Source organism: Silene latifolia, chromosome 2, assembly GCF_048544455.1.
Source record: "Silene latifolia isolate original U9 population chromosome 2, ASM4854445v1, whole genome shotgun sequence".
NCBI lineage: Eukaryota > Viridiplantae > Streptophyta > Magnoliopsida > Caryophyllales > Caryophyllaceae > Silene > Silene latifolia.
Genome location: NC_133527.1, coordinates 145,549,450 through 145,613,972, shown reverse-complemented (window position 1 = coordinate 145,613,972; position 64,523 = coordinate 145,549,450). Strand labels below are relative to the sequence as shown.

The window sequence follows — 64,523 nt, the reverse complement described above, 5'->3', positions numbered from 1 at the left end:
CGACCCCATTGAACTAAGAATGTCATTGCTACAATAACGACGACTTAAAATTAAGTAATCGACAATAAAATCATACCAGGTAATTATTACTACAACTAAATTTAGAATTTTTGATGCACATATCAATAATTTGATACACGTAGCTAATAGTTTGACGATTGTAAAACCTGTCTAATTCATAAAACTGAGCCAACAATATCACGAGTTCAACCAATTTAAGCAATTTCTAATTTTAAAGAACCCTAATTTCTCAAATTACGAAACCCTAATTGCTCAAATTCAACAACTTTAATCGATTAACTGAAAAATTACAAACAGATCAAACTGTAAACCGTAATTTTAATCGATTAATTGAAAAATTACAAACAGATCAAACGATAAACCCTAATTTTAATCGATTAATTGAAAAATTACAAACAGATCAAACTATAAACCCTAATTTGACGCACATAGCAACAATTTAATGCACGTAGCTGATAATTTGACGATTGTAAAACCTGTCTAATTCATAAAACTGAGCCAATAATATCACGATTTCAACCAATTTAAACAATTTCTCAAATTACCGAACCCTAATTTTCAAAATCAACAAATTAATCAGCAACTTCGAAATATTACCTTGAATTAAAAGGTTCCATTCATGAAGGACGCGTCGAATAATAGGCGATCGTTGAAGAGATTGATGGATCAGTAGTTGAGGATCAATGGTGTTGTGAAGATGGTAATATTCGAGGAGAGAGAAAGAATGATGAGAGGGAAACGAAAATTGGAAAATGACGGAGTTTAGAATGTTTAGGGGCAGGTGGTTGATTTGCGATTTGCGCGCGCGTTATTATTGGTATTAGATTAGATTAAGGTGGTTCTCACGGTTCTCATTATATGGGTGGTTCTCACTGGATCCCGACCCTATATATATATATATATATATATATATATATATATATATATATATATATATATTACTGAGTTAAATTATAGGTGATTTTGAGTTTGTGGTACGTGTCTGAAGAGGGAAGGTCATAAATTACCTTGAAATAATTTAACCTAATTATGGAAAAGGGGATTGGAAACTATTGGTCTCGGCACTTGTTGATAGCTGGCAGTCGGTAAGGCGGTCGTGCGTTTTTGTTCTTTCTTAGCCATTTCGTGAAGATGCTTTATGAGTTATCTTCGACACTCGTGGGTGGCAGACAGCCAACCCAGGCCAGTGGCTGAGAGTAGAGATAGAATGAAGTGGGCACGTGGCTTGTTGGACTGGCACACCCCAGCACGACTCATGATCCATTTTAACACGACTAATAAAGTTGAATAATGTCGAGTTAATTAGGTGCTTTTAGTATATTTTTGTTATCAAATTCTGGGATTTGAATATGAAATGTTGTATATACCGGTCGATACATTTTGGTTGTACTTTGATGATTTGCATTCGTTTTTGATTTGTGTATCTTGAGAAACTTATAAGTGTAGCATGTTTGGTGACTTAGGAAGAGGAATCCTTTTTGCCAAAGCCAAGTCAAAGAAGTCAAGGTAATGACAAGTCAAAGTCGAGTCAACCAAGGTCAAACCCGACTCAAGTCAAGCCGAAGTTAACACCAGCCAAATAAAGTCTAGCATATAAGTTTTGGGGTAAGTCAAACAAAGTCATGGCAAGGAACAAGTGCAAAGTTAGGAAGAAAAAACAAAAAGAAGATTTGAAGTATCGGTTTTACAAGGGTCTACTTCAAATGGCTTCAAATGGCTTAAATGGGTATATCTCGAGTTCTAGATCTAGTATCGAGGCAAGGCCAAGTGGAGATAAAAGCTTATGTTCTTAGATTTCCAACGGTAGATCTCACGCTTTATTTGAGCAATAAACGAGGGAGATATGACCCTACAAAAACGCGTTGCAAGGCTAAAAACCGCAGGTGCGCCCCCAACGACAGCCTGCGCTTTTTACTATTTCAATTAAGTCTCGTGTCTCTTTGTTTTGGATACCCAATTTTGCATTAACCTAAAACAAAGAGCCAAGGGTATAAATATCCAACATTTATCACCCATCTAGGGCACCTCCTTACCATCTAAATCGTCGTCTTTCACAAAATTGGATCTTGTCTTACATTAATCTTGTAGTGATACAGACTAAAACTTTCCATTTATATGTTAATCTTTCTTCAATTTGTGGGTAGTACTTTGAGTATAAGAAGTCAATCTTCTCATACTTGATGTGATTTATCCAAGATGCGACCTTTAGTCTATGTAATGACTCTTTAATCCTTTCTCTATTTTACTTATTGTTTTCCCCTTATGTTTAACGTTAATGTTGAATGAATTGTTGTGATAATTGTTCATTTTTTTCATCTATTTCATTTAACTATTGCAAATCCTACAAAGTTGGCTTAGATTTTATAGTATTGTTTGAAGGAACCTGTAATCTTGTGAGATTGGTTTAAAAATCACATTTTATGAGAGGGGAACACATGTATTTCACAACTTGTATGGTTTAATCTTATTTGTGAAATATCCTAGACTTATTCACTTGGCTATATTCTTCATGCTCTTGTTTGTACATCATGCATGGCTTAATATGTGATGTTGCATTCTAAGATGGGTTGTCATACATGGTTAATTTGTGACTACCAATTTCTTGTGAGTAAGTTAGTGGATAAGTAATTTGGAAAGGAGAATATATATAGTCTAAGCAGTCTGATTTGACTAATATTTGGCAAGGCATTTCAAGCACCTGATTCGACCAAGCAGTCTGATTTGACTAATATTTCAGGTAGTTGTTTTACCTAGTGCTGTTTGGTAAAGTCATTTCAGGTAACTGAAATGAAAAGCTACTCCAGGTAGCTTTTTAAAGTTTCAGGTAGCTGAAATGTTCTACTTTACATATTTACCCTTTATTTAAATTAATTTATTATAATTATTAATGTCCTTTTATGTCATTTTACAAAAAAACGATTCCTTTTCGATTAGTTTTACCAAACACTTTACAATTAATCACTACCTTATCGCTTTAATTTTCAATTAGCTTTTTCGTGTACCTTTTTAATTTCAATCACCTTTTTCGCTTTTAGTCGGTACCTTTTCGTTTTCGTCCTTTTCGATTAGTTTTACCAAACAGAGCTTAACTTGAGAAAGGGTGGTTACCAAAGGTTTATTACACCAAGTCTTCTTTCATTATTGTCTTTGCATAGCAAGTGTGATATATTGTCTCTTAAGTAAAGGTCACAACTTTCTTTTTAATTATGCTACCTATCACTTCAAATCTCTTTTGTTTATGTTCCTCACTTGATTTTTATTGTTTGTGAGCATTGTGTATTCATAAGTTTAATTAAATAGTGAGTCTTAGATTTTAATTAGAGTCTTAACTAGTGATTATCAGTTCAAAAATCGAGTCTTTAGTTTACGAGTCCTTCTCTTGGCTTCGACCCTTACTTTCACTTTACTAATTTCTTAATTGGAATAGTTAGAGTAAAGTTATAGACTATAAATTGATGGTAATTTGTTAGAGTAATTAGTTAACTTACGACACCTAGTTATCAACCTATCAACGACAAAAAATTGACACAACTAGTACAGTACAACACTTCGTGGGCCGTGAGCCGTGCCTGGGCCAAAGTTTGAGAAAGAAGATTGTGCCTAGCACAGGCATGACACAACCCATTTAAGCACGTCACGCTTGGGTAACCCAAAATACAAAAAATAAGGCAATGTAGAGAAATTGTGTGGGCATGCCAAGCAGTCAAGCACTACAACACAAAAATAGTAATGGACCGTGGGTTATGCCTAAGCCACCATTCCATTTTATCAAAACGACATAAAGCGTGTATTCCCGTGCCTGGATTGTACTATTGTTTCTCAGCCCTACTATTACCTTATGAAGTACCAACACTAGCAACTAATGTGCGCACAAATCAAATTATTAAACAAAAAACATAATTGTCAATTGAAACGTACAACACAATGGGCGATGATAATATAGCTAGGAGAAACATAACCATGCATATATATGCATGCATGTGATCTGATCGTAATCAGATTAGACACATGAATTTGGAAAACTCAATTGATTTAAACTATACGCAAGGTTGTATGATTTCCACGTCCTATAAGTAACTAGTCATGCAAATCATATCTTAACATAATCACATTCATGACGATTACTTAATCAATATCAACTGGGTGAAGGCATAATCATATTAATACTTTTATTTTGTTTTGCATTATTTATATTCCACCTTTATTCATTTTAAAGTTTTAATCACGCCTTCTAAACTTCGAGTCTTCACTCTCGGGTAGCGTATTAGGTATACGTGGTTTGTAGCCTATCACGTATACTCGAGGATTTCTCAATGCACACTAAAGGTAGCGACTGCGGGTCCCTCGTCACCCTAAAAAAAGTTTTATCTATCATTCTTATCTTATTTATAGGGTGAACATGTAGGTGTGAATGTCGATGTGTGATGAAAAAAATTAGAGGTGATAAAACTTTGAACAAGTAAATTGTTTAATTACCGATTATAATATTATCCCACCATCTAACCAATCATGAAATATGTTTTACATATTACATATTCAAACACAACAGCTTAACACTATATTTTTTTTTTTTGTATAAACAATTTAGGACTATCAAACTACAAAGTTAATTATTTATAAATGCTAGTAGTTTAATTTAGAGTATCCGCGGGTGATTAAATGGGTGACGGACGATTATCTACATCCCATCCTATCTTACCTGAAATAAAAACTCAATTGTATTCGTAATATTTAAGAAATTAGGCGTAGTTGAGATTCTTTTGGTATGAAAGTGGGTACTTTAATACATGAAATGAACATCTCTTGTTTACAATCAAATTGTCAATCTACGAAAAACAACTTTAAACTGAAAGGAATAAAAATGAGAAGGGCATATATACTATGCTATTCATATCTGAAAATAGCGTACCACATTTATTTAGGATCCTAAAATGCAGCATGATGCATACTTTATAGGACAAGTTGACTAGTACAAATCGATCCTTAATCAACGGCTACAAGTCTACAACACATCATATGAATCATGAATTGCATGATTGTTAGCAATTAAGAGGCATTCAAACAATCATCATTCATCATCAATGAGACGTTATTGTTGTCTTATTAGTTATTACCGATGGGATCGACTTTTTCAACATAGGAAAATGAGATTGCCTGGCGGTGGCCAATCGGTGAAATTGAAATTCGACGCCACCAAGGATATAATTGTAAATCATGTTCCTATTTTCACCTCCCTTTTAAAATTTTTGAATTTCAGAAAATTCATTAATAAAGGGTAGTTGGAATAAAAATATATCTTTAGAAAAAAAATAGCCATAAATTATGTCAATTTTGTTGGCATTGCTTGATTTTTGTAACAACCACTTTCTTTCTTTATCATTTTACTCTAAATTTATTTATCTAAGGAGAATGAGAAATACTAACTGACCTCATCCCAAAGAATCACAAATAGAGGTGTTAATAAGACGAGACAGCTCGTGAGAAACTCGATCTCGGCTCGGTGAAAGCTCGGCTCGAGAGCTTAACGCGTCAAGACGAGTTAAAGTTGAATCGGCTCGAAAAGCTTATGAGCGGTTCGAACTCGTGTAATTATATAAAATATTACTCATATTTTATAAAAATATTTTGTCATGATTATATATTTGTATCACACGTATCAAAAATATCTTATTGATTTTCCAATATTTGTATATAAAACCTTCGAGCTTTATTATTGAAAATATTGAAAGAGAAAAAAACGAAATTCTACAATTATATATGGGCTCGAGTTGAGCTCGCATTAAAGCTCGCAAGCTTGATAACGAGCATAGATTTTTCAAGCTCGAGATCGGCTCGAGCTTAAGTTTTACTTTACGAGAACAAGTTAAATACAAGACATGAAAAAATGGGGAAAGGTTTTTGTATATATAAAATCGTGTCCTACAAATACAACGACCCAACGCATATATACTATGCATACAACATGAACCCTAGGACCGTATTAGGAAACCCGAATATCTACCAGAATATAAAATATGACACAGAATATGTACTCAATATTTTCCTACCCATCCGCAAGTTGAAGCATGAGGATCAAGAATTCCCAACTTGGATATCAAATACCGAAATTGACGAACACCTAAAGCTTTAGTGAGTACATCAGCAACTTGCTCAGACGTGTGCACGTAGGACGGACGAATAACACAATCATGAATAGCATCCTGAACAAAAATGACAATCAACTTCAATATGCTTAGTACGTTCATGAAACACAGGATTCCTGGCAAGATGCAACACAGACTGACTCTATAAAAAGCTCAGCGGGACAATCAACAGAAACGTCAAGAGACTTAAACAATCCCCGTAACCATTTAATTTCATATGTGACCATAACCATGGCCCTATACTCGGCCTCAGCGATAGGCAGAGACACAGTAGGTTGCTTCTTTGTTTTTCAAGAAATCCGACAACTTCCTAAAAATATATAGTATGCAGTCAACGAACGACGGGACAAAGGGTAACTTGCCCAGTCAGCATCACAATAGACAGATAAGACTAAGTCAGTAGAAGCACGGAATAAAAGACCCCGACCAGGGTAGCGCTTGAGGTAACGCACCACTCGCAATGCCGCATGTCAATGCGCAACTCGCGGCTGTTGCATAAACCGAGACAAGATATGAACTGTATATGACAAATCAGGTCGAGTTATAGTAAGATAAATAAGACGACCAATTAGATGACGACGATACTGCTCCGGGTCGCTAAACAATGCATTATTAGCTAAAGCAAGACGATGATTTTGCTGAATAGGTAAACTCTCAGGCCGTCCACCTAAAATACTCGTCTCGGTCAAAATATCCAGAGCATATTTCATTTGACAAATAAATATGCAGTCGAATTCCTAGCAACTTCTATACCCAAAAAATATTTTAATTCCACTATCCTTCAGATGAAAACAAGAACTCAAATATGTTTTAACATGTTGAATTGAAACTGTATCATTTCCACCAATAACCAGATCGTCAACATAAATTAAACAATGTACCTCGACACCATGCTTGAAATAAGAAAATAAGGAATAATCATAAAGGCACTGAACAAACCCGTAAGCGGTAAGAGCAGATGAAAGCTTAGCAAACCAACACTGTGGTGCCTGACGAAGACCGTATAACGATTTCTTCAACCGACACACCTTACCCGAGGTGTCAACAGAATAACCTTAAGGCAATTTCATATAGACCTCCTCTTCCAAATCACCTTGCAAAAAAGCATTATGGACATCCATCTGGTGAATTCCCATTTACGAGCCGCTGTAATAGCTAAAAAAACACGAATAATAACCATTTTAGCGGTGAGAGCAAAAGTTTCAGAGAAGTCTGCTTCTTGCCTATTTCCAAACACAACAAGACGAGCCTTGAAGCGCTCAATCGATTCGTCAGCCTTCAGCTTAACCTTATAAACCCATTTGTTACCGATCACTTTCTTACTTAGTGGAAGATCTACAATTACTCATGTCTCATTACGAACTAGAGCGTCTAATTCAGCATCCATGGCTTGACGCCATATCTCATCCTTGACAGCCTCACGAAAAGAACCATGCTCAACATGAGCATCAACTGTACTAATAAAACATCAGTGACAGATAGAAATCTTATCATAACTGGCATAATGTGCTAAAGGATACGACATACCTGACGACAACCGGAGGAATAAACGAGATTGAGGGCTATATTCTTCATTAACCTGCATAACACGCACAGTACCTGTAACATACTCGTCTGCACTATAAGGAGACCACGGGAGACGTACACGTTTCCCCTACCATACTCTCCTACAACTTCCTCCGCACCAGGAACCTCTCATGCCCCGTCTTGACGCCATATCCACTTGGCTCTGATACCAAGTTAAATACAAGACATGAAAATATGGGAAAAGGTTTTTGTATATATCATATATACTATGCACACAACAAGAACCCTATGACCGTATTAGAAAACCCGAATATCTACCAGAATATAAAATATTACACAGAATATGTACTCAATATTTTCCTAAACCGTAACAGCACAAGCCTAGCAAGGCCAAGTTCGAGCTCGGGCTCGACTCGTTAACACCCTAACCACAATTACACTTAAAGCAATGTTAACGATTCACTACATCCTATTTTAAAGACCAATATCGATATGTTGTCTATGAAAACTATTTATAAAAACAAATTGTTTTCAATTACTTAATGTTTCTGAATTACTTTGATAGCACTCGAAAAGGAGAGTGAATTATCTGTCCTATTTTATGTCTCATCTCGTGTCCTACTATACTCTCTTTGTGATCACATCATTAACTTAAGAGAAATTGCTATTAATTTTATTATATGAATAATGATGTGTTATAAGATAAAAACATTGAAACTGGAGATGAGACACAAAATGGGACATGTAATCTCAAACTCCTCGAAAAGACAATCTTTGGAGAAATCAAGAGTAGAAATTGATGACTAAGGAATGACTCAGAACGTGTAGTGAATAAAATAAAAGGAGCATCAATTGGATCACGCATACCTGAACTGTATTACAAAAGCTAGACAGTTAAAAAGTAGACGAAAAATAAAGAGGAGAAAAAGGAAAAGCTTGTACACAAGCTGTAGCTATTGATTAAATTACTGCAAAATTGACAGAAGGAATAATTAAAACACAAATTCTCAATATAATAAGAGATATCTGTCTATAGTTATAGACGGATCAAATATCTACCCACTCTAAACATAAGATAAACAATAAGTTGTATATAAAACCTACAATATTACCACTTTAAGCATATTTGACCCATCTTTTACTTTAGACGGATATATTCGTTTACAGTGAGACTAATTGTAATTAAAAATGTAACAATATAAAGCCAATAAGGAAAAGGAGACGTAGAACATGAAGAAAAAGAATCCTGGATAATATGATATGGGGTAGAATAAAGACGGTAAAAAGAAAAAAAAAGTTGTTGACAACCACAAAGTGACCGTTATTGTGCACTAAAATCGAGGAGTGACGGTTTTTTATTAAGTTATAGAGAAATTATTCTTGGGACTTGCTAAATCCCGCACGCCAGTTTACTTAATCCCGCACATTTTTTCCCGTTATTCCGTATATACCCCTCTCATTTCTCACCCTACCAAGAGAGAAAAAAGAGAGAATAATTAAATCAAACTCAAACCCCAATGTTAACAACCTGTCTCCCTCCCTCAGCCTCGTCTCCCCTCCCCGGGCCCACCATGGTCACCGGCAATGGCCACCGCAAACGGTTAATTTGAAATTAAAAACTCCGTCAATTCATTGTACTGCAAAGTCTCGCGTTTCAAAACTTCGTCATATGTGCAACAAATTAGATGCAGTACATGATTAGAAACACATATTGGACAAGTCTTTGACCTAATTGTTCATCAATTTGACCAAATCATTGTTACACGGAGTATAAAATAGGAAAAATTCAAAGACGAATGAAATCAGCGAAAAAATTACAGTATTTAATTACTAATTAATAATACTACCATTTTAAAGCGGAATACAGGTCAAATGCAATTGACGCGGGGAAACGATGAAGATGAAGAATGGCGTGGCCTGGGAGAGTGATGCAGATGAAGACGATTTGTTCAAGTATGATTAAGGCATCAAATTTGGGTTTGAGTTAGGTTTAGTTTTTTTTTTTGTGGGTGAAATGGAAGGGGCATATTCGGAAAAATCGGTATTTTTGTGTAGGATTGAGTAAATTAATGTGTAGGAAATAGCAATTACGTTATTCTTTGGCATCCTTTTATATAAATGCAGTAATTTAATCTATCTATCTTAACTAACATGACACTACACTAAATCTCTCCAGCAAGTCTTGTTATAGACGGGGATATTCGTTTATAATGAGAGATGTGTTGAATCCCTCTAAAAAAGAGGCAAGTGAAAAGCCAAATATTAACCCACTTGATTTTCCACTTTCCCTCCCACACTTGCCTCTTTGTGAGAGGGATCCGACCCGTCTCTTATTATAGACGGATATGCCCGTCTATAATGAGAATTTGTGAAATCTCTAACACTATGTCTAGGGATGGCAATTATGACCTAAACCGAACCGAACCCGAATCGAACCGAAGGACAAAATTCGATCCAAACCCACTACTTAATAATCCATTCCCGATCCACTATTTAAAAACTCATATCCATATCCACTATTGAAAAACCCGAACCAAATCCAACCCGATCCATTCATACCCGAACCCGATCCAAGTGGATATTATTGAAAATTTAGGCTTTATTAACCTTGAAATTTAAATTTTCTTATATAAGATTAAATTTTTATGTAGTCAAATCAAGTTTCGTATTGGGTTTTGGATTATGTGGTGGATCGGGTATGGATTTGGAACGGGTATGGATTTGAAAAAAGTATAACGGATCGGGTATGGATTTTAATATTTTGGATATAGATCGGGTATGGATATGGATTTGTGATCCAATAAGTAAGTGGATCGGGTTTGGATCTTGCAAAACCCGATCCAACCCGACCCATTGCCATCCCTAACTATGTCAGTTATTGTCACAACTCACCCACAAGTATAATCACCAATTCACAATCAGGCCGAGGTCAGGATTTTATTATTGGTGTAGCGAAATAATATATAGACACGGTAAAGCGTAAAATTGTCGAATATTTTATTTACAAAAAACGTAGATTATAATGCTAAACTACTCAATTCGACGAGTTCTCATATTCATAAACTTGTGCACAATTTCATCTAACGTAGCTTTCAAAAACAACTATAATACCATTCAACCATTCATCCCCATGTTACTATGCAACTTATTTTTAATGAACATCATAGCCGAAAACGCTATTTTCACGATTGTCGTCGCCACGGGAAGAACCAACGCAAGCTTCAAAAGCAAGTATACTTTGAAATGTGTCAAAGAACCACAAGCTTCCTGTATACTTGGGAATTTTGGGTGGAAAAAATTGTTTCTATTTGAGTTTTTTTTTTTGTAAATAGAGTATACACTATACAAGAATTAAAGATTTTAGGGAAAGAGAAAGAGTGATTGATTAAAGAAGAAATATTAATTAAAGAAGAAATATTAATTGGGGGATGTATTTATAGAAAATAGTTGATGACGGTGTAAAAAAGTTAAGAAAAACATTTATGGGAGGGAAATCATATAAATTTTCGTGTAGCAAGATAAAATTTTCCAACAGAATTTTTTTTTCTTTGGTGTAACACCTGCTACACTTCATCCAAAGGTGGCCTCGCCCCTATTCACAATCGGACAACCTCTACATTTGGTCATTGAAGTATAAATATAACCGATTTTGCTACTGAAAATTGTACAATGTTCCGAAACAAATTTCACCCCGTGTCAAAGAAAACACGACATAATGTAAAATTTTGGGGTTTATTTATGTTTTTTGATGTGTTATTATCAAGTTCTCAACCATCCGGGAAGTTATTTCAAATTCTATACTTGAATGATTGGTTTTATTCACTAGATTGTAAACATTTTTTTTGTAGAAAAATGCTCAAAAAACAAAAGTAGATGTCTAGATCCTACTAAAATGTATCATATGCTGAAATTCAACTTCATGAGTTATTGGAAGCTGTGAGGATTTGAACCCGTGATCTTTGGTAATACCGACTCTCATACCATGTTAGATAAACCCTCTCAACCAAAAGCTTAACCTGATGGTTGAAGTTCCAAGATCGATTATATACTCTAACACCGCCCCCCATTTCTTAAGTTGAATTTCAGAATATGGTATAGGGGAGCCTGTGCACTAACGTAACCACTCTTCAAGCCTAATGAATATTCGAGTGAGGGGGCATAATAAGATATTAATATAATATTTGAACATCAACCATTAGCTTACGCTTTTGGTTGAAATGGTTTCTTGATAAATCCCTACCATTAGTTTAAACTTTTAGTTGAGCATAAGATAAAAATAGTCATTTTATACAATGTGTTATACTATCTTATAGCAAAAGAGAATACAAAACCTTCAGTAATTTGCAATTTAACATTTCATCAACTAGCAAACACGAAAGATAATACTCCCTATTATAGAAGGTACACTTCAGTTTTATTTTTGTGCACTTGAATTAAGAGAGCGAATTAAGTGAGTGAATATGGACCACACAAAACATACCAACCCACATGTAATTGAATTTGGACCACATGAAACATCCAAATAAGGATATAAGGAAGATAACTCGAATAATCCATTCTAAAAAAGAGCGAATTTCACCTTAAATAGGAGGGAGACTTGTAAAATTTATTTCTAATGAACTCAATTTCGACATTATGGTACTAAAATTCTGCACAAATAACACAAGTACACAAGTCATTTATGGACATAAAATCGGGATGTTTACCATCTCCATCGTCACCCGAATCGCCCCACCAATCCTTTTCCATCATAGCTGTTACTGGTTAGTGGAGCATTTGGCACATATTCATATAGAACTGTATACACAGACTAATAGGGGCAGCTGATTTAAAGCTTTATTATTAGCCGGGAAAATTCCTTGAAATTCAAATCTAGAAACAGAAGAAATTCATATTCATATATTCGTCCATGAACAAACTCCACCCTTGTACTCTTGTTCCCTTTAACATCCTTACACCAAAATGATTCCAATTTTAATGGACACCCAAATTCCTTTTCTCTGTTATACACAAAAGCCAAACAATTCCCTATTGTTAGCCGTCCGAATTCGCTTTTTAAAAATCGATCATCCTTCTCATCAGATTCTCTTCTTTTTCATACTACTACTCAAAATCTACTTTATTAACTTGAATTCTTTTCACCAAGCCAAGAATCTCTTTCTCTTAATTTTAATTTGTGGGTTTTGTTTTAATAATAACAAATAACAATTCAAAAACCCCTTTTAACGATGCCCACCACATTTGTTATTCTCCCTGTTTTTCCATCATCTCTTAAACCCCTTTATTTGCCTTTCTTTCTCAAATTCCTGGGGTCTCTTTCAACCCCCCCTAAAAACTCGTCTTTCGCCTTTTCCAAACCGCACCCCATTTTCTCTTTACTTAGACTCCATTTTCATGGCTGATTCTTCTCAAGTCAACCATTTTTCTCAACCCTGCATTTATGGTACAACCTCTTTTTTATTCATTACTTGTTTTTTTGTTTTTCTTAATTGGATTCTCTGTCTCTGAATTTGTAGCTCATATTGAGTATATATGCTTGTAAATGTCTCTTCGAACCCAAAATAAAAGTTAGATACTTTTGGTTTTCTTCCAACTTTGTTATATTAGCAACCCGAATTTCCTAAATTAAATCATTAGAAAAAGGTTTTGTACCTTTTATACTTATACATGCGCAATTTCACAACTTGTAAACGGTCTTACATGAGACAAACTAGAGCAACATGGGTATGTTGAATTACGCACGTAAAAGCCCGGGTAATTTTTTAAAGTGTTATGCTTATATGAAGTAGTTATGGTGTATATGTGACTTGGATGGGTTGAATTATGGCAGTAAATCTATGAATCAATGAAAATGTTGTCAAGTTTGTGTTTTTGTGATTTGGGTCATTTCAGTTCCTATGCACATTTTCATTTTAATAGGTCTTACTTAGTGCGGTTTTATGTTAAGACCTATTACAATTACTTCTTCGTTGTTTTAACATTATTTAAATCGGTTGTGACTACGTCTTAACTTAAACCGTTTGTTTGAAACAAGTATTTGTGTTTTTATTTATTTCATCGACGTATGGATGTTGAATTATGCAAGCAAATGCCAAAATGAAATTATTCAAGTTTTGTTATTTCTGCAAGAAAATGTTCTAATGAACAAATAAATTTTGACTTCCATAAATTGCGACCTTGCTTATATTTTCGGGGCGATGGCTAGTGAAATAAATTACAAGTCCTGAATTTAAGGCATTGGATGATGATAATACATGGTGTATATTGTTAGAGTATAAAACCGATCTTGCGACTCCAATCATTGACTTAAGCTTTTGGTTGAGATGGTTTCTTAACATATAGTCTCTATCTATTTTGGTAATTGTCATAAGCTGTTAGTCTTATAGATAGAAGATTTGTGATCATAAATTACTCAGCTTTAACATGATAAGCAGGGCTCCCTGCTTCGTCTAATGTAGAGAGGAAATCCAAGTTTATGAAATGGCTGAGTAAAGTTTTTAAAGGGAGTGGAGGAGGGTCTAGTCACGGCTCATCGATTGGCGGTCGGCATCCACAGTTTGATGAAGACGAGAACATGCTTTGGCGACCGCCCCGTACTTCCCTGGTAACATATATCCACAACTTTTGCTCTGCTTGTTTGGTTCACTTTGCCGTGCAATTATAATTTTGGCAAAATGTAGGCATTTCGGATTCTCATTACAAAAATTGTCATGTAGAAGGAATGTTATAATTTGTTTTTAGCATGGAGGGAGTCACAATGGTTGTTTTTACCTTGATGTGTTTCGAGCCTAGGTCATGACTCATGAGCACCATTAATCAATCAATAACTTTACCTATTAAACTAGTTGGCTTCTGAAGAAAGAATGTCAGAAGTAGAGATCACACTCTCAAGTGTGATTTAAACAGTTAAAAAGTTGTGTTGTATGTTTCCTCCCAAATGAATGATGAGAATTTGAGGTTGTGCAATGTCTGATTAAACTCAAATACTCCATTTGCTGACCTTCAGGATGGTCGGCCTAAACCGGAGAAAGGCAGAGAAGAGGTAGACCATTCACTTGCGCTTTCTTTGGCAGACGACGTCAGGAGACCAAATGGTGTGTGTATGTTGGAAACTTTTCCTTATATATCTTCTTCTAATTAAATGAGGTGATTGCTGAATTAGTGGTGTCTTCATATTTCAGGATATAAATGGCGGTCGGAAAATGAGGATGAAGTTGCAAGGGGAGTACAGGACAGCCTGCATAGACCTTCCTATCCTCCCTATATGCCCTCTTATCCTGACTACCCTCCTTATGATCCTGTCCCTTTCTGTCCTAGATCATACAAGTAACATTTCCTACCCCTCTCTTTCTATTTAAATCTATCATACATTCATACATTCATACCCTCCCATAGAATTTGTATTTGATCTGCTGGGGATCCGATACAGATTATGCAGCGGATGCAATCGGGATATTGGGTATGGTAATTATCTAGGATGCATGGGAACCTTTTTCCATCCAGAATGCTTTTGCTGTCGCTCTTGTGGATATCCCATCACTGAACATGAGGTACACATGCTTTGGATTTACTATTTGCTTGAGATAACATATGCTCATCGTTTCGACTGTACTGAAACAAATATCAGACAAATCTTACCCTTTTCTTTTGATTCAAGTTCTCTTTGTCAGGGAGGGATCCATACCACAAATCTTGTTTCAAGGAGTTAACCCATCCAAAGTGTGAAGTTTGTCATCATTTTGTAAGGATCTCTGTCTGTATTCTGTTCAAATTCTACTCACAGGAAACGTACAGAAAAAAGAAATTGAAGAAACAGACCGAGTATACCATTTAGATCGTCTAAAAACGTATTCTACTCTATTCCAGATTCCTACAAACGCAGCTGGACTGATCGAGTATCGATGCCACCCATTTTGGTCCCAGAAATACTGTCCCTCACACGAACAGGATAACACAGCTCGTTGCTGTAGCTGCGAACGTTTGGAGGTACCAACCATAACTCAAATTTATTGTATTCAAATTTCTGTAAATGTATCATATTCATTTGCTGATGTTACCTGTTTTTATAAAATTTCAGTCCTGGAATACAAGGTACATTGGGTTGGAAGATGGGAGAAGTATATGCTTAGAGTGCATGGAATCTGCAATTATGGACACCGGCGATTGCCAACCTCTATATCATGCCATTAGAGACTATTATGAAGGCATGAACATGAGATTAGATCAGCAAATTCCCATGCTTCTCGTTGAACGACAAGCCTTAAATGATGCCATTGTAGGAGAGAAAAATGTACTTACCGCAGCTTTTTTTGTGATTTCCTTTGAATTGTTTTGGATCAAATTCTAATGTGGTGGTTAATTTGTTGATAGGGATACCACCATATGCCGGAGACCAGAGGCTTATGTCTTTCTGAAGAGCAGACCGTCACTAGTGTATGTCCTTGCCTTCTCATGTGATTAGACATGACAAAAATGACGTGACCCGACTTGTAATCAACCTTTCTGATCCTAGATGACTCAATTAGGACAAGAACTAAGTTATCCCAAAAAACCAGGCTCAAACCCAAGAAATGATCCATTTGTCGAGTCTATTCTGGATCAACTACTGATGATCCTTGTCTCTCCAAATGTTCAGATACTAAGAAGACCGAGAATTGGTGGACATCGATTAGTAGGAATGAGAACACACCCTCAAAGGCTAACTCGAAGATGTGAAGTAACAGCTATTCTTGTTCTCTATGGTTTACCGAGGTATGACAGAGAGAAATGAATATACTCAACCCAATTAAGCTATAAACCTTATTTTTTCTTCGCCTTCAAATACAGGTTATTGACTGGTGCTATACTTGCTCATGAGTTGATGCATGGCTGGCTACGACTTAAAGGTATGGATTTTGTTCAATCTTGAGTTGGGTTTGTACTTTTGGCTTTGCATCGGGTTAAGCCGGTCAGGTCAATACTGCCTGGTTTAATCCTAAATCCTGAGTTTCTGAAAATCTACAGGTTACCGAAATCTAAGCCCTGAAGTAGAGGAGGGCATCTGTCAAGTTCTGTCTTACATGTGGCTGGAATCGGAAGTAATACCCGGATTCAGAGGCATGGCATCGACATCAACAGCCACATCATCATCCAATTCATCGTCAAAGAAAGGAAGGACTTCTGAGGTGGAAAAGAAGTTGGGAGAGTTCTTTTTGCACCAGATTGCACATGATGCTTCTCCAGCTTATGGAGGAGGTTTCAGAGCAGCCAATGCAGCTGTAAATAAATATGGATTGCGTCGCACTCTTGATCATATTCGCTATACCGGAAGTTTCCCCATTTAAAGAGATACATCCATCATACCCTTTCCACGACATTATTACACGATACAACACAACACAACACAACACAACACGATACTTCACTTGTGGTTGCTCGGAGTTGTCGACCATGAAAATCTTAGATGAGTACCACCCTTGATTTTAATGGGGTCCTTCTCGATTCAGCATTCATAGATTTTCAGTGATTATACATAATAATTTGTTAAATGTATTGTACTTTGAAAATTGAAATGTAGGAAGAACTTGAGTCCTAATTTGTCAAATTGCGAGTGATGAACAATGAGTTACTGAGACGAGATTCCCGATTTATGATATGCCAAAAAAGTTTTGCGTCTGAATTCTCAAGAGTCAGGACCTCTTTTTCCCATGCATGTCATTCGTATTGTTATCCCAGCTAGTAGTTTACGACTTATGTTTTACCTCATTTTTCATGTCGAAATGTGGAAGTGGGTTGAAAAGTACACACACTAACAGCATTTTCCATCACACAAAACTTGCCTACTAACCGAAAAGGCCTCAACATAAATGGATAAGAAGACGCAACTGACGATAACTACCATTGATTTTTTTTTTTTTTTTTTTTTTTTTTTTTTTTGTGAGAGTGAAAAAGATTGCTAGCTTAGGCTATAGACATAACTATAGCATGAGCAATCCTAATAATAAATATTACATTGAACCGTGGCTAAGAGAAAAGCAAACCATAAATCTAATAAAACCAACACCGTTTCATGACAAAAGAGACACCGGTGACAAGCTGGTAAGATGAGGTAGAATGGTCACGAGCAACTCAACCCCTGAGAAACTCCCATCATCACCCCTCCATCGACACACCTAATTTCCACCCAAAAAGTAGCCTCACCTGTCAATCTGTCATCAACGGGGTGAAATTCAGAAATCGTTGCTCCAACGAACACTACCTGTGGTACATCCAAATCAAAGAAAAAAAAAACATCCAGATGAGATCAGAGGATGCACACTGCACAGCACATTGATTTCCTGCTTCTTTAATTATCACAAGCCACACCACTCTCAAAACCAGATTCATCACAGTTTAGTAATCTGTTCTAACTTCTGAGATGGGAAGACGTGTAACCCTTTGGCAATAGCCAATAAGAATCATCGAGACACATTAATATCAATGCTGTCGAATTCTACAATATTTTCTCAACAATACAGATTGCTCCGGTACATGACGTAAAACATAACAGAAAAACTAGACTAAACATAATTGCTACTTTGACATTAATCAGACTTCTTTAACTGTTTATACAAGTAAATTTTCCTTCATTATAGAAAAGAACCAAAAATTGTCATCTACTTGGATGTCTAGACCACTGAAAAAGGAAAAAAAAAAAATCCATGAATGTAGTACGTTGCCTGTCGGAGAGATTTTCCTAGTCAATATGATTACTTCTTTCCGGATTATTAGTATAATGCAGCTACTGATCTGGAGGATGACTTGACAAAAACTTCTTCATTGCCTCGTATGTCATAAAAACAATGCTAACACTAGGCACAACCTTGTAGTATTCAGGGAGTATTCCCCTGTACAATCCTCTGAAGCCTTCACCTCGGACGATATGCTTTAACGTACCGAAGATGCCCGTATTGTACACACGTGCTCGTCCACCTGCTCCTTCCAGTTGCATCCGCCTCCTCACCAAATCAATGGGAAATATAACTGCATCCGCCAAAACAGCATGATAAATAAAGATATTTTCCAAACGCAAATATACTCGGAGAGAAAAAATGCAAAGGATAGCGCAACCTGGTCGAGTATGATATTTATGGATAACTATTAAAAAATCACATCCATTTTCAAAAAACCAGTAAGAATTCAATCTAAGTCTAATTTTCCAATCAATAATTATGTCAGCAGAATGATAGTATTTGGAGTTAAGTGAAACTTCAATATGATAAAACAATCTACACGTGGAGTTATGGATACAGAAGTGCCTTTTCGTCTGAGGCCAAGAAATATGAATCTAATGTTTAGGCCTACGGAAAAAAGCACACATGTTTGACCACCTGTTCTGAATCTCCATGTTTAAACAACAATATCAGACAGTCATACAAACAAGAGTAGTTCTAGGGTAACAGTGTGACAAGCACTCTACCACACGCACCGACCCCGACTCAAAATGTTGATGGCTGGACTGCTGGAGGTTAAGGAAGGAATAAAATGAAGAGGAATCTTTAGAGGTTAACTAATGGGCCATGGTGTTAATGTGTGATTTTATGAAACCACCTCATAGTCCACAAATAACTGGCATTGTAGTTCCTGAATGATGACTAATCACAAACATAATTCCAGAAAATTCCAATCATGTCAGGATCTCAAGATTTTGATAATGTCACGGCAAGAACTAATTCTTGCATTTGCTTGTCACTACCGAATCATAAATGAGGCAACTAGGCAATACTGAAGCTTCAGAATAATGGAAGCTAGCAAGTATAAAACTATGAAGAGGTGAAGTGGAAATACACGGTTATTTAAGTGCCATACTACACTACAAAGCACGCCTAAGTGAGAAGCATACCTCCAAAAGAGGAAGCCTCTCACATTTGGCATAGAGAGTGTTTCAAATCATCCGAGACCGGTGCCTCCCTAGAAAAGGGATCAGCTGCACTGCTTGGAAGATGTTATGCAAAAATTGTGGCAAGATTGGGTTAATGGAAGCACAAGATTACTTAAACAAAGAATGAAAAATGCATTTTTTATATTTTAAGCCTTACAAAATTCACAAGCGACAAACAATACAATCTTGTTCCCTGGCTCTAATCAGTCTTGTTAGACAATTAATGCAGAGCCAGCACATTGACCTGTTTCTCTGCATCAAAAGCATAATCAAGAACTGCATCTATTAACATCTTTGTAACAGTCATGCGGAATCATCTAGGAAACAAAACTACAAGAATCTAAGAAATTTCATTCAAGAACCCTCTCTCTTCCATGCTGGCATTATTTATAAGTAGGGTGAAAAAACTCAAAGCAGCTACAGATGACTTTGGTCACTCGTTGAAGAAGCATCAATAAATTAGTGCATGATAACTACTCAAAGCTACTGTTACACTTTTCAGCAGGCGGCATATAAGGTAATCATTACGAACAACAAAATTACGAGGATCTCAATAAACAGACGTCATAAGCTTTTTCCATTCTAGAAGTTAGGCTTACTCACCGGTTGATGAGGCAATGCCAGAGACACTTCCACATGCAAGACTGACGAGAGCACCGGAATCATGCGGCCTGAGGTCAATTAAAAAGCAAAGGAAGTAACTAAGCAAATGCAAATTAGCAGAAATATACATAACACAATGAAGTTAACTAAGAGTCTAGAACTTAAGAGATGGTCTCACACACTAAAAGTGTGAGACAGGCTCGTGTATTTATTAGGTGACTTCTGGCTAACTAATATACAAACTATATGTCGGGTGGTCTCACAAGAATAGTGTGTTAGACCGTCTCATTTGAGAATTTCAGAGAGTGAACTTAGTGTAGTACGCACCTTTTTATCTGCCACTGGGACCTCAAGGTTTCATAAACGGAGAAGCTGATTGCTATATTTGGCCCCACGCTCTGTAGTTGTAGGAGACGGTCAGATGAGACTATATACGGACACATACTCAATATGAAATGAAATTAAATGTAAAACGAAGACCATACCAATAATGTTGGTCCGAGTCCTTTATAAAGACCAAAAACGCCTTCTTCTTTGCAAATAGTGCGGAGCGCATGCCATATACCATTGTAATACATCACATTTGTCTGCAGAAGTTTGAAGGAAACTTATGAAACTGATGGTAGAGAGTTCATGTTCATTCAGAAAATAAATGAAAGCAGCTCAAACTCAGTTATTGGTAAATATCTACAGTTCTTAGGCAACTGGTCAACTTGTAAATGCATGCCCTGTGACTGGCTAAGACAAAACGAGAAATTGAAACAGATGAATGCTATCTCAGTAAAATAATTCATATTATTTTATAACAATAAAAATAAGCTGTATCCATGGCTGCTAGTTCTGACGTATATTATGTTGCTATTATCCATACAAATTAGATTCACATAAGATGACTAAGAGAAAAAAACAAAAAAAACCCAATAATCTACAATGGATAAGCATTCAGCAGACATACAAAGGCAGAATAAACAGAATGGGGAGAGTTCCAGGTAGATTCATAAGCTTACTTGAGCAGCAAGGCGTGTCCTCACTAGATCAAGAGGATAAGTACTTGCGGCAGCTGTTACTCCAGCTAAAAAACCACCCGTCAATCTCACAATAAGGTGGGCACCTATGTTTTCACTATTGCTCTCTAATCCCGGAAATGACTGCAAAATCTGCACAAATTTTTCAAAAAAAAAAGTCAGACCAAGTAGCACCCCCAGAATGTAATTAGATCACCACCCAAAAAACACAAAAGGAAAATAAAATAAAATTTAAGCTTATGGAACATGATACGAACATTCTTGTACCGCTCATACGAGTAAAAGCTAACAGAAGAATATGGAAGGCGATGAGCGATTGTAACCAGATTTCCTTTCCAAAATGCTTTTAATCCTTCCTCATGCATAACCCGTGAAGCCTCCTTCCATATGCAAGCTTTTCTCAAGGTTTCAGCATTTGAGTGCATTCCTTGTATCTAAAAACATACACCACATTAAAAAGAATTCTCCTACATAAACTTGACGAATCCCAGTGAAATTTTTAAGGAGAAAAAGAAAAGAGTAATGACACTTGAAAAGTACACTGGCATCAACTACAAAAAGGAGTTTCAAAGATAAACCTCTCTAATTATGCAGTGCCCATTACAGAGTCGCAGTAACTTTACAGTTTATTCGAAAAGCTAACGTAGAATAGGAAATAGTTCATTTAAGCTCTATAACCCTATTACACCATCCCAAGCAAGCCCTAATAGATGAAAGCCGATTCAGTTAATTGATTCCATTCAAAACCTACAACTACTCACAAGTCAGAGTTCTTCCCATAAGAAACAAATGAACCAGTAAATCAGGTAAACCTGAAAACCTCAATCACATATTCAGAATTCGCGACAGAAAATAAGGTAGCAATTAAACATCGCATGGAATTTCTAATTAAAGATAAAACTTTGAAATTACCCAATTAAATTGACTACCCTCTAATTATGCTCAGCTCAACAACACAACATACTTAATCCCAACAATCTAACCAAACATTGAATTAAGTACTCCCTCCGTCCCGGTCATTTGTTTAACTATGGGTGTCTCATTCATACTCTTGCACAAGCATTACAAAGAACAAATTCTCATATAATTAAACTAAACCCCTCAACAACCTTTATCTTCCTCAATTTCTTCCATAACTAAATTCCTTAATTGACTCAAAAATCAACAGCTAATCACACCTTTAATTAGCCATCACACTGGAAGTACAATTACGTATACATATCAAATGGAACAGAAGTATTCCGATAAAAACACGGGTAATACCTGAAAGAGAATGGTGAGACGAGCAAGAGGGGCGGTACAAGTTTTACTGACAGCGCCGGCGATTCCACCGGCAAGAAGCTGAGACACCGTACCAATTTGCGATTGATGTTGTTGCTTCACTTTGACGTATTTCCTCGTACACCCATCTCCTACCCTCGCTTCCGTCTGCATTTTATCTCTCCTTTTTTTTCAAAAAATATGCAGCAAGCTTTCTTGCTTATTCAATGTCGCAAACCCTACAACTTCATCAATTAATCACTACAATGGTCAAAATTGGGGATTTATTGATTGAATGTGTTGAAATACTGGGTTTTGGACAACCCTAAAATTTGGGGATTTGTAAGAGATTGGGGATTGAATCAAGAGGAAAACAGCAAGTTTTGTTCTCTGCGTAATTTGAACGAAACGAGGTAAAAATAAATTATGGAAGTTAAGTGGTGAATTTTGATTATAAACGTGGTAGAAAACGACGTCGCTCGTAGTGTATATAATTATATAAACCGACAAGGATTAAATATCAGTTGGTAATTCAATTGTTCTTCCGTAAAGGGTAAGAGAGTAATTGCTGTTTCCTAACACATACAGTTGGAGTATTATATACTGGATTTTGTAATAAATAAAATAATTAAAGGTTAGGAAATTTACGAGTATCCAAGTAGGAAAGTTATGCTTTCTGGAGTCGAATATTCTTTCTCGTTTGGGTTTTGGAGTTTGATGCCCACGTTTCTTCTACTCCTAAGGTGACTCTTTACTCTTGACTCAATTGCAAAGCGACCATGTAAAATTGGAAAAGGCTTGACTCAATCCCATCCGAGATTACAGCTTAACATCAACCAAAGAATGATACAAAAATCAAGAAAATAAAAGAGGAAAAATTCTTGTGTACTTTGGGACTTGGGAGGACCGTTTGACCGTTCTCTTTACATCTAAAGGCAATTCATTAAATGAAATGTTATAAAAGTTTAGGTGTAAGGCATACAGTTGTCCACGAGAATACAAATTTTTTTCATAAAAGAGTGATTTTGAACCAATCTCTCACTTAGGCTCCGTTCTTTTGGACTGAAATTGTCTGAACTGAAGTTAATGGAGCTTAACTGAACTGAAGTAAACCGGATTTATCTGAACTGAAGTAAACCGGATTTATCTGAACTGAAATTATAATAATAATAATAATAATAATAATAATAATAATAATAATCATAATCATAATCATAATCATAATAAATATTAGGCTAATTTGATAACTTATACCTACAATAATTCATTTTTTCAAATCTTATACCTAAGATAACTTTTTTTAAAATATTACACCTAATATAAAATTTTCTTATATACTTGATACCAAATGTGATTTCCGGTGAGAAAAGAAGCCTGACTCCGACGGAATTCAAATTTTTGACCTAAAATGTTGTATTTGATTCCAGTTTTACCCTTCACTTTGTTTATATATCATCTTCTCTTCACTTACTTTATTTCATGAAACATTTGTCCTACATTTTTCATCTAATTATTCCCAGATTCAATCTCTTTCAATTCCTATCTTCTCGTCACTACTACAAGTTATTGAGGTAACTTTTGTAACACTTTTTTTAAGCCCAAATCCAATTTGAGGATAAGAATTTGCGACAACAAATCTACTGTTGTACAATACTCAATTTCCAAGCAAATTAACCAACTAAAAGTAACAATATGAACTCTAAACAAAGTTACTAATATCACCTACAAAACTCGTGTACACCTATTTCCATCAATTTAAATTGAAAAGGGTAAGAAAAAATGCAAACAAAAACCTTAATTAAGCGAGTTTATGAAGAATACGATAAAAAGATGTCATTTAAACCGAAATTATGAAGAGAAATTTAGGGGGAAAAGCTTCAAATACCTGGATAATTGGTTAGGATTGACCGGAAATGCGCAAGATGAACTTTATTGCTTGTAGACGATAATTTAGGTTTTTCATGTCATTAATTTTGGGGATTTTCTCAGTTTTTGATTTAGGGGTTTTCAAATAGGAAGATTAAAAGGTGAAATAAGATAAGGGTTAAAAGTGAAGAGGGTAAATGAACACATATGTTCACTTAGGGGCAAAACGGTCAATAAACATTTGTTCTCACCGGAAATCACATTTGGTATCAAGTATATAAGAAAATTTTATATTAGGTATAATATTTTAAAAAAAATTATCTTAGGGATAAGATTTGAAAAAACGAATTATTGTAGGTATAAGTTATCAAATTAGCCTAAATATTATAACAATATTATTCATTAATAATAATATATTAATATAATATTATAATAATAATCTAATAAGATATATAAAAAATAAAATAATAAAATAATAATAAGTATAGTGATGGGGCATATTCTGCACCCGCTGACCAGTCAGCATATTGAGCAAGGTCAAAGATATCCACAGCAAGTCTACGGCTTAGACAGCCTAACCGACGCCACCTGTCGGCCTGTCTCTTGTGCCTCGGCGGGGACAACTAGCCCGCCGAGGCACGCATCCGCGAACTCATATCCAAGACCCCTCGGCGGTGAGTCAACAGGGCCCGCCGGCCTGCCATGGGTCCCTCGGCCAAGGGGTAGATCAGTCTTTCCACCTGCTAGCCACTTGGCCACTACGTGACAAAAGGTGAAAGTCTATAAATACTCCTCAACTCTCATTGAGGAGGAGATCCACAATTTAACCTAAGAATCACTATTCATCTGGTAATATCTTCCTTATCTCTCTACAATATATACTTGACCAAGTAACAACAGCTTATCTTTCTAAGTTTACTGACTTGAGCGTCGGAGTGAGTTCGCTCGGCCCGAAGCCGAGCCCTCAGTTTGCTCATTGTTTCAGGAGACCGCAAGGAGGAGTCAACCAAAGACGTCATTCTACAAGCACGGGTGGTAACGTATAACTGCTCTGGAATTACACCCGGAACAATTGGCGCCGTCTGTGGGAAAAGATACTAGAAGCTAGTCACATTCATTCCCAAACAAAAAAAAAACAAAAAAAAAACAAAAACCACCCAAAAAGCTAAGAAGATGTCAAAACAACAAGAGGTATTCGTAACTGACGAAACCGAGTTCTGCCAAGATAACACCGTACACAGTTCTGGAGTTGCGCAGCCCTCCACCGGCCGGGTAATTCAACCGGAGTACGGGATGCCAATAATACCAGATACGCCGCTGCCCGCCAACCAGGTCACCATCATGGGACATGTGGTCGATGCAGAAAACTAAAGCTACTCTTGGACTTAATTGGTAGTACGCCGGCTCACACTCACACCGACAAGAGCGGCGGAACCCGTCCAGAGACCAGGGCCCGAAATGTGACTCCAAGAGACCCGAATGGAGCACTTTGGAAGAAGCCGGCCCCGTCAAGACGCCGGAGGAGCCCAAAGTGCTAGTGGTAAACCTAAGTCCTTCCCGGACCGCGGGAGGACGGCGTCGCCACGGCAAAGACCGACGAGGCCCGCCTCGGAGAAGTGAGAGAAGTCCGACTCGCCGAGTCGGAGAAGAAGCCCGACTCACCGAGTCGAAGAAGAAGCCCGACTCACCAGAGTCGGAGAAGAAGCCCTTCCCGCCACGGGGAGAGGAGCCGGACTAGGAATGCGATGAGCCGATCGCCGCGTGTCGTTCGACACGTGGTCAGACAGCCCCTCAATGCCTACGTCCTTGAAACCGCCGTGCCAACCAAGCTAAAATTGCCGGCGTTCACATACAAAGGGGATAGCGACCCCACCGATCATGCCGAGGCCTTTGAGTCGTACATGTCGGTGTGGGAGCAACCCGACGAGGTCTGGTGCCGAGTCTTCCCAACAACCTTGCATGGGATGGCTCAGAGTTGGTACAAGGGGCTACCCGACGGCTCGGTATACTGTTACGCCGACCTAAGGGACGCCTTCTTAGCCCAGTACTCTTGCAATAAAAGGAGGGCCGTGGAGGCATCGGACCTCCTGACTATCAAGCAGGAGGGAGGCGAGTCTCTCCGAAGCTATGTAAAGAGGTAGACGCCACGACAGTCACCATCAAGATACAGGCGCCGTCGCAGTCACCCCAAGAAGTAGACGCTACGGCAGTCACCCCAAGAGGTAGACGCCGCAGCAGTCACTCCAAGAGGTAGACGCCACGGCAGTCACCATCAAGATATAGGCACCGTCGCAGTCACCCCAAGAAGTAGACGCTACGGCAGTCACCCCAAGAGGTAGACGCCGCAGCAGTCACTCCAAGAGGTAGACGCCACGGCAGTCACCATCAAGATATAGGCACCGTCGCAGTCACCCAAGAAGTAGACGCTACGGCAGTCACCCCAAGAGGTGGACGCCGCAGCAGTCACTCCAAGAGGTAGACGCCACGGCGATCACTATAAGGAAGCAGATTTCATGACAGTCACTACCAGCGCGGTTGATACTCGCGAAAGCGATCAGCACGCCCTAGGAACGTTAACACAGTTGAGATACGCATTCTAACTGCCTCGGCCAGGCCGAGGTAGAAACAAAGGAAGCGCTCAATTAATGACGTAAGAAGACAACTCAGACGAAGACAAGAAAAGACTTCGGCCAAGCCGGAGGCAGAATAAGCAAACTCTTATTAAAAATGATCAGGTTACAAAGTGAGGAAAATACGGACGGCGTCCCCATAAGGATAAGCCAAAACACAACCTACCAAAGTTGTACAAAATACGGGAAAAGAAAGGCAAAAGGTTACGGACATATCATTTAAGCGCCAAAAGATGGCGGGAGGAAAGGCTTAATAATTGGCCCCCGAACATGCCTAAAGCTATCCGAGACGCCGGTGAGCCTCGGTGACGACGCCCGTCTCCCTATGCCTGTTGCTTCTTGCCATCGCGCGTTAGCGATCGTCCTTAATGGGCGACCCGAGGTCGGCGATCTCGGCTTTCTCGCGACCCCACGCCTCGGCGGCCTCGGCTTTCTCGGCGACCCACGGCCTCGGCCAAAGTGTCATTGCCTCTTTCCACATCGAATGTCCATTACACATCCATGTGGAGAGGGGATATGGTACGGCCTAAGCGAGCCATGCCGGGAAGAAGAAGCGGGCGAAATTTTCACTTGCGCAGAATATACGCTCAACATACATCGGAGCCCATACCACGGCATAGACTACGCTGGGGGGGCAGTTGATGGGGCATATTTCGCACCGTGACCGACATCGACAAGATATTGAGCAAGGTCAAAGATATCCACAAGAAGTCAACGGCTTAGACAAACCTAACCGACGCCACCTGTCGGCTGTCTCTTGTGCCTCGGCGGGGACAACTAGCCCGCCGGCACGCATCCGCGAACTCATATCCAAGACCCCTCGACGGTGAGTCAACAGGGCCCGCCGGCCTGCCATGGGTCCCTCGGCCGAGGGGTAGATCGGTCTTTCCACCGCTTAGCCACTTGGCCACTACGTGACAAAAGGTGAAAGTCTATAAATACTCCTCAACTCTCATTGAGGAGGAGATCCACAATTTAACCTAAGAATCACTATTCATCTGGTAATATCTTCCTTATCTCTCTACAATATATACTTGACCAAGTAACAACAGCTTATCTTTCTAAGTTTACTGACTTGAGCGTCGGAGTGAGTTCGCTCGGCCCGAAGCCGAGCCCTCAGTTTGCTCATTGTTTCAGGAGACCGCAAGGAGGAGTCAACCAAAGACGTCATTCTACAAGCACGGGTGGTAACGTATAACGGCTCTGGAATTACACCCGGAACATATAGTAATAATAATATATTAGTGATATAAATGATAACATTATTAATAATAATATAATATATTAATAATAATAACTAAAAAATAAATAATATAATAATAATAATAATAACAACAACAAGAATAACAATAAAAATAACAATAACAATAACAATAACAATAACAATAATAATAATAATAACTTATTAATATAATAATAATTAAATATAATAATAAAAATAAATATGTGATTAATAATAATATAATAATGAATATATTAATAAAATAATAAATATAATATAATAACTTATTAATATAATAATAATAATAATAATAAATATGTTATGAATAATATTAATAATAACGAACATATTAATAAATAATAAATATAATATTACAATAATAATAATAATAAATAAATATATTAAATATAAATATAATAATATAAACAATACGAATTAATTATTAATAAATATAATAATAATAATAATAATAGTAAATAAATTAATATAATAATAATGATATGAATCAGAATATAAAATAAGAATAATAATATTAATGTTGAAATAAACTAATATGAACTGAACTGAACTGATCTCAACTGAACTGAACTGAACTGAATGGAGTTGAACTGAAGTGAACTGAACTTATTAGAACTAAAATTAAGTCCAAAAGAACAGGGCCTTACTCATTGAAGAGAGTAGAGAGACCCACAAACATATCAAAAATTGAAATAAGTAACTGTTAAATAATCACAATCCGTATTAAATTTAAGACGAGTTAAGTAATATGAATAAAACAAAAGCAGAATGCATAGGAAAAAACAACAAAATTGTCTGTCTGATATGCTCAAGTGGGATGATATTTGAACCGTGTTTATATTAAGAGGGATACATTTGTTTTAAGAGAGATGGTTGAATAATACACTCTAAAACAAAAATATATACAGTACTTTCTATCGGGTCAGAGAAAATATTAACCCGAAAGAATTTGACAACCTGTGTAATTTAATCCCATCCTACTTCTATTAAACAACCTGACGTTATTTTTTCAATACATTTGTTACAACACAAAATCTCATTATAGACGGCAACTATCCGTCTATAACTAAAGACGGAGCAAGTAACATGTTATATTACGCATAAGACAAACAACAACTTGTATGGTGAAACTCAAAAATGTCATCACTTTAAAGATATTTACCCATCTCTTACTATAGACGGATATATCTGTCTATAGCAAGATTTGCTCCACATACAAATGTAAACTATGGGCTAGTTCAATTAGTTTTGGTTAGAAGTCGGTGAGGTAGAGTACAAGGTAGGCAAAGGATCTATAGATGATTGGTGATTGGTAAAGGTAAGCAAGAGTTCAAGTTAGCTTTATACACGTATGACGCAAAAAGGAATGGTGGTGTTTAGAGGTCTTTAGAGTAATAAAAGAAATGATATTAATTTACCACAAGACCATAGTCAACAAGCCCGTCTAGCTCAGTTGGTAGAGCGCAAGGCTCTTAACCTTGTGGTCGTGGGTTCGAGCCCCACGGTGGGCGCTTTTTTTTATATTATTAAACTAATTCTTTAGGAGTTGCTATTTACTTCATTACCCATTCTAAAGGAGACAGAAGACAAATTTCTCTAGTTTGAGAATTAGACCTTCAACATTTGGGTTAACAAAATATATGAACATAAAGTACATCGATGCATAAGCAATAACTACTCGTATAAGAATGTAAAAAGATGGCATTTACTATTTACAATACATATTTTCTTCCTAAATCATCAGTTTACAACAATTTCACTAATCTTCCAAGAAAATAAAATTTAATTAGGTGCCTAGATTAGTTGGAACAACAAGGCTTCTTGTTAAAATTATTATTAACATTCCCAACATTAATGGTCGTCCCTTGAGGCACAGTACCAGTAGCTTGTTGAGCAGCTAATGCTTTCCTACTAATAATCTGGTAAATATCTAAAAGAATAACTTGGAAAGCCTTTTCAACATTGTTAGACTCCAAGGCTGATGTTTCGACAAAGGATAAACTCTCGTTCTCGGCCAGGGTTCGCCCATCCTCATCAGAGACCGCCCTTAGATGCCTAAGGTCGGACTTATTGCCGGCTAACATGATGACTATGTTGGAATCAGCATGGTCACGCAGCTCGTGTAGCCATCGAGTCACGTTGTCGAACGTTTGCTTTTTAGTTATGTCATAAACTAGCAGGGCTCCTACTGCTCCTCTGTAATATGCACTTGTTATGGCTCTATACCTCTCTTGTCCTGCTGTGTCCCATATTTGTGCCTTTACTACCTTTCCTTCTACCTGCAATTACTCTAATTAACCTTCAATACAATAAATAATCTATCATGCTATTAGAGAGTATTGGCCTGCAACCAATACAATATCCGTCTTAAACACTAGGTTGAGACCTGTTCGATATATCTATCTAGCACCAAATGACATTTTGGGTAATCCTGTAAAATGCAATTACCTGTAAAGTTCTAGTCGCGAATTCGACACCAATGGTAGACTTGGATTCCAAGCAAAACTCATTTCTAGTAAACCTTGAAAGAATATTGGATTTACCAACTCCTGAATCCCCAATTAAGACGATTTTGAACAAATAATCATACTCATGATCAACTTTGTAAGACATTATTTTATTTTCTTATCAATCTAACATTTCTATAAAATCAAGTAGCCATGTATAAGAAATGAGATTGATTTGCCTCCAAAAATAATGGGGCAGGTAAATGAATGTCAAAGGGTAATATTAACCAAATTACAGCTCATAATGTTCTTTTGGACCTTACTAATTTCGCCTGAGGTGCAAAATGGACCATGCAAATTGTAAGGTGATCATAAACAAACAGGTAATTAAAGGAGCGAAAAATAGATAATTTATCATAAAACGGGAATTAAAAACAATTGAGAGGATACTGTTTGGTTGGTAAACAAATAAGCTAGATAAAAACATATACAATTACATCTTCTGTTTTCCTAAGAACTATTTATAAATTAAACGGAGTACTCCGTAGGTTGTATCCAGAAAAGGCATGTGATTACATAATAAACAATCTTATATTTATAATTCAGAAGGCAATACTCAATTCAGGGCGTGCCACGTTATTAATTCAGTTTTTTTTTTTTTTTTTTGGAAATTCATGTTATGGTGAGACCCGTTAGTGTGCAATGTATTTATTTCTTCAGAATTCCGGCTATACAAACATACGACAAATTCCGTCTTAGAACAAATACTATGAAATAATACTATGAAATAATTTTATACATTCCGAATAAATAAAATTAATGGCATATAAGCGGAATGAATTACAAATCGGAATAAATGAAACTAATCCCCTATCTACTAAAAGAATAGGGGATCTCAAAAATTTTCCCGCTAAAATGCACATTTCTCAAATAAGGAAATTAATGATAATGAAGTGCATTTAATAAATAAGGAAACTAATGATTATAATATATTTCATTTACTTATTATTTTTTCATTAAAATTAGTCTTTCATCAAATTATATTATTTTCCCTAAATTCTAAACTATAATATTTTAATTAATTAGAATAAAATAAAATTGATATAAAATTATAAATTATTAAATCTTTTATTGATAATATTATTAGATAATAACTTGAACCATACCACGTATAAAAACAAAACTGTAAATTGTTGTTATTAGTTTCATGACAAAAAAAATTGAGAAATTTTTTAAATTGAAATTACTAGCTTTATGGTATAAAAATATTTTCATTAATTACATTTCGGCTTATTACTCAATTCTCTTGATTAATTTTCATTTCCAATTTTTTTTCGCAAAACAAAATTCAATGATGAGAAATGTGAAAAATTATAAGCTACCTATTTTATATAATATTTTATAAATATAGAAACTCTATATACCGTGCATGTAGTGCACGAGGTCTAAACTAGTTACAAATAAATGAATTACATAATTTAAAAAAAATAAATAATAAAATTACATAATTACGAGAAGGAATCAATACTATATATTAATTCCAGAAACCAAAGGACTTCAATGTAATTAAAGAAATCTATACAAATTAATTATACTATATAGTTTTAAATCGATAGTACCGTGTGATGGACCTGATAAAGGGACCTCAATGTAAATATTATATAGTTTTGGTTAAAAATATAATATAAAGATGCCTTGATGAAGAATATTTATGGAAATTACATTAAATTAAAGTAATAAAATTTAGAAAACACAAGAATATAGTGATTTTCCTTAAAATTAACATGCCCCACTTATGGAATTAATTAGTATCATCATAGAATTATGCATTAAATTAAATGTAGTAAAAGTAATAGTAGCAGCAACGAGATTAATAAAATTAACGGTATTAATGTGGGAGTAGTGACAATTATAATAATGATAGTGGGAGTAGTGAAAGTAACTACGAATGTAGTAAAAGTAATAGTGGTAACAATGAGAAAAAGTATGAACAATTAAATAACCAATCGACTCAAGAAAATATTTTATTTATTTAAATATAGGTCGAATAAAATTAACAAGAATAATGAATTTAACAGAAAAATAGACGAATTAGTAAAAGAAATAATAGTAACCACGGGAGTAGTGAACGTAATGATATTAAGAAAGAATGTCGTGAAAGTAATAATATTAATAGCGGGGTAGTGAACGTGTCTCATATTTTGAAAATAAATTTTACATTTCATCATAATTACAAGATATGCCGTAGAAAAATATATTACAAATAGTAAACGTGTGAGTTAGACAACTTCAACATAGTTTATTTCATTGAAAATAAAATTTAACGGTAAATAGAGGTAGCCCGGGCGAAGCCGGGCACCAAACCTAGTTACATTTAATTACGGAATTGAATTGTTAATTGCTAATTGTTCATGTTAATATTTGTTAATTCAGATTGTTAATGTTAACATTATCTATTACACATTAATCATGTACATCACAGAATGTCACCTATTGCCCAATTATTATAATAAAAATGCAAATTTAAATATTCATCAAAAAAAATATTCATATCGATCTAATACATACCCGTGCAATTTTGCACGGGTTTAAAACTAGTTATCTATTATTCTAAAAAATTTAAAACCTTATCGAAGAGGTCCTAACCTAGTTGTTAAGACAAAGATTTCATAATAATATATAACGAATTTCAATCCCCCTCCCACATATGTTGCATGACCTTGCGTCTCATTTGACACAAAAAAATAAATCAAAACATAGTGCGACTAATGTCCATGTACTAAGTAATTACAATACTTTACACACACGTTGTACAATCACGTACATTCATATCTATAAGGTACTATCTCTCCAATTATTGTTCAACCAAAACTTGTTACATTTGTGTCATACAAACATTTTATCAGTCTTATTAAAATTCTCTCTCTCTCTCTCTCTCTCAAAAAACTCTCTAAAAAAACCCTAGCCTCCATCATATTATACAGGGGGCTCCCATCGATTATCAATCGATCGATGGTAAGCCCCAAAATTATTTCAAATTTCAATCAATAGTATGCATATCTATCTTTTATTCAATAAAAGTCTCCCTTTTGGTGAGAATCGTTTTTCCGTCCCTTATTTCGGGGTTTTTCCATTTATTCATGGGGTTAGTTTCATCAATAATATAGTCAAGAGTAGTTCGTTGATGGTTTGCAGCGTGTTCTTTCAAAGGATAAAAGTGATTTGTCAACGATCTTTGGAACCAGTCAGAGGTAAATTTTATCTCATAAATCAAACGAAGGATCCCCTCAAAAGCTACATGAAGATAGCGATAATAGGACGAGCCGAATTGTCAGATGCTGTTTTGAGATCCCTAGTTTATAAGAAAATTATTTTTCTTTGGTTTCCATTAGATTTGTTTTCGATTATAATTATTCTTTGTAAGTGCCATATGGCGTTCTATTAATGAATTGTTCTTTTCTCAAAAAAAAAATAAGGCACTATCTCTCCAATTATCAGGAAATGCCTCATATTTTCCTTTTGGCCTATTCACTATAACAAAACCTCTAAAATGGCTTAAATATAGGCCGGGTTATACAGGTTTTGGGTCCGGTTATGATTAGAATATGGGTAAAAAAGTTTATCAACGTCTCCTATTTTACCTTTTTTATGTCGACAACCCTACTTTTCAAAATTAAATAATATTCAATATTAATAGTATAATTATATTCATTACGGATGAGGCATGCATATCATCTTATACAGATTGAGCCACTATGTCGACCTACTGATATACTCCCGAAAGATAAGCATAGACATTTTTTTCCTGCGAGTTCGGTTATGCGGACATGAGACATCTGAGTTACTCTCTACTGACTGTGGCGTTCATGTTTTAATGAATAACATGTGACATGTCGGTATAAGATTATTATTTGAGTTTTAAGTGTAAGTTATATTAATAATAAAAGGATTACAAAGTATTTATAGTAGTACAATCAGTAGTTAAGTTATACTAGGAGAACTATAAGCTAGGAGTAAGAATAGGATTACAAAGACTAATTAAATACATAAGCTAACAACTAGCTAACAATTAGCAACAATATGTACGTAGAATATTATGTGCCACCAATTAAGGAGTTGGTTTGAATTTTGATAATATCTTTGACATTCCCGCTCAAGATGGACGGTCTTCTGCGGAGTCCAATCTTGTTAGATAATTCAAGGAAGCGCGGTTTATGGAGCGGTTTCATTAATGTATCGGCCAGTTGATCGTCGCTATTGATGTGTTGTATACGAACAGTACCTTGGCGAACATGTTCTTTGACAAAATGAAACGAGAGAGCAAGATGTTTCATTCGAGAGTGGAAAACCGGATTAGCCGAGTAATGCTTAGCACTTAAATTATCACAATATATAGTAGGAGCCTGAGAATTAGTTAACCCGAGTTCCTGAAGTAGCGACCGTAACCAAAGTAATTCGGAAGTAGTAGTAGCAATAGCTCTAAATTCAGCCTCGGTCGAGGATAGTGACAATGCCTTTTGCTTCTTGGATGACCATGAAATGAGATTTTTACCAAGATAAATTAAGTAACCAGAGGTCGAGACGTAGTCATTAGGGTCACCTCCCCAATCAGCATCACAAAAAGCATGTAAACCAAGGGGAGAAGAAGCTGTTAAGTGAATACCAAGGTGTAGGGTACCTTGAAGGTACTGTAGAAGTCTCTTAAGGGCTGTCCAGTGGGAGGAGGTAGGGTGAGTGAGAAATTGTGCGAGTTTATTAACCGGAAAAGCAATGTCGGTTCGCGTGAGGGAAAGGTATTGTAGGCTACCTACAAGTGCACGATAGTCGGTCTCATGTACAATGGGTTGAGAGACTTCTTTGACCAGTGGTGGATGAGACAACATGGGTGTCGAGGCCGGTTTGCAGTCTTACATATTGAATTTGTGTAGGAGGTCCGACAGATACTTGGTTTGGTTAAGGTGTAAACCAGTTTTGGTGGGTGTCACTTCAACTCCTAGAAAATATGACAATGGTCCTAAGTCTTTTAGTGAAAATTTTGTAGAAATTTGGGTGATGAAAGAGTGAATTTGTGTTGTGTTTGGTCCCGTGACGATAATATCGTCAACGTAAACAAGTACAAAAAGCCGGGTGTTAGCAGTTTTAAAAATAAATAAGGATGGATCCGAGAGTGAGTTTGTAAAACCGGAGTCGATGAGGTATGACTTAAGTTCGGTATACCACGCTCTCGAAGCTTGTTTTAGGCCGTAAATGGCCTTATTTAATTTGCAAACGTGATCAGGTTTTTCGGTGTTGACAAAACCAGAGGGTTGAATCATAAACACAGTGTCGGTTAATTTACCTTGTAAAAAAGCATTGTTTATGTCGATCTGGTGTAGGTGCCAACCATTAGTAACAGCAAGAGAAAGAATGAGTCTGATTGTTGTGGGTTTTATAACGAGACTAAAAGTCTCGGAGTAATCGATACCAGGACGTTGGTGGAAACCCTTTGCAACTAAGCGGGCTTTGTGTTGCTTGAGACTACCGTCAGGATTATATTTAATTCGATAGACCCATTTGCATCCAACAATGTTCGGGGCTTGGTCACGGGGTACAAGCGTCCAGGTTTGGTTGCGAAGAAGGGCTTCATGCTCATCTACCATGGCAGCTCTCCATCGAGGGTCCATGAGAGCTTGTTTCATCGTGGTAGGTGTTACATGAGGGTTGGTTAATGTTGCAGCTTTAGCAAAGTATCTTGGGTTTGGTTTAATTATGTTATTATAAAGGCGGGTGGTAGCACGGGCAGGTTAGGGCGTGGCAGAGGTGGAGGTGGAGGAGGAGGGATAGGGCTAGTAACAGGGGTGTCTGGTAGGGTTGAGGCAGCGGCGGAAGTTACTGGTGGGGTTGATGGCGTGACAGGAGGATCATGTGGGTTTGAAATAGCAGCGGAGGAGGAATCTGGGGTGGGCGTGGGGTTAATTGTGGGTGACGGGGTGGGAGAGGCCGGTGGTGGAAGGATAGGTATAGTGATGGTGCACCAATGGTCAGGGGAGATGGAATTTGTAACAAATTGTGTTACAAGGGTGGAGTATGGAAATTCAGACTCGATAAAACGAACGTGACGGGAGGTGTATAACCGTTGAGTGGTAGGATCAAGGCATAGATATGCGCTTTGAGTATTGGAGTATCCAACAAAGACACAAGGGGTGGATTTCGGGTCAAGTTTGTGGATGGTGTAGGGCCGAAGCCACGTGTAGCAGAGACAACCGAAAGAATGAAGTTTTTGATAATTGGTTGTTTTTGGAATAATAGGTTGTATGGTGTGTCATTATTTATAGTGAGCGATGGAAGGCGATTAATCAAATAAGCGGCCGTAGAGAAGGCATATGGCCAAAATTTGGTGGGAAGACGAGCATAGGTTAGTAGAGCGAGTCCGGTTTCAACAATATGTCGATGACGCCGTTCAGCGAACCCATTGTGCTCGGGTATATGTGGAGGTGAGGTAAGGTGTGTGACACCATCGTCAAGGAGGGAAGGGTTTAATTTAAGGTATTCTCCGCCATTATCCGAGTAGAATTGATGGATCGGTTTATTAAAGAATTTTTCAATTATAGCTTTGAAACGGTGAAATGTGGTGAATGAGTCGGATTTCTTCTTTAATGGGTAAAGCCATATATAATGTGTAAAATGGTCAACAAATATAATGTAATATTTATATGAATCATGAGACAGAATTGGTGCGGTCCAGACATCCGAGAAAATAAGGTCGAGAGGAGCACGTGAAATTAGAGTTGAGACGGAAAAAGGAAGTTTGTGGCTTTTATTAACTAAGCAAGCATTACAATGCGAAAATTGGGAAATACTGAAATTAAATTTGGAATTTAATAACTTTAATGTAGCTAGAGATGGGTGTCCTAGACGATGATGCCACAAAGTGCTAGAGGAGGTGATGGCTGCGTGAGCTTGTGGTGTTGGTGTAGGTGGTCTCCATTGGTACGAGCCATCTACAAACTGGCCTTGGAGAAGAAGAGCTCCGGTTTTAAGGTCCTTAAAACAAAAGAAAGAATGTGAGAAATAAGCAATAGCATGGTTATGTTTACAAAATTGAGAGACGGAAAGTAAAGGACGAGAAATGGTTGGGACAACAAGAACATTATTAAAAAGAAGAGAGTGAGAGGGAGTGGAGATAGAGAATGAACCGTGGTGAGTAATGGGTAGAGTCGATCCATCACCAATAACTAGGTCATCGGGTCCATCATACGCGGAGTGAAGAGCGAGTGCATCAAGGTCATTGGTGATATGGTTGGAGGCCCCACTATCAATAAGATAGGAGGTCGAAGGGGTGTTTGAGGTGGTAGCGGTGTGGGCGTATGGGCGATTCTGCCTAGATGGTGGTGGAGGGAATACAATAGTAGGATAGGTACGTTTGAAATCCTCACAATCACTAATAACGTGACCCACAGAACGACAATATTGACAGCGTCCCTTGAATGTTTTGAGTTGGGAATCAGGGGTGTTGGGTCCACGGTTTTGGGTTGGAGTTTGGGTGTGGTTAGGGTAGTGAGGACGGGGCTGGTTGTAGTGATTGAGTTGGGTATAGGTGCGGTTTTGGTGGTGGGTGTAGTGGCGTGTAGCACCGTGGGCAGATGGAGCAACGGTAGTGGCGGCAGGGGTTTGGTTCTTGACAGTTAGTTCATGTTGTATCAATTTCTCATGAAACGCTTCAAAAGAAATTGGTACATCACGAGCTCTAACTGAATCGATAACCGGTTTGTACAAGACGGGGTCTAAACCACTAATAATTTGAGCGGTAATATCTTCGGTGTCCATTGGCTTGCCGAGTTGGGCTAATTGGGTGGTACATGCTTTGATGGCAAGCATGTACTCAGAGATGGTTTTATCACCTAGGGCTATGTTGCGTAGACGATCCTTAACTTGGAGAATATGTCCACGCGAGGGGTTGGCATAAGTGGTGTTGAGAGTAGTCCATGCTTCATGAGAGGTATTAGCATCAAGAAGAATAGAGGAGATCGACTCATCAAGGGTGCCAGCGAGAGCACCAAGGATGAGTTGATCCTGTCTAAACCACAAGTTGTAAGCGGGGTTGGGTATGGGCTCCGGGTTTGGTTTAGCATCGGTGGGTGTGGGAGTTATGGTTTTGGGTGGTTGTGTGATGGTCTCATCAAGGTAGGAGAAGAGACCATACCCTTGAAGGAGATGGGTTATTTGGTAGCTCCATGGGCGGTAGGTATTGGCAGTAAGTTTAGTGCAGTTTGGGAACGATACGGAAAGGAAGGGTTTGGTTGGGTCGTCAAGGTTTGGGATAAGGGTGTTGTTGGATGCCATGAGTATGTCGAAGGTGTTGACGGTAGTGAGAAGCAATAGCGGTATAAGGATCGATGAGAAACCTAATACCATATAAGATTATTAGTTGAGTTTTAAGTGTAAGTTATATTAATAATAAAAGGATTACAAAGTATTTATAGTATTACAATCAGTAGTTAAGTTATACTAGGAGAACTATAAGCTAGGAGTAAGAATAGGATTACAAAGACTAATTAACAGAATACATAAGCTAACAACTAGCTAACAATTAGCAGCAATATGTATGTAGAATATTATGTGCCACCAATTAACGAGTTGGTTTGATAATATCTTTGACAGTCGGTGCTATCTAGGGTTTGAGACGAGTGAGCTATTGAGCGTTGTTGAGTCAATGATGTACCCTCGTGTTGTAGCCGAAATCGTCCGTTTGGGACTCCGATTGTAAAACATCGGCGACTTTTAGTAACTATCGACGAAATTTTCATTCCAAAAGACGAAAATACCCTCCTTCTCTCACTAACTCACCCTATTTCCTCTCTAATTCAATAGAAACATCCATTTTCCACCACCCCCTACCCGCCGCACCACCATCCCACTGCCGCGACGACCTCCCCTTGCTGCCGGACCACCTCTCTCTGGCCGCACCACCTTAGCCCCACCGTGAACAAGTATTATTTTTTTTTTCTGATTTTTTTTAATTAGCTTAGTAATCAAAGGTTAAAGAAATTAAGTTGTTTATAATTGTTTGTTTCGCTTATTGTTGTTGTTAATCAATTATACCACTTGGATTTGGTTATTTATTTGAATTAGTTGTAATTAGTTTATGTTTTAGGCTGTATCATGTTAATTAAATTAATTTGTGTTGTTTCTTGTTAATTAGTTTTTACATTGTTAGATTTCATTGTTGTTTGCAATTGCGGTGTTGTTGTTGGCGAAATGGGGTGATTTTTGAGTCGATTTGAGTGATTGTATTTGTGTGTGGTTGTCGAATTGGGGAAGGGGATGGAAGAATCGCAATGGCCAAATGATAAACATAAACTATTGACCATGGGCCAAAAGTTGAATATCGACGTTTGACTATGGCCAAAAGCTGATATTCGACGTGTGAATCATGGTTCATACGTTGATATTCGACTTTTGGCCATGGTCAATTGTTGAATATCAACTTTTGTTCCATGGTTGATCGTTGAACATCAAATTTTCGTGCATGGTTTGTTCAAATTTTTTTTAACTGTGTTTATTGCCTTTATTTGCCGACTTTTTTTTAACTTTTTACTTTTCTAGTTGATGGCGGGTTCTGTCATGTCAATCGATATTCTTTAATGTTGTTTTTAAATTTTTAAATTTTTTTAACTTTTCAAATTAACGAAATTAACAATGCGATTAAGGTGTTAACGTACAGGTGATTCGAATTCCGTCATGCCAATGGATATTCTTAATTGTTTTTTTTTAATTTACTTATTTTAGGTGAATTTGAGAGAAAAAAGTGTAGAGAGAGGAAGTTAGTTTATTGAGTCAAGGGCATTATTGTCTTTTGGAATAAAAACGTTGTCGATAGTTACTAAAACGTCGTCGATATAAATCGATCCCGTCGTTATATTTATTTTAGTAAATTTTACCAAATTGGGAGATATGTTGTCAATGTGGTCTTACTCGTTACGTATTGATTGTATGATTGTGTATTGTGCTAAGTTAAGGAATTAAGTACGTAAATAAAGTTGACACGTGAGATTTGGTGACGCGGAAAACCCAATGTGGGAACAACCGCGGGAGGGACGGTACCCTACCAAGTATTGCACTAGCTTGTTAATGAGAGAATGAGTACAATGGAGACGAATTATAAGTCTAGCTAGCACAATGTACTTCGTGTATGTGTGAGATCTCAAATGTCCTTCCTTGATTGCTCCTTTGGCTATTTATAGGGTAGGAACTCTAGATATGTCCTACCTCACTTATGGAAAGACATATTAATTCCACAACAACTCTTTCCACAACGGGCCATCTTTCTCCATTCTCCCTGATCTCCCTGACTTCTCCCTAAAATATCCCTGAAGGCTTTCCAAAACGCGGGACTCTTCTATCAATGGGCTTCTTCACTTTCACTCGTCTCTTGGCCCAACTCCTTAGGCGGATCCTTCTTCGCATCCGGGCCCCTCTTGCTTGTCCTTCCTCCATGGCCCAACTCTTTAACATGAATTAAGTGGACGTGCGCCATTAGGCCAATATGCAGATTTTGGCCCAAACAGTTTTCCCCTAATTCCTTGTTAGATACGTCTCGAGGCGTCGAATAAGGAATTACGTATCTATTTTGAAAATAACCTGCTCCGTCTTTTGCACTCCTTCCTGCGTACTCATCATTGCTCTTGTCCCCTTACTCCCTCATTTCTCGCGCTTTCCCTCTCTCTCTTCCTTTATAATCTCAACCCCCAACTTAACCCCACAATCTCAAAACCCTCCCCTTCAAAAACTCTCTTCCTTCCAAAACTCTCCTCCTTCTTCTTGTTTTCTCTCGCCGGACTTCGCCGCCGTTCCTCGCCGCCACTCTTCCCCAGGTATTCCTTTCTTACCACAATTCTTTAACTTCTTCTTTTCTCTCTCCTCTGACCATGAGCAAAACCCGTCACACCGCTTCAACTTCCGCCTCAACCGACCAAAACCCATACCTCATCTTCCCTTCCCGGAATCTTTTCGTTCACCCCCACGATTGCAACTACGCTTTGACTACTGCCGACATCCCCTTGATTAAGGGTTTGCTCGGCCTTGGCGACGAGGTTGATATTGTTATCCCGGAGCCGGGTCAGAAGGCGGATGCCATCCGGCCGGGGTGGATCTGCTTTTACCTCTATCTGTTTAGGTACGGCCTTCGTTTTCCTTTCCAAAAGCTTATGCAAGACTTCCTCCGTACAAATAATTTCGCCATGGCACAAATTTCCGCCAATATTTGGAGGGTTCTCCTTTATTCTCTGATGGCTAGCCAGAACACCGACAACTCCATTTCCTTGGGCGATCTGGCCCATATGTATGACATCAGGTCTCTGGGAAGAGGCCAGTTCTCCTTTCGGGGCTCTGGGGAGACCCCCTTCAGGCATGTGTCAAAATTTAGGGACGAGAAATGGTTTGAGGACTTCTTATATGCGAGGAAGGCTTCTATCCAGCTGCCTGCTGACTACATCTTCGAGAAATGGGTTATTACTTCGAGTAAGTCGCTCTCCTGACGCCTGACTTGTTCATCTTAATGCTTACAGGCTTACTTTGTTGCTTTCGTGCAGGTCCCTGCTATCTGACCCGTCTGGGCGACCCGATAGCTGCTCGCAACAAGCTGTTCTGCATCCCCCTGTCCGAGAGAAAGTTCCCTGACCTGCTACCCGGTTTTCACCTGCCTCTTCTTCCAATCCACAACAATCGGCTCACAACATGTCTTCTGTTAAGTCACTTCGCGCTATTCTCGGTTATACGTACTCTTGTTGCCTACCTGGTGCTTCTGACATCTGAATTCTTGGCTGCCTGCAGGTTCAAAAGTTGACCCCTTGGAGGCTATCCTTCAAAGTGCCAAAAGAAAGAGATCCGCTGCAAGTCCCGACGTAGCTTCTGCCTCCAAGAGGAGTGCCTCTGCTGCTTCCTTCCAGACTCATCCTATCCATTCCAGTACCATGAGCTCTGAAACATTAGAAGTAAGCCCGTTGTCCCGTCATCCTCCTACGCCACCGGCTAGTCCTCTTGCTGCTGCCAGTGGTGGCATCATTGCTCACTTCCCTGATGGTTTTGGGAATATTGATAAGGTGCCGTACTGGCCTGAAATCGACCAGCTGCTCTTCCCTTCCTTGGTGGAGGCTTTCTCAGAATTCCCCCCAGAGGAAATGGCTGAGAACGATGTGCACAATGCCTTCATGGTGAGTGTCCCTTCTCTGTTGCTTGCTCTCAACCCCTTTTCTTTAAAAATGACAAGCCTGCTAATTCTCTGTTTTTCTACTTGCAGGCCTTTCAGTCAGCCTTGTACAATAGGAAGATGATCAATGTGGTCCAGACTACCAGTAGGGCCACCAGTGCTAGAAATCAGGAGCTGACTGGAACTATTGCTGAGCTGGAGCAGCAACATGCTGATCTGAGAGGACAGGTGGTAGAGCTGAAAGCTGAGCTTGCTAGAGCCAAGAAGAAGATAAAGGAGGGAGCTGACCAGCTAGCGCGCATACAGGAAATATGCACAACCTTCTCTGACTCCCTCAAGCGCTCTGAGGAGAGAATCAGTGAGCTGATCACCCTGGCCACCAATATTGTTGCTTATGCTATCCGGCGGGGAAAGATCAGTGGGATGTGTGCCGCACTGGATGAGCCTCCAACCTTGCAAGCCGTTGAGAAAGAGGAAAGGCAACTGGAGACCCTGTACCCGGTCCAGCCTGATCTGAGCATTCTGATGCCTGAGGTTGGGGAGGTGAATTCTCCTGTGCTGGCGGAGCAGGCTGTTGTTGGGGATGCTGGCTCATTCCAGGAGGCTGCCACAACTGAGGGAGCTTATGAGGCCGCTGTTGCTGAGGGCATGCAAGCTGGTTCTATACCTGAAATGGGAGGTCAGCAGGAGGAGGCAGAAGAAGTGCCAGAGGTGGAGGTCATCAATGTGACCTAAAGTTAAAAAGTTTTTTGTTTTTTAATTTCAAACTTTTTTGGGTGGTGGTCTGTCCCTGTGTGGGCAGATTTCTAGAATTTTTTAAACGTTTTCTCGTTTGTTCGCCATGGTGGCGATTTGAATTTGGGGCCGTGTTTTGGCCAAATTTTGAAATGCCCCTTGCCTTAGGTTGGCAAGTTTAATTTGCGTTATATCTTGTGTGTTTTGCCTGCCATTATGCTTAGCTTAGGGAGCTGCCGTGTCAGCCTGTTGGCTAATTTAGGCAAGTCGTGTCAGCCTAAGAAGGCTGATTTAGACTCAGCTAGCTGCCGTGTCAGTCTGCTGACTGATTTAGACGTATGCCGCATTGTAGGGGAGGTGGCCGTGTCAACCTTCGAGGTCGATTTAGACCAGTCATGTCAGCCTGAAAAGGCTGATTTAGACTCAGCTAGCTGTCGTGTCAGTCTGATGACTAATTTAGGCGTATGCCGCAATTTGACTACTTAACCTTGTTCATGACGCATTGTGTATTCATCATGTTTAAAGCCAACAAGGGCGTACCTTAGGCAAGTTTATCGTCATTATAGGACCGATAGGACGTTGCAGGATTCTGGTAGCTCAGAGATCCCTGCGTTCCATATATGTGTGCATGCATCCTGGGGCCCTGATTAATTGCGATGAGTGCGAGCTACGTCCAGGGGGTGGTATCAGGGGTAGCTGGGTAAGCATTCAGCTGTCACCTAGGCTCCCTTTCGCATGTTCCACAGTCCGCCTGGTGAGGGTGCTCCTAATGGAGAAATGTAAGTTAGGCATGTTGGAGTGCCATGTGCCTTGTGACCCCGCGTTTGCAGTTGACAGTCCTGCTAGATACACTTTCAACGTACCATAGATATTAGAGTTCAGAGTGATGCACTTAGAGAAGCATGAAAATAGAAAATCTTATCAGAGTGACGTGAAGTACCTGATGCCATCTCATGGGGTGCCAGAGCAATTGTGGTCCCAGGAAGCTTTTCAGATCACGCAACTCCAATAGTAGCTTTTTTGTTTTTTTTTGAAAGAAACAAAAGTAAAAGAAAATGACACGAAATTGGTAGTATGCCTACTGCCGTTTTTTTTTTTTTTGGCTTTTCTTAACACATTACTCTGTACACTAAACTCTACTTATTATCAAAAGTAATACCTCTTCAGGTGAAGTATGTTCCATGGCCTTTGTATGATTTGACCGTCCATGGTCATTAATCTGTATGCGCCATGGCCAACAACTCCTTCTACCTGGTATGGTAGGCGAATTTGCCTGCCTTTCGATTTTTGGTGTTCTGAAACACTTCACGGAGAACCAGGTCTCCTACCTCCAGGAGCCTGACTTTTACATTCTTGTTGTAACTTCTGGTGACTGACTGCTTGTAGGCAGCCAGACGTATCTTTGCACTTGCTCGCTGATGCGTGTCTTTTATATGATGTTTTAAATCCCATTTTACACGCATTTCAGAGCTCATTCATGTAGTTTATGCTACATTTCTCCCTATTTCCGTCTACTTCCGTATTTTTGTACATTATTGCAGAAATGTGAAGAGTCCAGCGGAAATCGAGCTAAATCCATCCCCGAGTATCCTGCATTGCATATGACGTGAAGTATTCACCCGAGGAACGAACTTGGTGCGCAATTCAAGGCCCAAAAGACAAATCCACGAGTTCATAAAAGACAAGTAGCAGCTCAAGCAGTCGATCGACCACCACCCTTAGTCGATCGACCAACCATCGGTTCCGAAGCTACTTTTTATCAAGACTGGTCGATCGACCGATTCTAGCGATCGATCGACCAAACTGCTATTCCAGACGAGAATTAAAAGACCGAGGAAGCATAACCCCATTAAGTTTTAGGTTTTGATAATAATTGTTACGTATGTTTGCTATATAACGTAACATAAACATTCAGTTTAGGCATCTCGATTTAGACTCAAGTTTTCATACAATAATATTTAGTTTTGAAATTAGGGTTTGGATTATTGTTAAGCATTGGATCTTTGGTTCTTATTCCTAATCTTTCCTCTGCAAATTCGGTATTCATCTATCCTAATTTCAGTTAATTGTTTTATTTCATCATTAGTATAGAATTGCTAGCTAGATTCCCGCAACCAAATCATTGTTTATGTTAATTGTTTACTTTATCGTTTCAAGCATGAATTCAGTAGTTAGTTTTATCATCGTTATTATTGTTTTTACCCTTAGCATGAGTAGCTAGATTAATTGTGCTAGGATGTAGGCGAATTGTAGCATAGGCGGCAATAGATTGAACACGGCCTGATTCGCGTGTCAGTCGATCGACTGACATTCTTGGTCGATCGACTGACCTCGTGGGGTTTTAGTTTCATTTTAATTGTTTTAATGTTGTATTTAACGAATCGAATGCATGCGACCAGTTAGATACTTAATTTATGACTGACCCATTAGATCGAGAGATAGGGAAAGTTGTTTGATCACCAATTAAGATGACTAAACTGTGCTGAGATCGAAAGATAGGTATAGTTTAGACTGTTAGTCACTTTTCAGGACGAGAGTCAGTATTAGTGATATTAGGGACCTATAGCGAGATCGAAAGATGTTATTTGTTAAGAGTGGACCGAGAGGACCTCTTTATTTCCCGCCTCACTTGTGTTTGATTCAGACCGACTTAGTTTGCTGCCGCCGAAGCTATAATGAACCGATCATCCTAGTACCCCTTCTTTATCTGTTTAATCCGTCTTTTTAGTTTATTGTCTTTACTTATTCTTAGTCTTAGACCAATTCAACTCAACCCCCACAATTGTTACTTTAGACTTTTATTAGATAACTAGAAATTACGTCTGCCTCCTTGTGGTTCCACCCTGTTACCACTAGCCTAGGTTAGTCTTAATAGGAAATTATAAATTTTATTTTTGGTACTCACAACGACGGGTATCAAATTTTGTAGTACCCCTTCTTTATCTGTTTAATCCGTCTTTTTTATTTATTGTCTTTACTTATTCTTAGTCCTAGATCAAATTCAAATCAACCCCCACAATTGTTACTTTAGACTTTTATTAGACAACTAGAAATTACGTCTGCCTCCTTGTGGTTCGACCCTGTTACCACTAGCCTAGATTAGTCTTAATAGGAAATTATAAATTTTATTTTTGGTACTCACAACGACGGGTACCAAATTTTGGCGCCGTTGCCGGGGAGGCAATAGTTCTAATTTTTAGTTGTTTTAATTTTAGTCTTAGTTTAAGGGACTTCTGTTCCTTAAACTTTTCTTATATTCTTTCTGTAGTTTCTTCTTATGCGCAGGTCACAGGGTGGTGAACTAGTACCATTCAATCCTGAGATAGAGAAATCTTTGCGCGAGTTGAGACGATCACAAAGGGTATTACCAACAGAGGAAGAGCTGAGTACTCTGTCGAGCTATTACGAGAACGAGCTGTTCGAGGAAGACCCACATTCTTCACCCGTTTCCACCTCTTCAGCCGAGACAGTCACTTCTCCAGAGATTCCAGTCATGGCCGAGGAAGCGAGTATAGCTAGTCATTCTGAGCCGACAGCTGCAAATTTATATAAGGGGTTCAAATTACCAGGAGATGCCAGGAAGTTCGAACCAAAGCCTTCATACATTAATATGGTTGAGAGAAACCAGTTCGGGGGAGCTGCAAATGAAGATGCAGCTAAGCACATGGAAACATTTATTGACTACTGCTGTTCCATACCCCCACCAGCCGACGTAACTCAAGACCAGATCAAGGAGATCATGTTTATCTTCTCCCTTCGTGATGCTGCAAGGGAGTGGTATAGAGATCTGGACCGAACCGTTCATGGGATCACCGACTGGAATTCCTTGGCATTGGCATTCTACAAGAAGTACTTTTCTGCTTCAAAGACGATTGCTATTAGAGCTCAAATCACGAGCTTTAAACAAGGGCCGGACGAAAATTTCCACGAAGCATGGGTCCGTTTTAAGAAGTTGGTGCGAACTATACCGCACCATGGTTTCGAAAAATGGAGCTTGTGCAATCATTTCTATAATGGGCTGTACGACGATCAGAGGGCTATTTTGGATGCTGCAGCCAATGGCCGATTTGTTGAGAACTTGGGAGCAACCAAGGGGTGGAAGATCATTGACGATCTAGCCACCCACAAGGCTGAGTATGGTAATTCCAGAGGGAACCAGAGGAGAGCTGCTGAATCTTCCTCTGTTCTTTGCGCTTGAAGCTCTTCTTGCGAGATTTGACAAGTATGAACTAGGAGGAGCTTCAAAGGGGGTATTTACCAAGTAAATGTTTGTGTCGAGACGGTCCTTTCGTCTGCGAAAGGTGTGGAGCTGAGGGACACGTTTCGAAGAACTGCCCTAGTCCCTTTGAGTCTTGTGCTGCCTTTCAACACTATAGGCAGACAAACACCTACTATGAGCCGAATACCCATCCAAACTTGAGTTGGAGGAGCCAAAATGTCCTGAATCCAACTCAACCTCCGCCGCAGCAGCAACCCTATGTGCCCCCTCATCAAAAGCAACAACAATATCAAATACCTCATTATGTGCCGCAGCAGCAACAATCGCAGAATTCTGAATTTTCCGAGCTTAAGAACTTGTTGCTAAAGGAGTCTTAAGCTAGAGAGGCCGGGATGAAGTTGCTAGAAAGCCAAATTGCTCAATTGGCTAGCAAAAGTAACACTCGAGCTCCGGGACACTTACCGACTCAAACTGACCAAAAGGAGACCTTAAATGCCATCACTTTGAGGAGTGGGTCCACCCTTGAGGGTCCTGCCATGGTCGAGGACGCTGTTAAAAAAGATGAGCAGGAAACAAGTCAAAAGAAAACTTCAACGAATAAATCAAAGAAACAGGCGTCTACCAGGTATATCAGTCGATCGACTGATGTACCCGGTCGATCGACTGATATGCGGGTTACAACAGCTTCTGGAACTGTTCATCTCAGTCGATCGACTGAGCAAGGTGGTCGATCGACTGAGGTCACTATTGATGTCGAGGAATTTCGTCCTTTAATGCCCAATAATCTGAGAGACCATCTATTTCAGGGTTCGACAGTCCCGAAGACATTGGGACAAGACCCGAGTGCTGATGGGGCAGTCCCGGCTCCGAAGTTCGATCCGATGACGGTCAATGGCTTACATCTGCGACGGTCTGAAGAGGGGTCAAGCTTCAACAAGGAGAAGGTGATGGACTTTCAGCCTAAGTCCACGGATGCCGGCACGCGCGATTTAGAGGAGAGGGCTAAGGTACTTCTTACAGCCCCATACCCGGAGAGACTAGTGCCAACAAAGGAACATGTATCTTTCATTAAATTTGAAAAAGTTATTCGTAGCTTGAATGTGCAAGTACTCTTCCTTGAGTTGGTCAACCAAGTGCCAACATACACTAAATTCATGAAACAACTCCTGTCTAAGAAAAAGTCGCTTGAACATGTGCACACGGTCGCTTTAACCAAAGAGTCTTGCTCTTACTTGTCTCACACTGCACCCCATAAGTTAGAGAACCCAAGTAGCTTTTCTGTTCCTTGCAATATAGGTACCTTCTCTATTGAGAAGGCATTATGTGACTTAGGAGCTAGTATAAGCGTCATACCTTTGAGTCTAGCTAGAAAGCTCAAATTGACTAGGTTCGCAGTGACAGATATGACAGTTCAGATGGCTGACCGATCTGCGGTCCAGCCAATAGGAGTCTTAGAGGACATCCCTGTCCAAATAGGGAAGTTCTTCTTCCCCGTCGACTTTGTCGTACTTGACATGCCTGAGGATGCTCATATACCCATTATTTTGGGTAGGCCATTTCTGCACACTGCTGGTGCAGTCATAGATGTCGGTCTAGGAACCTTGACTTTCAAAGTGGGAAAGCATTCTATTGTTTTTGCCCAACCTGCTAAGAAAAAGGACCCCATGTGGCCTGTGACTTGTAACACGGTTTCTGAAAAGAAATCGTACTTTGTGCTTCCTGAATTGCCTGTCTTTATTACTACTTCTGTGTTAACCCCTCCGCCCCAGACTGGGAGCAAAAAGGAGGAAGAATCTATTGTTTTAGATGTTGCAGGAGCTGGTTTGGGGAAGGAAGTGCTGCAAGTTGCTCCAGCTGTAAAGAAGCCTATCATTCAAAGAGGAGGTCTTGGTTGCCTGAGTTATGGAATTGATGAGGTAGTTGATGACGAGCCGGTCAAAGCCAGACAGTCTGATTTGGATTCTGACAAGCCCGAAGAGATCCTTGACTGGGGAGATGATGAGAGTCTTGATCCGTTGAGCCATACGGACGTGGAAGCGAAGAAGGGTGCAGCTGCTCAGATAAGCACCGTTGAGGCTACCTTTAGTAGCCAGAAGCCGACGAAGTGGGCCATACCGTGGTCTTTCTTGATCAACTATTAGTTGATCGAGCTCGTTATAAACTTCATTTTATTTGCTTTTGTTAGACATTTTTTTTATTGCTTTGTTGTGCGCGAAAACCTTCGCATTTTATTTTGCTTGCTTAGGATTTTATACGTTTGAGACTTTGTTTTAGGTTTTGCGCAATTTTGGGCGCGTATTATGATGCACTTGCAGGTTTTTAGACCTCATTAGCTCAAGTTATTGAGCCAATACGAAGAAATAAGGATTACAGGAGTACTTTCAGTCGATCGACTGGCTACATTGGTCGATCGACTGAGTTGCACTTTCCAGGAGCTTCTGTTCCTGTTCATCTGGTCGATCGACTGCCCCTTTTGGTCGATCGACCAGGGACGCTGCTGTACCTGTTCACGACCTCTCCCCTGCTGTGTTTGGTCGATATGCGGACTTAAGGGAGTTTTATACTCCACTTTACTTTCCGTCAAATTATTTATTTCTTCTAATTTTCTCATTTGTGCACATATTTTACCGCTTCAAAATTGTTTTCTCGGTTTTATGCGTGGTTTTGTTTGTCTTTCAGGTACCTTTTAGTAGCACTGCTGGCTACTGAAACCTCCTAGCTTACGCTGGTTTGGGGAGGTTTCCCTTTTGCTGCGCTTAAAGTCTATTGAGTTCCTTATTTTCACTTCATGTCATTTTTCTTCATTTTCCCGCAAATTCCCATTTCTCTTTTCTTCATCACATGGTTTTGCACAATGGGGACATTGTGCGATTTGGTTTGGGGAAGGATTTTGCGTCGCATATCATTTGCTTGCATTCACGTTTATAGTCTGTCTTGCACTGTTTATTTCCTTACACATATACAGAAAAATCCAAAAAAAAATTGAAAAATTGAAATTTTTTTCATAAAATGCACGTTTATTTTAGCATATAGGTCGAGTCGGAACGGTAGTATTTCAAGGATGATATTGCATTTTGCACCTGTTTGTCTGAGCCTTGCTTGATTAACATGTTATTAGTAGAATCGTAAGTGCATATCTACGAGTTTTCGTTAATTATTTGCTGAACTTGAGACTTGATTTAGAAAATTGGCAAACTACATCATATTTCTGAGATTTAGAGCCTATAACTGGTGACATCTATGACCGGTTTATTTAGGAACGTGAGTAGTACTCCTTATGAGGCATGTCACATAAATGTGCATAAATATGAACTTAATCTGCTTAATACCTGTACGCATTCGGTCTGTGGTTAGTTGACACATGTGGTAGAGGTTTCCCCTTACTCGTTTCACCCATGAACTCCACACTGCCAAAAATATCCCTTTTTGTCTCATTTACTACATCCTACATTTAGCCTGTCCCTTGTCAAGCTAGTAGCCTGTGTTCTTGGGGTTGTTACTCATTTTCGGTGGCATATGCTCTGTTGAGACGTTATTGGGAAGATGAAAAGGAGGAAAGAAAGAAATAAAAAAGAAAAGAAAAAAAGATGAAAAAATGATTCGAAAAAAGAAAAAAGAAAAGAGTTATGTACTGTTTAAGCAGTCGATCGACTGCCCCTATAGGTCGATCGACCGAGGTTCGAGAAAGAGAAAGAAATCAAATTCGCATAATTCAAACCTTTATCTTTTGGCGATTTTTGCTCCCATGTATTATTCATATTTTTATGGGGAGTTAGTTGATTACTTTTATCTCCGGAGATTGTGAGATTTGTGCTTGCTATAACACCGTTCCGTTTGATTATGAGCAAGAAGAAGGATGTTGCCATTTGGTTCCGTTTTGGTACTAGCTTGATCACCTGTACCTCCACTTTTCCATAAAATGTTTTGCCTCTTCTTACCCATACCTCACATTCCACATTTATACCTCGGCATGTGTCATGGTCTTTTGTTGGTTGGAATGCGTATGTACGGTTATAGAGATTGCTTTCATATTAGACTGCAGGCATGTTCTTATAGGTCGTAGTTAGGTGAGCGTCATTACACTTACTTCTTTCTATTCTCTTATACATTCACCTGTGCTTATTTGAGTGATTGAGCGACCCGTGAGAGTCCGATTTGATAAAGTCTCTACAGTTGACGGTTCAGCAATATTACTAACGACCCCATAACTCGTTTGCATGATTCATTTGCTAATTGATTGTTAGTTATTGCATTAAATTGGTTTAGGCTTTACATGTTGCATTTCGCTCTGAGATTGAACTCGTTCCATTTAGATCGAGTCTAGTTCTTGCTTGGGGACAAGCAAGGGTTTGGTTTGGGGAAGTTTGATGCGTGTCTTTTATATGATGTTTTACATCCCATTTTACACGCATTTCAGAGCTCATTCATGTAGTTTATGCTACATTTCTCCCTATTTCCGTCTACTTCCGTATTTTTGTACATTATTGCAGAAATGTGAAGAGTCCAGCGGAAATCGAGCTAAATCCGTCCCCGAGTATCCTGCATTGCATATGACGTGAAGTATTCACCCGAGGAACGAACTTGGTGCGCAATTCAAGGCCCAAAAGACAAATCCACGAGTTCATAAAAGACAAGTAGCAGCTCAAGCAGTCGATCGACCACCACCCTTAGTCGATCGACCAACCATCGAGTTCCGTGGTTAACATCAAGACTGGTCGATCGACCGTTCTAGCAATCGATCGATCGACCAAACTCGCTATTCCGCGAGAATTAAAAGACTGAGGAAGCATAAGCCCATTAAGTTTTAGGTTTTGATAATAATTTTTACGTATGTTTGCTATATAACGTAACATAAACATTCAGTTTAGGCATCTCGATTTAGACTCAAGTTTTCATACAATAATATTTAGTTTTGAAATTAGGGTTTGGATTATTGTTAAGCATTAGATCTTTGGTTCTTATTCCTAATCTTTCCTCTGCAAATTCGGTATTCATCTATCCTAATTTCAGTTAATTGTTTTATTTCATCATTAGTATAGAATTGCTAGCTAGATTCCCGCAACCAAATCATTGTTTATGTTAATTGTTTACTTTATCGTTTCAAGCATGAATTCAGTAGTTAGTTTTATCATCGTTATTATTGTTTTTACCCTTAGCATGAGTAGCTAGATTAATTGTGCTAGGATGTAGGCGAATTGTAGCATAGGCGACAATAGATTGAACACGGCCTGATTCGCGTGTCAGTCGATCGACTGACATTCTTGGTCGATCGACTGACCTCGTGGGGTTTTAGTTTCATTTTAATTGTTTTAATGTTGTATTTAACGAATCGAATGAATGCGACCAGTTAGATACTTAATTTATGACTGACCCATTAGATAGAGAGATAGGGAAAGTTGTTTGATCTTCAATTAAGATGACTAAACTGTGCTGAGATCAAAAGATAGGTATAGTTTAGACTGTTAGTCACTTTTCAGGACGAGAGTCAGTATTAGTGATATTAGGGACCTATAGCGAGATCGAAAGATTTTATTTGTTAAGAGTGGACCGAGAGGACCTCTTTATTTCCCGTCTCACTTGTGTTTGATTCAGACCGACTTAGTTTGCTGCCGCCGAAGCTATAATGAACCGATCATCCTAGTACCCCTTCTTTATCTGTTTAATCCGTCTTTTTAGTTTATTGTCTTTACTTATTCTTAGTCTTATACCAATTCAAATCAACCCCCACAATTGTTACTTTAGACTTTTATTAGACAACTAGAAATTACGCCTGCCTCCTTGTGGTTCCACCCTGTTACCACTAGCCTAGGTTAGTCTTAATAGGAAATTATAAATTTTATTTTTGGTACTCACAACGACGGGTATCACTCGCAGTTCATCTACCGTGTCCAGACTCCTGATCATTTCTGCACTGTTCAGTTCCCCTGTCATACTTCCATACCTATGGGTTGGAACTAGAACTTCTGATGGAATCACTGCTTCCGCGCCAAACACCAGGCTGAAGGGTGTTTGACCTGTTGCTATCTTTGGCGTCGTTATGTCTGACCATAACACTAGTGGCAACTCATCTGCCCACTTTCCACCTAACTCTTGTAATCTCCTTCTCAGGTTATCCATGATTATTTTGTTGCTGGACTCAGCTTGCCCATTGGACTTTGGAGTGCTGGGTCCTGACTTTTTTAAAGTGATGTTCCATCTGGCACAATATCTCTCAGCATCGTTGAAGATGAATTGTGAGCCGTTGTCACATATGATTTCTGATGGGATACCAAACTTGCAGATAATATTTCGTTTAATAAAAGAGATGACCTGTTTGTCTTTTACTTCTGTGAATGCTTCTGCCTCTATCCTCTTGGAGAAGTAATCTGTCATTACTAGCATCCATATCCTGTTTCCTGTGGCTCTAGGCAGATGACCCACTATGTCCATTCCCCACGTCATAAATGGCCAAGGAGAAATGATGGGATGTAAGGGCTCTGCCGGCTGATGGATCATTGGCGCTGAGCGCTGGCATGCATCATATTTGCGAGCATATTCTGCTGAATCTGCTCTCATTGTGGGCCAAAAGTAGCATTGTCTGAGGGCTTTGTTTGACAAACTCCTGCCCCCTTCATGGTTTCCACATTCGCTACTGTGGAGGACATGCAACACAGTCTGTGCTTCTTGCTTGTCCAAGCACCGTAAGTAGGGACCTGCCAACGATTTTATGAAAAGTACATCATCAATCAATATGAATCTAGAGGCTTTCATTTTGAAGCATCTTATCTCCTTCTTGTCATCTGGCAGCTTGCTGTGCCGTAGCCAATCTAAGTAAGGTGTCCGCCAATCCTAGTCGTCTGCCTGGGTAGTTGGCTGATTAGGTGATTGCTCAGCTGCCTAGTCAGCCGCCTGGTTGTCCGGTTGGGAAGCTGTCTGACCTTCTGTTGCTGTCTGAACTGTCAGCTCATCTTGTTGGTCCTCCAATTCTCCTCTGTCTACTTCTTCTAATTTTTGGATATATGGTTCCAGCATGTTCGCGCTGGGGATGTTGGATAGCTCTGTTGGTTTGAATGTTGCCCCCAGGGTTGCTAGGGCATCTGCCTCCACGTTCTGGTCCCTGGGGATCTGCTTGAGTTTGAAATCTTTGAATTTCTATTTTAGCTCCCTTGACACTTTCAAGTAGGCGATCATTTTTGAGTCTCTGGCTATGAATTCATCATTCACATGGTTAACTATTAGCAAAGAGTCACTGGATATCTGTAGGTTCCTGACTCCCAGTTCCAGAGCTAGTTGCATTCCCAGTATCAAGGCCTCGTATTCTGTTTCATTATTGGTTGCCTGAAATTCACATCTTACTGCTTACACTATCAGATCCCCTTGTGGTGATCGTAGGATGAGTCCTACACCTGCCCCCTCTGGTTGGAGGCTCCATCGATGTGCATCTGCCAGGTCTCTGTTTTCCTGCTCCCTTTAAGGGTTAGGATCTCTTCGTCTGCCAGATTTTGGATTGCTGGGCTGAAGTCTGACACAAAGTCTGCCAACGCATGTAACTTGATTGCTGTCCTAGGGTCATACCTGATGGCATATCCACTAAGGTGCACAAACCACTTTGACATTCTGCCTGATTGCTCAGGCTTCCTCATTATGGATTCAATGGGTAATTGGTTACAACATGTATGGTATGGGACTCAAAGTAGGGGCGCAGTTTATAAGATGCAACTACTAGTGCCAATACTAACTTTTCAAGAGATGTGTACCTGGTCTCTGTTGGCAGCAAAGACTTGCTTACGTAATAGTCTGGCTTTTGCTCCTTATCCTGCTCTCTGACTAGAACTATGCTTACTGCTACCTCTGTGACAGCTAAGTAGAGGAACAATGGTTCTCCTGGCTTCGGCTTTGATAATAGCGGCAGGTTGCTGAGGTAGTGTTTTAGCTCTCTGAATGCCTGCTCGTGGTCTCCGGTCCACTCGAACTTCTGGCTCTTCCTTAGTATGTCGTAGAATAGTCTGCATTTGTCCGGGGACCTTGAGATGAACCTGCTCAAAACCGCTACCTTGCCAGCTAGTCTCTGCACGTCCTTTGGCTTTTCAGGTGACTCCAACTGTAATACTGCCTTGATCTGTTCGATGCTGGCTTCTATCCCTCTATGGATTACAATGTAACCTAAGAACTTGCCGGAGGATACTCCGAAGGTACATTTGGACGGATTTAGCTTCATTTTGTACTCTCTGAGGGTATTGAATGTTTCTGCCAGATGTTGCATGTGATCTGTTGCTTTTTCTGATTTTACCACCATATCATCAATATACACCTCCATCGTTCTTCCTATCTGCTCTTTGAACATACGGTTGACTAGTCTCTGGTATGTGGATCCTGCGTTCTTTAGGCCGAATGACGTGACATTGTAACAATATATTCTTCTTTCAGACATGAACGCTGTCTTTTCTTGATCTGCTGGATCCATCTTGATTTGATTGTAACCACTCCACGCATCCAGGAATGTCAACATTTCATGTCCAGCTGTCGCGTCCACCATTGCATCAATGTGTGGTAGCGGGAAAGGATCCTTGGGACATGCTTTGTTGAGGTCAGTAAAGTTCACGCACACTGTTTAGGTATTTTTTACCGAGTTGATTAACTAAGGTCAATGCGGTCTTACTCGTTGGTTGATAGTATGATCGTTCGTATGCTAATAATCAAATAGAGTGTGTAAAGTAAATTGACACGTGAGATTTGGTGACGCGGAAAACCCAATGTGGGAACAACCGCGGGAGGGACGGTACCCTGCCAAATATTGCACTATACTTGAACAGGAGGATGATTACAATTGAGGCACAAAGCTAATCCTGCTGGCACTAGGCGTCTGGCCTGCAAGACGGGTGTATATTTGAGTATAACAATATGCTAATGCCATGGTGTTGATGTTTATGTGGATGCGTTTTTGAACGTGAATGTGTGAATGTGTGAATGTCCTTCTTGATTTGCTTCCTTGGCTATTTATAGGGTGAGAACCCTAGATATGTCCTACTATGATTATGGAAAGGGAATATAATTTACATAAAAACTCTTTCCATACTCGGCCGCCTTCCCCAATTCTCCCTGATCTCCCTAACTTCTCTTTTCTTAATTCGGACGCCTTCTATGATGGGCTCCTGATCTTCCTTTAGCCCGTTTCCCCTTTCTCCTAATTTCGGGCTTCCCCCCTCCTTATCACTCCTCCCTTAGCCTTTTATTTTATTAAGTGGGCCTTCCTTATTGTGCTATTTTTAGCCCAAACAGTTTGCCCCAAATTTCTTGTGAAGTACGCTTTAAGGTGTCGAGCAAGGAATTTATGTAATCGAATGCTAAAAACCCTAAGCCATCTTTTACACTCCTTCTCATGCAATCCATCACGTCAGCCGCCCTATTCCTCTTTTCTCGCACCCTACTCCCTCTCTCCTCTTTATAATCCCAACTCCCACTTTGTACTTTCATTTATTCCAATCCATTTAAAAAAATATTCTTCTCTCTAAACCCTCAACCTTCCTTCTTCTTCATTTTGCCGGTCTTCACTGTTTCACTCCCCTCCGTATCTTTCACCAGGTATTTCTCCCTCTTTTTCTTCTTTGATTTCCATTTTCTCTCTCCACCATGGGTAAAACTCGACAATCTTCATCAACCTCCACACCCGCTGACCGTGATCTCGATCCAACCTTTTCTTCTCGGGGACTTTTTAAGCATCCCCACGACTGTGACTCCGCCTTGAATCCGGCCGACATTCCCATGATCAAGAGTCTGCTTGGTCTTGGTGACGGGGTGGACATTACCATCCCTGAACCGGGACAGAAAGCTGACGCCCTCCGTCCAGGGTGGGTTAGTTTTTATCTGTACCCATTTAGATACGGCCTCCGTTTTCCTTTCCCTAAACTCATTCAAGACTTCATCTTTACCAACAACTTCGCCATGGCACAAATTTCTGCTGCCATCTGGAGGGTTCTTCTCTATTCTCTGGCCGCCGGTCAGAACACGGGTAAACCTGTTACTCTGGGCGATCTAGCCCATATGTACAACACTAGATCCCTGGGCAGGGGTCAATTCTCATTCCGGGGCCGTGGAGAGGCTCCCTTTCAACACGTGTCCAAATCCCGTGATGAGAAATGGTTTGAGGACTTCTTCTTTGTGAGGAAGGACTCTATCCAGCCTCCTGCTGATTACATCTTCGAGAAATGGGTTCTAACTTCGAGTAAGTAGCCTTCCTGTCACCTGATTTATTTTATCTCGCCGCTTACTAGCTTACTTCACCGTCTTCGTGCAGGCCCCTGTGACCTAACCCGCATTGGTGCCAAGATTCCCGCTGCAAAGAAATTGTTCAAGATCTCTCGAGTCTGAGAGAAAGTTCCCAGACCTGCTCCCTGGTTTTTCACCTGCTTCCTCCTCCAACCCTCCTCAGTCGGCTCACAGCATGTCTTCTGGTAAGACTTCTACAACTATTTTAATTTGCATGCCGTTTTCCCTGATGTTCTAAGTATCCTGACGTCTTAGATTACATCTGCTTGCAGGTTCAAAAGTTGATCCTTTAGAAATCATCCTCCAAAGCGCCAAAAGGAAGAGACCTTCTGCCAGCCCTGATGTGGCCTCTGCCTCCAAGAGGAGTGCTCCTGCTGCTTCCTTCCACACTCCTCCTGCGTTTTTCAGTTCTGCTGCACCCGAGCCCTTGGAGGTTGACCCGTTGTCTCGTCATCCGCCTACTCCTCCTGCCAGTCCTCGTGCTTCATCTAGCGGCGGCATTACCGCCTATTTTCCAGAGGGTTTTGGGAATGTGGACAAGGTGCCATACTGGCCGGAGATCGACCAGCTGCTCTTCCCTCCTTTGAAGGAGACATTTTCAGAGTTCTCCCCAGAGGAGATGGCTGAGAACGACGTGCACAATGCCTTCATGGTAAATACTCTTCATTTTCTACCTGTTTGTTTGCTTTTGCTTAGATTCCTCTTTGTTGACTTCTGACTTTCTTGACCCAGACCCTCCAGTCTGCACTCTATAATAGGAAGATGATCAACATAGTGCAGACCACCAGCCGTGCTACCAACATCAAAAACCAGGAGCTGAAGGGGACTATTGTTGATTTTGCGCAGCAGCGGGCTGATCTGAAGGAGCGTGTGGTGGAGCTGAAGACTGAGCTTGCTGTCACCAAGAAGAATCTGAAGGAGGGGGCTGATCAGCTGGCTCGCACTGAAGTGGTTTGCAACACTTTCTCTGACTCCTTCAAGCGCTCTGATGAGAAGATCAGCGAGCTGATCTCCCTGGCCACCAACGTTGTTGCCTATGTTACCTGGCGGGGAAAAAATCAGCGGGATGCGTGCTGCTCTTGAGAAGGCTCTCACCCAGCAGGCTATAAAGGAGGAGGAGAAGCAGCGGGAGATGCTCTACCCCACCTAACCTGATCTGAGTGCGCTAATGCCTGAAGTTGGGGAGGTGAATTCTCCTGCATTGGCTGAGCAAGCTGCTGGGGGTGACGCTGGAATGTCCCAGGATGCTGCCAATGGAGCTCAGGAAGCTATGGCTGCTGAGGATGTGCAAGCTAGTGCGGTACCTGAAACGGGAGGTCAGCAGGCATAGGAGATGCCAGAGGTGGAGGTCATTAATGTGACCGATAATTAAGTATTTTTATGTTTTGATGAACTTTTTGGCAGTCTGGCCCAGAGGTGGCAGACTTGTAAGTTTAAAACTCTCTTTTTGTGGTTGCTCCGCCAAGGTGGCGGTTAAACTTGGGGCCGTATTTTGGCCATTTTTTGGAATGCCCCTTGTCATAGTTTGGCAAGGTTTTATCCTTCGTATTGTGTGCTTGTTATTTAGTTTCTCTAGTTTAGGAAGTTGCCGTGTCATCCTGATTGGCTGATTTAGGCGAGTCCTGTCGTCCTGAAAAGGGCTGACGTTTTGACTCAGCTAGCTGCCGTGTCAGCCTGCTTGGCTGATTTAGGCATATGCCGCAATGTAAGGAGGAGTGGCCGTGTCAACCTAAGAGGCTGATTTAGACCAGCCTGGTCAGCCTGTCCAGGCTGATCCAGACTAAGCTAGCTGCCGTGTCAGCTTGATGGCTGATTTAGGCGTATGCCGCAGTTTTGGACTACTTAACCTTGTTCATGACGCAACGTGTGTTCATCACGTTTGAAGCCAACATGGGCGTAATTTAGGCAAGTTTATCGTCATTCTAGGACCAATGGGACGCTGCTGGATTCTGGTAGCGCAGATATCCCTACGTTCCATGTTCGTGTGCATGCATGTTGGGGCCCTGATTAGTTGCGATTAGTGCGAGCTACGTCCAGGGGGTGGTATCAGGGGTAGCTGGATAAGCATATTTAGCTGTCAACCAGGCTCCCTTTCGTATGTTCCACAGTCCGCCTGGTGAGGGTGCTCCTTGTGGAGAAAATAGGTTAGACATGTTGGAGTGCCATGTGCCTTGTCACCCCATGTTGGCAGTTGACAGTCCTGCTAGACATCTTTTCAAAGTACCATAGACACTAGGATTCAAAGTGATGTACTTAGAGAAGCCTGAAAATAAGAAAATCTATTAAAATGATGTGAAGTACCTGTTGCCATCTCATGGGATGCCAGAGCAATTGTGGTCCAAGGACGCTGCCAGACCACATCATTTAATAGTAGTTTAAAGTTTTAAAAGAGCTAGAGACACCAGAAATAAAAGTGAAATTGGCAGTATGCCTACTACCGGATTTTTATTTTAACTTTAAAAATGATTTGGCTTTTCATAGTACATCATTCTGAAAGCTAAAGTCTACTTATTATTAAAAGTAATATCTCTTCAGGTGAAGTATGTTCCATGGGCATTGTATGATTTGACCGTCCATAGTCATCAGTCTGTATGCACCATGGCCAACAACTCCTTCTACCTGGTATAGTCCTTCCCATTTGTAGGCGAATTTGCCTGCTTTTCGATTCTTGGTGTTTAAAAACACCTCTCGGAGAACCAGGTCTCCTACCTCCAGGAGCCTGACTTTTACATTCTTGTTATAACTCCTGGCCACTGACTGTTAGTAGGCAGCCAGGCGGATTTTTGCGCTTGCTTGCGGCTCGTCAATTGTGTCCAGGCTTCTGGTCATCTCTGTATTGTTCAGTTACCTTGTCATATTTTCATACCTGTGAGTGAGAACTAGGACTTCTGACGGAATGACTGCTTCCGCGCAAAACACCAGGATGAAGGGTGTTTGACCTGTTGCTATCTTTGGTGTCGTTCTGTTTGACCACAACACTAGTGGCAATTCATCTGCCCACTTTCCTCCTAACTCCTGTAACCTCCTTCTTAGATTATCCATGATGATTTTGTTGCTGGATTCAGCTTGCCCGTTGGACTTTGGAGTCCTAGGTGCTGACTTTTTAGGGTGATGTTCCACCTAGCACAATATCCCTCGATATCGTTGGAGATGAATTGTGAGCCATTGTCACATATGATTTCTGACGGGATACCAAACCTGCAAATGATGTTTTGTTTTATAAACGAAATGACCTGTCTATCTTTTACTTCTGTGAATGCTTCTGCCTCTATCCACTTGGAGAAGTAATCTGTCATTGCCAGCATCCAAGTTCTATTTCCTGTGGCTCGTGGCAGAGGTACTACTATGTCCATGCCCCTTGCCATGAATGGCCAGGGGGAAATGATAGGGTGCAAGGGTTCTGTTGGCTGATGGATCATTGGTGCTGAGCGCTGGCAGGCATCACATTTGCGTGCGTACTCTGCTGCATCTGCCTTCATTGTAGGCTAATAGTATCCCTGTCTGAGGGCTTTATTTGCCAGACTCCTGCCCCCTGCATGGTTTCCACATTCACCACTGTGGAGATCATGTAACACAGTCTGCGCTTCTTTCTTGTCCAGGAACCGTAAGTAGGGGCCTGCTAGTGATTTTCTGAATAATATATCATCAATGAGTATAAACTTGGAAGCCCTCACTCTGAAACCTCTCACTTCTTTCTTGTCGTCTGGCAGCTTGTTATGACGCAGCCAGTCTAGGTAAGGTGTACGCCAATCCCAGTCATCTCGCTCGCTCGATGTTTGATCGTGTGATTGTGAGCTCTCATCTTCCTCTCAGAATCGCCCGGGCTCCTTCTCCATTCTGTGGATCCTCCAGTTCTCCTTTGTCTACTTCATCTGCCTTCTGGATAGAAGGCTCCAGCATGTGTGCTATTGGGATGCTGGATAGCTCCGTTGGTTTAAATGTTGCCCCCAAAGTTGCCAAGGCGCCTGCTTCCACATTCTGATCTCTGGGAATCTGCCTAAGCTTGCAAGTTGCGAATTTTTGTTTTAATTCCTTCGCTATTTTCAAGTATGCAATCATCTTTGAGTCTCTGGCTATGAACTCGTCATTTACGTGGTTGACTATTAGCAAAGAGTCACTGGATATGTGCAGGTTCCTGACCCCTAACTCCAGAGCTAGCTTCATTCCCAATATCAAGGCCTCGTATTCTGTTTCATTGTTGGTTGCCTTGAATTCACATCTTACTGCTTGCGCTATCAGGTCTCCCTGTGGTGATCGCAGGATTAATCCAACACCTTCCCCCCTTTGGTTGGAGGCTCCGTCAATATGCATCTGCCAAACTTCTGTCTCCTTGCTTTCCTCTAAGGTAAGGATCTCCGTATCTGCCAGATTCTGGATGGCTGGGCTGAAGTCTGACACGAAGTCGGCCAGTTCTTGGGATTTGACTGCTGTTCTGGGGTCATACTGGATATCGTACCCACTGAGGTGCACAGACCATTTTGACATTCTGCCTGATAGTTCAGGTTTCCTCATGATAGATTTTAGCGGGTAGTTGGTCACGACATATATGATGTGGGATTCAAAATAGGGGCGCAGTTTGCGAGATGCTACTACCAATGCTAGTACTAATTTTTCAAGAGATGTGTACCGGTCTCTGCCGGCAGAGACTTGCTCACGTAGTATATCGGCTTCTCGCTCTTTTTCCCGCTCTCGACCAGACAACACTCACCGCCACCTCCGTGACGGCCAGGTATAGGAATAGTGGTTCCCCGGCCAGCTTCGACAAAAGAAAGGGGCGGGTCAGAGGTAGTGTTTCACTCTCGAAGGCTTGCTCGTGCTCCGAGGTCCATTCAAACTTCTGGCTTTTCCTTAGTATGTCGTAAAACAGCCTGCATTTATTTGAAGATCTTGAAATGAACCTGTTCAGTCGCTACCTTTCCAAATAGTCTTTGAACATCCTTAGGCTTTTCAGTGACTCTAGTTGTAAGACAGACTTTGATCCGCTCGATGCTTTGGCTTCTATCCCTCTTTGAGTTACAATATAGCCTAAGAATTTGCCAGAAGATACTCCGAAGGTGCATTTAGATGGATTTAGCTTCATTTTGTATTCCCTGAGGGTGCTGAATGTTTCTGCCAGATGCCGCATGTGATCTCTGGCCTTCTCTGATTTCACCACCATGTCATCAATATACACCTCCATTGTTCTTCCTATCTATTCGTTGAACATGCGGTTAACCAGCCTTTGGTACGTGGAGCCTGCGTTCTTTAAACCGAATGGCATGACGTTGTAGCAATATATTCCACTTTCGGACATGAATGCCGTCTTCTCTTGATCTGCAGGATCCATCTTAATCTGATTGTATCCACTCCATGCGTCCAGAAATGTCAGCATCTCATGTCCAGCTGTTGCGTCCACCATTGCATCAATATGAGGCAGCGGGAATGGATCTTTAGGGCATGCTTTGTTGAGGTCGGTGAAGTCCACACATACTCTCCACTTTCCATTCTTCTTTGGCACCACCACTACGTTAGATAGCCATTCTGGATATTTTATGTAACACCCCGTAAATTTGAAGACCTTTATTATATTTTAAAAGTAATATTTTAATCCATTTTAATTTAATATTAATTTATTTGAAATAATAATAATTTCGTAAAATATAATTTTATTTTAGTTTGAAGTAATGTAATCAGTTTTGATAGTTTAGAAATGTTTAAAGGTAATTTAAACTATATTTAAACCTTTTACTTTGATAAAATAGATTTCTGATAAAAGTCGTAATATTGGGATTTTCCTATTTCTTACGGTCGTTGGGTAAACGAGTTTGGATATTGGGCATATGAGTACTTAATCTTTTAGTAAAATCGTGTTTAAGAACTTTAATATTCTCGGAAATCGCGTTCGGACGAATATGTCTAATTACCGTCGAAGCAAAACCAAAACGTAAACAATTGACCAACCTCCCCTTACCATTTGGACCGACCCCCTCCCTCCATTTGTCTCCTCTTTCAATTTTCATTTCCTCCATTCTCAATCTATCTCCTCCTTCTCTCAAACACCAAAAACCTACCAAAAATCCTGCTTACAAACCCTAAATCCTTCATTTCTCCACCAATTTGCATAAAACTTATATATTTGGAATCCTCTCTTCAATCCTCATCTACTAGTAAGCTTTATTTTCATTTCCCCCAATTTCGTTTCGGGTCTTATCTTTTTAGGGTTTCGAATTTAGGACTAATTTATGTGTTTTTGTTGTTCTTATAGGTGAAGAATATGAAGATGAGTTAGGAGACTCATATATTGTGGAAGATGATGCATAATTTCGGTCTATATGATCTTTCTCAAGTTTATTTTGCTCTCTTTCTAGCTTAAGGTAACTATTCCGAGTTACTCGACATTATGTCAAATTTGTGTGTTTATATGTTGTAGTTTGTTCATAAATATGTTAAAGTTTGAATCTTTTCTTGTTTCACATGTTTGTTGTTGAATGAGTATG

The 64,523-nt window shown here is 39.6% G+C and overlaps 3 protein-coding genes and 1 non-coding gene across 9 annotated transcripts; 2 read left to right on the top strand and 2 right to left on the bottom strand.

Annotated features, from left to right (window-relative positions):
* The first annotated feature begins 12,326 nt into the window (after positions 1–12,326).
* Positions 12,327–17,349, top strand: LOC141643076 (protein DA1-related 2). 6 transcript variants are annotated; one of them, XM_074452097.1, is made up of 12 exons: positions 12,327–13,134; positions 14,126–14,295; positions 14,698–14,785; positions 14,873–15,017; positions 15,121–15,241; positions 15,349–15,432; positions 15,558–15,677; positions 15,769–15,981; positions 16,062–16,124; positions 16,327–16,442; positions 16,518–16,576; positions 16,695–17,349. In XM_074452097.1, exons 1-12 carry the CDS (start codon positions 13,086–13,088, stop codon positions 17,012–17,014), a joined length of 1,548 nt encoding a protein of 515 aa, XP_074308198.1. In that variant the 5' UTR covers positions 12,327–13,085; the 3' UTR covers positions 17,015–17,349. The 6 variants fall into 6 exon arrangements, with proteins under 6 accessions (XP_074308198.1, XP_074308202.1, XP_074308200.1 ...); XM_074452101.1 differs by having other exon boundaries at positions 12,508–13,911; positions 14,034–14,295; XM_074452099.1 differs by having other exon boundaries at positions 12,513–13,134; positions 14,150–14,295.
* Positions 17,350–18,100: 751 nt separating this feature from the next.
* Positions 18,101–22,904, bottom strand: LOC141643077 (uncharacterized). Its single transcript, XM_074452103.1, has 7 exons — positions 22,482–22,904; positions 21,476–21,652; positions 21,201–21,350; positions 20,679–20,780; positions 20,521–20,591; positions 20,194–20,261; positions 18,101–18,692 (listed from the first exon to the last, which is right to left on the bottom strand). Exons 1-7 carry the CDS (start codon positions 22,650–22,652, stop codon positions 18,451–18,453), a joined length of 981 nt encoding a protein of 326 aa, XP_074308204.1. The 5' UTR covers positions 22,653–22,904; the 3' UTR covers positions 18,101–18,450.
* A 6,748-nt stretch (positions 22,905–29,652) lies between these two features.
* On the top strand, positions 29,653–29,725 carry TRNAK-CUU (transfer RNA lysine (anticodon CUU)). Its single transcript has one exon. It is a non-coding gene; the product is annotated as a tRNA-Lys (tRNA).
* Positions 29,726–29,796: 71 nt separating this feature from the next.
* On the bottom strand, positions 29,797–30,940 carry LOC141643075 (ras-related protein Rab2BV-like). The gene is made up of 2 exons (XM_074452096.1): positions 30,663–30,940; positions 29,797–30,493 (listed from the first exon to the last, which is right to left on the bottom strand). Exons 1-2 carry the CDS (start codon positions 30,825–30,827, stop codon positions 30,014–30,016), a joined length of 645 nt encoding a protein of 214 aa, XP_074308197.1. The 5' UTR covers positions 30,828–30,940; the 3' UTR covers positions 29,797–30,013.
* Between the last annotated feature and the right edge of the window lie 33,583 nt (positions 30,941–64,523).

Coding starts and splice junctions, on each gene's coding strand:
- LOC141643076 (XM_074452097.1), top strand. CDS start 13,086: ATGGCTGATTCTTCTCAAGTCAACCATTTTTCTCAACCCTGCATTTAT. Junction 15,678..15,768: donor GTAGCTGCGAACGTTTGGAG/GTACCAACCATA, acceptor ATAAAATTTCAG/TCCTGGAATACAAGGTACAT. Junction 15,982..16,061: donor CCATTGTAGGAGAGAAAAAT/GTACTTACCGCA, acceptor ATTTGTTGATAG/GGATACCACCATATGCCGGA.
- LOC141643077 (XM_074452103.1), bottom strand. CDS start 22,652: ATGCAGACGGAAGCGAGGGTAGGAGATGGGTGTACGAGGAAATACGTC. Junction 20,592..20,678: donor GACTCGGACCAACATTATTG/GTATGGTCTTCG, acceptor CTACAACTACAG/AGCGTGGGGCCAAATATAGC. Junction 18,693..20,193: donor TGGCATTGCCTCATCAACCG/GTGAGTAAGCCT, acceptor TGGCGGATGCAG/TTATATTTCCCATTGATTTG.
- LOC141643075 (XM_074452096.1), bottom strand. CDS start 30,827: ATGTCTTACAAAGTTGATCATGAGTATGATTATTTGTTCAAAATCGTC. Junction 30,494..30,662: donor TCGCGACTAGAACTTTACAG/GTAATTGCATTT, acceptor GAGTAATTGCAG/GTAGAAGGAAAGGTAGTAAA.